The sequence below is a fragment of the Erpetoichthys calabaricus genome, chromosome 1, assembly GCF_900747795.2.
Source record: "Erpetoichthys calabaricus chromosome 1, fErpCal1.3, whole genome shotgun sequence".
NCBI lineage: Eukaryota > Metazoa > Chordata > Cladistia > Polypteriformes > Polypteridae > Erpetoichthys > Erpetoichthys calabaricus.
Genome location: NC_041394.2, coordinates 326252281 through 326310817, shown reverse-complemented (window position 1 = coordinate 326310817; position 58537 = coordinate 326252281). Strand labels below are relative to the sequence as shown.

Sequence of the window (58537 nt, the reverse complement as noted above, 5' to 3'; positions counted from 1 at the left end):
CAGACAAACTTAAGTCAGTAGAGAAAGTGTAAATAAATTTAAAGATGAAGAAGCCACATCCTTAAGAACTTGAACTTACCCAGCTTTGTTTTTACAAAATGAACATTTTAGCATGCAAAGTTACTTTTAAAGATCAAGCTAAGGTAAAGACTTCAATCCCTTCTGCATATAAAAGAGAAAGAACAAAGGCTGTACATTTTCTCTCACTGCCATTCTTTATGATGGTGACTGAGTGATATTTTTAAAAGTGGGAGGAGCTAAAGATATCTGTGGCATTTTCTAGAGGCCTGAGACTGTTCCATTTCACTTTGGTGTGCAGGGAGGTCCATCTAGCTGACCTAAGTGACAGGGGCACTGTACTGTTTGGACATTTTCATAATAATTGGAGAATTAGGAAAAACTCAATTACATGTAACCATTATTAATTACTAACCTATGCCATGGTGTTTACCAAGTTCCTCATCACAGAAAATGGTACAGCATAGATACTATAATACCATTATAACTATGGACTTTTAGCACACCAACAGCTAACCATGAAGTTTTGATGAAATAGCTGAGTATTATGATGTAAAAAATGATTTTTTTATATTAGCCAGACCATGTAGACTTTTAATTAGTAAAGATGATTTTTGAAATATTGGGTGACACTCCTGGGTATGACGTTAAACTGCATCTGGCCCTGCAAGTGGCCCTCCAAAACTTGAGGATTACATGCAGGATTTGAACTCCTGCCACCGTAAAAAACTTCACGCAGCTCTGAAATTGCAGACAAGACTCCTTTCTTTAGTCTGTGGGAGTAGTTCTCCTGCAGTCACCCACAGGAAGCCCTTGGGAGAGTCAAAACCTACCAGAGAGCCAATGGGATCAGGCCTGTTGGAGATTGGAAATGGTGAGGTGGCCCATCCAGGTAGGCCAATGGAATGTTTATCTCTCCGGCATGATGATAATCTTCCTTTGGTGTCAGAGGAACTTCGTAATCTTTGCATTTCAGTGGTGGCACTCTCTGAGGTGCGTAGACCTGGGACTGGCCAGACCCTCTGGGTCAGTACACCATTTATTGGTCTGATGGCTCTGATGGCTGTCAAACACAGGAAGTAGCTGTTGCTGTGGCGGATCGGCTCCTTCCAATGGTGTCCGATGTCACTTCTTTCAATGAGTGAGTGTATTATGAGACTCAGGTTAAGGCACTCTCTGGGTGGCTTGTCTGTTGTATGCTCTGATCACAATGAGTAATGTCTCAGTGAGAGGCACATTCTATTTGCAGCATCGATTGGTGGTTGATGGGTATGCATGAGATGACACCACTAGCACTGACAGGGATGGCTATGAGGGTTGTATCAGTCCCCATGGGTTTGTCGACCATGATGAAAGTGGCTCCATGTTTCTGGACTTTACAAAAAGTCATTAGCTGCAGATCGCTGGGTTCTGGTTCCAGTGCCCTGAGCTGCTTCTTTGGATTTGGTACTCCAGTACTGGTGGTGCGGTGAAGGAGATCAGTCACATCCTCGGTGGCATATGCTGGAGGCTCTTACAAAACTGCAGGGTTTACAGTAGTGCCCAGTTTGTAAATTCTGACCACAGACTTGTTGCTGCAATCCATCTTATGTTCAGTAGGCTAATAGGAGAATGAGGCTGGACTTGACCAGACTTCAAGATCAGGCATTTCAAATGACTTTTCACCAAGTTTGTATGAGGAACTTGCAGACATGGGTGCGACTGCCAAACCTAATTTGATGTGGGAGCCCTTCTGTGACAAGACCCTGAAGTTTGTTGAGGGTTGTGTTGGTGCTACCAGTGTTCTCAGAAGGAGGTGTTTCATCTGGCAGGGCACCCTAGATATCATCGAGAGGAGTCACAGCTCACAGCTTGATGACAGCTCCGTTCCTTACTGAGAAATGAGTAGGACGGCTGAGAGGTCTCTGATGGCAGATAAAGAGGTGTTTGTTAGAGGAATCTGTGAGCAAGTGACACACCATCTGTGGTCTAGCAATTCACGCCCTGCTTACAGAGGAATCGAACCATTATGCACATCCAAATCTGTTCCTTGGAGAGTCATGGTCAGGGTGGGTGATGGAACGGTCCTTACAGATGATGCTACAATTGTGACCTGCTGGACTGGCTACTTTGAGCAGCTGTTTAAAGCTGATCCTCCAGCTAGGATGTTGGACATCTCTGGATCCATGGTTCTTGAAGCTGATCCTCCAATTAGCTGTAAACTGCCTAATTTCAAGGAAATTGTATAGGTTTTGAACCAGCTGAGGGTAGGGAATGCTGTAGGGATCTATAATATCTGGGATGACCTTCTCCAGCCTGTTGGTAAGGCCATTCTCCTGTCATTGTAAGCAATCTTTACTTCCACTTGGGAAATGGGCATCATCCCAACTGACTGGAAAACAGGACTTGCTGTTCCTATCTAGAAAGAGGAGGGTGATCGCATGGATTGCAGCAACTACAGTGGGATAACACTGCTCTCGGTCCCAGGTAAGGTCCTTGCTACGGTCATCCTCAATAAGATCTGTGATCACCAGCTTACCTACCAGCAACTGGAGTAGTCTGGTTTTATGCCTAAGAAGTCTATCATTGACTGCATCCTGGCACTGAGGGTTCTCATCAAGTACAAAAGCAAATATCGTTTCTTTGCAGCCGTTGTTGATTTTCATAAAGGGTTTGACTCAGTTGATTGAGCTGCCCTGTGGGACATCCTGAGAATTTGCAGGATCCCCTCAAGGTTGTGTGGCCTGCCTGTATACTAATACTGTGAGTGCTCTGCAGAGTGGAGGCAGAACCTCTAGTTTTTCCCAGTTGATTCTGGGGTTCATCAGGGGTGTGTTCTTGCTCCTACTCTGTTCAATGCTTGCGTGGACTGGGTGTTGGTCAGGGTTTTGGGGTCCAGAGGCCGTGGGGCATCTGTTCTTGACTTTGCTGAAGATGCTGTGATCTTCAGGGAGTCAATGGAGGCTGTGATTGGTGTTCTCAAGAGACTGAGCGAGAAGTCTGAGTGTCTGGGCTTTCGAGTGTCCTGGATATGCTAAACTGGCCTAGTGCAGCACTTTACATGGTGAAATGGTGGCCTCTGCATCCAACCTCAGGTACTCTCTTACCCTTGATGAAGAATCAAAGAGATTTCAATTAAGTGTGACAAATGTCGGTGATGAGAAGATCTGCAAGATAAAGTAAAGATTGGGAGGAAGTAGGCATGGACATATTCAGATCCATACCTCAACAACAGAGGGGCACTAACAGTTCCATCACCCTGAAATGAATGCAACTTGGCACCAGCATGACATTTCCTCACTCAGGCCTTCCTACTGAAGTCAGAAGTTGTAGATTACAGAGGCTGTTAGGTGTCTCTGTGACATTTCTTGAGATTATTCTACTAGCCTAATTTTGGTTCAAATACTGGGCCCTTTCATGTCTTGCATCAGTACAATTTGGAATAAAAAATCTTATTAGTTTTATTCATCCACATTTTGCCATTACATTGTTAACACTGATTATGGTGACACAGTGATGAGGATGGATCTAATGTCCTGGGTTTTAATCCTATATTTGGTTTATATCTACATGAAGTCTGCATATTCTCCCACTAACCACACAGGTGTTTCTCTTACATCCCTCAAGTTGTGCCTGTTAGGTGAACTGGTGTGGGAGTGTCCATGGGTGACCCTGTGATGCACTCCTGTGCCATCCCCGGTTGGTTCTTGCCTTGTGCCCAATAGTTTTTGACCTCCGCCAACCCTGTGGTGGATTAATTGGGTTTGTAAATATGATTTTCATTTGATTTTAACCAATTCATTTTAAAGACTGTTTGAACATACACTCTAAATGATATATAAGAAATCATATTTATTTTCCTGGAGGTGGGAATCGATAGGGAGCGCCTGGTGGCCGGGCCTGCACCCATGGGGCTTGGCTGGGCACAGCCCGAAGAGGCAACGTGGGTCCCCCTTCCCATGGGCTCACCACCTGTAGGAGGGGCCAAGGAGGTTGGGTGCAATGTGAGTCGGGTGGTGGCTGAAGGTGGGGACCTTGGCGGTCTGATCCTCGGCTACAGAAGCTGGCTCTTGGGACGTGGAATGTCACCTCTCTGAAGGGGAAGAAGCCTGAGCTAGTGCGCGAGGTCGAGAGGTTCCGGCTAGATATAGTCGGGCTCACGTCGATGCATAGCATGGAGTCTGGAATCAATCTCCTTGAGAGGGGCTGGAGTATTTACCACTCTGGAGTTGCCCCCAGTGAGAGGCGCCGAGCGGGTGTGGGCATACTTATTGCCCCCCGACTTGGAACCTGTTCATTGGGGTTCACCCCAGTAGATGAGAGGGTAGCCTCCCTCCGCCTTCGGGCGCGTATGCAGCGAACAGCAGTCTGGAGTACCCACCCTTTTGGAGTCCCTGGAGGGGATGCTAGAGGATACACCTGCTGGGACTCCCTCGTTCTGCTGGAAGACTTCAATGCTCACGTGGGCAATGACAGTGAGACTTGGAAGGGCATGATTGGGAGGAATGGCCCCCCCGATCTGAACCTGAGTGGTGTTTTGCTATTGGACTTCTGTGCTCGTCACGGATTGTCCATAATGAACACCATGTTCAGGCATAGGGGTGTCCATATGTTCACCTGGCACCAGGACACCCTATGTAGCGACACCGGCTGAATGATGGTCAACTCTCAGACTGATGGTTTATGAATGTTTATTATCATTTCCGTAACCTTGTTTCATAAACACACCGTAAGAGCTATAAAAGGCAAAGTACAAATAAAAGGCATATACTGTAAATAACTTAACATAAACATTCGTAACCTTTGTTTTACATATAACAGAGAAATTAATACCTTGTTCACTTTTCAGCGAGGTGCTTGTTTGTTAACTCCATATGTCGCCATTTTCCTTTCCTATTCCCGGCAAACTGCGCAATTAATTATGCAAACCAGGACACCCAATAACTTATCAAAAAATAAGCCACGCAAACGCTGCGATTCAAGCCCTGCTGAAGTATCATTTGTCCTTTACACCCTAGGCCTCAGTTCGATGATGTCTTGGACACTCTGGCGAAGAGAGGGGCGGAGCTGTTAACTGATTACCACCTGGTGGTGAGTTGGCTTTGATGGTTGGGGAGGATGCCGGTCAGGCCTGGTAGGCCCTAACGTATTGTGAGGGTCTGCTGGGAACATCTGGCAGAGTCCCCTGTCAGAAGTAGCTTCAACTCCCACGTCCGGCAGAACTTTGTCCATATCCCGAGGGAGGTCGGGGACATTGAGTCCGAATGTGCTATGTTCCGTGCCTCTATTGTTGAAGCGGCTAACCGGAGTTGTGGCCGTAAAGTAATTGATGCATGTCGTGGTGGCAATCCCCGAATCCACTGGTGGACACCGGTGGTGAGGGATGCCGTCAAGCTGAAGAAGGAGTCTTACAGGACCCTTTTGTCCTATGGGACTCCGGAGGCAGCTAATAGGTACCGGTAGGCCAAGCGGAATGCGGCTTCGTTGGTTGCTGAGGCAAAAACTCGGGCGTGGGAGGAGTTTGGAGAGACCATGGAGAATGACTTCCAGACAGCTTTGAGGAGATTCTGGTCCGCACTGTCAGCACTGTGTATGGTGGGGATGGCGCACTGCTGACCTCGACTCGGGTTGTTGTGGGTCGGTGGGGGGACTACTTTCGAAGACGAAGACCTCCTCAATCCCACTAACATGCCTTCCAATGAGGAAGCAGAGCCTGAGGACTCAGAGGTGGGCTCTCCCATTCCTTGGTGACAGGGCCCCGGGGGTGGATGAGATACTCCCAGAGTTCCTCAAAGCTCTGGATGTTGTAGGACTGTCTTGGTTGACACGCCTTTGCAACATCGCATGGACATTGGGGACAGTGCCTCTGGATTAGCAGACCAGGGTGGTGGTCCCCCTCTTTAAGAAGGGGGACCGGAGGGTGTGTTCCAACTGAAGAGGGATCACACTCCTCAGCCTCTCTGGTAAAGTTTATTCGGTGGTCTTGGAGAGGAGGGTCCATCAGATAGTCGAACCTCGGATTCAGAAGGAACAGTGTGGTTTTCGTCCTAGTCGTGGGACAGTGGACCAGCTCTGTACCTTTGACAGGGTCCTGGAGGGTGCATGGGAGTTTGCCCAACCAGTCTACATGTATTTTGTAGACTTGGAAAAGGCTTTCGACCATATCCCTTGGGGAATCCTGTGGTGGGTTCTCCGGGATTATGGGGTACCGGACCCCCTGATATGAGCTGTTCGGTCCCTGTACAACCGGTGTCAGAGCTTAGGCTGCATTGCCGGCAGTAAGTCAAACCCCGTTTCCAGTGAGAGTTGGACTCCGCCAGGGCTATCATTTGTCTCTGATTCTATTCATAACTTTTATGGACAGAATTTCTTGGCGCAGCCAGGGTGTCGAGGGTGTCTGGTTTGGAGGGCTCAGGATTGGGTCACTGCTTTTTGTAGATGATGTTGTCCTGTTTGCTTCATCAGGCCGTTATCTTCAGCTGTCTCTGGATCGGTTCATAGCAGAGTGTTTAGCAGCTGAGATTGGAATCAGCACCTCCAAATCCAAGACTATGGTCCTCAGCTGGAAAAGGGTGGAGTGTCCTCTTAGGGTTGGGGGCGAGATCCTGCCCCAAGAGTTCAAGTATGTCAGGGTCTTGTTCATGAGTGAGTGAAGAATGGAGCGGGAGATCGATAGGCAGATCGGTGCGGCATCCGCAGTGTTGCAGGCTTTGCATCGGTCTGTTATGGTGAAAAAGGAGCTGAGCCGTAAGGCAAAGCTCTCAATTTACCAGTCGATCTATGTTCCTACCCTTACCTATGGTCATGAGCTGTGGGTAGTGACCAAAAGACGAGATCGCGAATACAAGAGGCTGAAATGAGTTTCCTCCATAGGGTGTCTGGGCTTTCCCTTAAAGATAGGGTGAGAAGCTCGGTCATCCGGGAGGAACTCAAAGTAGAGCCACTGCTCCTCCACTTTGAGAGGAGTCAGATGAGGTGGCTTGGGCATCTGATCAGGATGCCTCCTGGACACCTCCCTGGTGAGGTGTTCCGGGCACGTCTAACCGAGAGGAGGCCCCGGAGAAGACCCAGGACACGCTGGAGATAACTGTGTCTTTTGGATGGCCTGGGAATGCCTCAGGATTACCCTGGTAGAGCTAGTAGAAGTGGCCAGGGAGAGGGAAGTCTGGGCATCTCTGCTCAAGCTGCTGCCCCTGCGACCCAATCTCAGATAAGCAGAAGAGGATGGATGGATAGATGGATGGATGGATGGATATTTATTTTCCTTTTTTCTTGTTTCCCAAATAACTTTTTGCATTGTTAATTTAATTCAATGTATACCTAGGATCAATTCCACTCACAAACCCAGCCTGTATAGCATTATACAATTACAAAAACAATTAATTTTTGATGTTGCTATTGCCATCAGAATAAAATTTTACCCTGTAAAGGTCTAAGAATAATGAAGTTAATTTCCAGTGTATTAGTGAACTCTAAATAACAAAGGTGAGTGAGTGATAAACTCTAATTGACATAATGTACTTACTTGGTTATGAAAATAGTTGTGAAGGTCCAGGTTAGCTCCATCCTTCCTGGTTGCTTGAACCCAGAACCGTCGATAGTCATAAACCGAGATAAGATGAGCAAATGAGGGCACCCACAATCAGCAAGGGGTTGGTGCAAAGTACTTTTAGTAAAAATCAAATTGTTCAAACGTGCAGTGCAAAAAGATCATCAAGAAATAATCCTTAAAATTCAAATGAACAGGCCACAAATTAAAATCCAAAAATAATCCAAAAGATAAAACAACACAGTCATTGGGGTCCTTGATCTTTCTCTCTTCACCTGAGCCCTGCACCACTTCCTTTCTCTTTTCTCCACAGCTGAACCCATGGCTTGGTCAGTTGGTGGAGACACCAGCAGCTGCAGTCCTTCTTTCCGACCCCTGTCTTGGCTAACTTCCCATCTTCCTTCTCACTCTACTGGTATCCCTCCATTCCCGAAGGAGGACTCAATCACCGTCGTATTCATTCCTTCATTAAATGAGTGGGGACAATCTATGCCTAGAGTGGCTCACTCGCACCTGATACTGAGCTCACTCACGGATCTCCCATTTCATCTTACTTTTCATTCTCATCTGATCTTTCTACCATGCAGGCTCCTTTTATAATGCCTGACTGAGTGCAGGTGCTATCCTCCTGTTACTCCGAGGAGTGAGTGAATGCACGATCAGCCAACACCCCAGTCAACCCCAGAGTGGCACGTGCACCCACACATGTGCACCCATATCCTTTTGGAGCCTGCACACTCCGTGACTCGTTTATTTAAAACTCACACTTCACCATGGCCCTCTTTTTACAATATTTTATATATTATTTCTTAATTTATATTGCTATTTCCTCAGAATAATGTCTGTCTCTAGATATTTGCAGTAAACTTATATCCACCCAGTATTTATATGATGTGTCCTTCAGCCGATGGGTCTCTTTGTGGTCATCTACTGGTCTCTACTGGTGTGATCTTATAACATGCCACATATGCTAAACTGTCAAAATGCCCACACGAAACAACTTAGTTTCCAGTGGACCAATATTATTAAAATTTTTCTGCACTCATTCTTCAAGGAAATTTGCTCTGTTTTTATTGAAATAACTTGAACTGAGCACACTGCGCATTTATGACATTTTATAAGTTAAGTCTATTTAAAAAGCATTGGATTTTTTTTAATGAAAAAGCCCTTTTTATGTCAGGGTTTAAAGATAATTTGCTGAAGAAGATTATTCATCCTGCTGAAACAGTTACTCTGATGTTGTTCCAGGAACAGGACAGTCCTGTTAAGGCTATGTCAACTAATACCAGATGGCACATATTGGAGCTTCACTTCTTCATGGTCACCATGTCTTTTGAAACACCTGTGCTGATATGTCAGTATTTAGTGTCCCATCCCCGTCAGTGGTCCAGATTTATGTCATGACATAAAATGTCCACTCACACAGGTGTGGATGTGCATACACACAAAGAATGAATGTGTCCTTAGTGATTTATTCCACAGGGGGTACACTCTCCTGGGGAATGTCTTCATTTAGAACTGCTTTCTATAACTAATTAATCTAACCTTTACCATTATGGCAATCAATTATGGTACTAGTAAAGGATATATGTCATTTACTTTTAAATGAGGTTTTTAAATCCCATTTGTACAGCTGAAGGAAGCCTATAAGACAGTACAGTTGTCTTTTGTTCTTCAGTGACGTTCCTGATACTTGTATGTCAATCTTCAGAGGACATAGAGGCATCTCATTAGGCAGAGGCAGATAAGTTCTCTTCAGTATGTTCATATTGCCTGGCTTAGCTCTGTTAAGGCTGTGACAGTCATTTACACACATGTGGCAGTCCTGTGTTTCTAAAAAAGCAGCTGAGTAAATAAGAATAAACTTTTTGTTGATCAAATATGGAATGGGCTTTCTTCTAGCAGCTTACCACACTCATTGACTATCCACTGATCACATTTCGTTCTAGTTAAAGGTGCTCCTATTACACTTATTAACCTTTTGATTGTGGTCTCGGTGAGAAGATTTTGTATTAGTCCATAGTTTATTGCTAAAATGTATTTATTTATTTATGTATGTAAGTGAAATGTATGTGTTTTAGAAAATAACCAAGCTCAATGGTCAGTGTTTTGTACTGAGGAGGAGGAGGAGGAGGAGGTGGGGAGCATGCACTGACAGTTTTTTATTTCCGGTTACATTGATTGAGGATCCAATCATGCTATTCTGGCGTTATGATATTGTCACACACATGTGCTTAGAAGGCAGTCAACAAGCTCAAAGGTGAGTGAATTATTGCAAGACGAGGGATTGATATGCGGTAACGGTACCTCTCTTTCTTTCTTTCCATCAGACAAAAGGAAAAAGAATAACTACGTGCTGATGAATTCCAAAGATGGTCTCCATTTTATTTGTCTGTATATACAGGTAAATGCCATGTTTTCATGTAACCGATGTCAAACACGATTTATGTGTTTGATCGCAAAAGAAGTCTGCGCCTTTTTCTTTGTCTTACAGACATTACATAGGGATGGTCCCCAAACCTTTTTACTTGTGGAAGACTCTTATTTCATAAGTAAACTTATCACAATATATAAATACAATATATATTATATAAATAAAATGTATTACTATTATTATTGTTATTATTACTATGACAAGTCTTGATAGCTGTAGAAAGTCACCTTAACTTCTCGATGAATTTATTTAATGGGAACATGTATAATGAAAATGATTACGGATCAAAGACTGAATCTCAAGACATGCTATACTCTACATCACAGTCACCTAAACTTACAAAGAATTTAATCCCAGTTATAATGTCTGAAACCAGGTACTGCCAGCAGTTATAACCCCCTATTTGAAATGGTAAATAAGAACACTGTGGTCTAAGGTGGCAAGACCTGTATCTCGACGCAGCAAGTCATTGACTCTCTTTGTCTAGAATATTCTTAAAGGAGCAGTCTGTAAAGGGTTGTAAAGCTGTCTAAAACTGAGGGTCATGGTTATTTTACTTAAATAGTGGTTTAAGCTAAATCACACCAAGCAACGCCGAGCACTCTGGGATACTGTTCAGACTGCGAGGTGCCATGCTAAACTGCACAATGGCAGATCCAATGTCTACCACTAGTGTATTCTGAGGACAGGCATGTCAAATGACTGACTGTGCAGTTTTATCAATGGAAATTAAGTGGAAGCGTATTAACACTTTACACAAAGAGTTGTGGAACTCTGGAATAAACTACCGAGAAATGGAGTTGAAGCATAAACCTTGTAATATTTTAAGAAACTGAATGGGATATTGTGACAGCTTAACCATTAGCTAAACAAAATGGGCCCAATGGACTGAATGGTCTCCTCTCGTTTGTCAAATTGCTTGTGTTATTATTAAACCTAAAAATCACCTCAAGAAGTATTTCAGTATGGCATTCTGTAAATTTTCAAGATGGTAGCAATGGCTCCTGGGGTGCTTTGAACATGTCACTACAATTGTATTTTCTCCACAGGGTTAAAATATGAAAAAATTATACCTTTAGGGAACTATGGGATGTTGTTCACAATGAGGTTTAACAAACTCAGCTTTTCAAAAATCTCAGATTCTACTGAACAAGTTAGTATGCCGACTGCGCTCTCTATTCAGCAATCCTACAAAAGCCTGTTGGATATGGGTCAAGGGTACAGATGCTCAGTTTACATTCATTTACTTTATAAAATGTTCAGTGACACCGTGGCCTCATCTTCTAGCTCTGCTTGACTGGATTTGGCTGCCAGTTCTGTCCATGCTCTTGACCGCGTTGCAGTATGAGTCGGTTATCCTATTGGAAGGTCTTTCTTCTGATAGAATGTGCCTCTTTCGTTACCTGGGTGTTTTCACCTATTAAGCCACTAGATCTAATTTGAAGATGATTTTACTTCCACCTCTGTTGCCCTCCCCTGTGGGTTACCACAGGGCTCCATCCTGGGACCTCTTCTGTTCTCCTTGTACCTGCTGCCACTCGGCTCTATTTTCCTGAAACATGGTACTGTATTTCCTTTCATCTTTATGCAGAAGACTGTCAGGTTGATTTCCCTCTGAAGCACCTTGGTCCATGTTCTCTCCAGGCCCTGCTTGATTGCCTTATTGACATAAGGAGTTGGATGGCATTAAATTTTCTAAATTTTAATGAGAGCAAGACAGAAGTCATGCTATTTAGACCCAATAGCACCAGCGGGACCCCCTGCATCGACCTTTCCATTGTGACTCAATTTGAGAAATCCATGATCACAAATTTAGGTGTGAAAATGGATTTTACTGTAAAACTTGATAGCCATGTGAATGCAGTTTTAAACTCTTGCTTTTTCCAGTTGAGGCGGCTGTCAAAAATCAAGCCTGTTATGTCTAAATGCAACCTTGAAACAGTGATATAAGCTTTTATAACCTCTCGTCTAGATTACTGCAATGTGCTTCTTTTTAGAATTAGCCAGGCCTCCATTGCTCGCCTCAACTGGTGCAAAATGCCTCTGCTCGATTTTTAACTGGCACAAGAAACCATGAGCACGTTACCCCGTATTTGGTTTCCCTTCACTGGCTTCCAATTCGTTTTTCGAATCCATTTTAGGATTCTTGTGTTTGTTTTTAAATCCTTTAATGGTTGTGCCCCATTTTATTTGTCAGAACTGCTGCACCCTTATGTACCGTCTCGCCCTCTTAGGTTAGCAGACCAGACGCTTTTACTTGTTCCTAAGACATGATGCAAACTCCAAGGTGATTAGGCTTTCTCAGTGGCAGCTCTAAAACTTTGGAACAGACAGGCTCCTTCACTTGCTGTCTTTAAATCTTATTTAAAAACACACTTGTACTCCCTGGCCTTTAACTCAGTGTGAGATGTTGACTATCTATATACTTTTCATTATGAATTTCTGTAGCTCTTATGTGTTTATGTGGTTCTGTTTCTTTTACCCTCTGGTTATTGTGTGTCTGATATGTTGGGTTTTATTGTACAGCACTTTGGTCAGCCTTGATGTTGTTTTTAAAGTGCTTTATAAATAAATAAATAAATAAGTTTACAATGCAAGCATTTTCTCCATACTTACAACAATCGTATTCAGAAGAGAGTGCTGGGGTCTACTAAATGCAGTCATTTGTCTTTGGGATACCCTGGTTAGCTATTTTTAAAGAATAATGAAACTAAAACGCAGCAGATGTGTGCACAGTAGCTCTATCATAGAAGAGATTAAGATAAAAGTGAGCATTTACAGTAAGCAACAATTTCTTTCTTGTATAGCCCAAAATCACACAAGGAATGCCTCAAAGGGCTTTAACGGGCCTTGTTTTTTGATAGACCCCCCAACCTTGACTGCCTAGGAAGACAAGAAAAAACTCCTCAAAACAGAACCTTGTAGGAAAAAAAAATGTAAGAAATCTTGTGAAAGGCAATTTAGAGAGAGAACTCCCTTCCAGGCATGTTGGCCATGCAATGGGTGTCATAAATGAGGTAAATATCACACACAAAACAGAACACAAGTAATCCTCTTCACAGAGCTGGACGGCCAATCTATAATTGCCGACACAGAAAGGAAGCAATGATAAAATCAGATGCAAACAAGAGAAATGTATTATAAAGCTTGTATTTATACTAATGAAAAATCATCAGATTTGTAGACACAGGGCATATACTGTATATTCAGAAAATGATAGAAAAATTAAAGAGTGGAGAATAATTAAAAGGTTTCCTTGTATGACTAAGATTCAAATACAGTAATCCCTCCTCCATCGCGGGGGTTGCGTTCCAGAGCCACCCGCGAAATAAGAAAATCCGCGAAGTAGAAACCATATGTTTATATGATTATTTTTATATTGTCATGCTTGGGTCACAGATTTGCGCAGAAACACAGGAGGTTGTAGAGAGACAGGAACGTTATTCAAACACTGCAAATAAACATTTGTCTCTTTTTCAAAAGTTTAAACTGTGCTCCATGACAAGACAGAGATGACAGTTCAGTCTCACAATTAAAAGAATGCAAACATATCTTCCTCTTCAAAGGAGCAAACAAATCAATAGGGCTGTTTGGCTTGTAAGTATGCGAAGCACCGCGGCACAAAGCTGTTGAAGGCGGCAGCTCACACCCCCTCCGTCAGGAGCAGAGAGAGAGAGAGAGATAAAAAAAATCAATACGTGCCCTTCGTGCTTTTAAGTATGCGAAGCACCGTTCAGCATGTCGTTTCAGGAAGCAGCTGCACAGAAGGGAGCAACGTGAAGGTAATCTTTCAGCATTTTTAGACGAGCATCCGTATAGTCTAGGTGTGCGAACAGCCCCCCTGCTCAATCCCCCTACGTCAGGATCAGAGAAAGTCAGCGCAAGAGAGAGACAGAGAAAAGTAAGCCGGGTAGCTTCTCCGCCATCTGCCAATAGCGTCCCTTGTATGAAATCAACTGGGCAAACCAACTGAGGAAGCATGTACCAGAAATTAAAAGACCCATTGTCCTCAGAAACCCGCGAAGCAGCGAAAAATCCGCGATATATATTTAAATATGCTTACGTATAAAATCCGCGATGGAGTGAAGCCGCCAAAGGCGAAGCGTGATATACCGAGGGATTACTGTAACTGATTTTTGACAACAGAGTCCACTTAATTATTAACAAGTTTAAAATAAAACATTCATTGTACAAACTACAAACAGTCACCCAGTTGGTTTGTTGCTGTTTTGGCTTTTCAACCTTCCTTCATTTTTTCCACAGGGTCACAGATGTCATTATGTCCTGCCGATTTGGCAGAAGAGGGCCATCGAGAAGATCATTCCAAGTATCTAAAATGAGAGACGTGAAGAGAAATGAGAAATGCCAGTCATTTCAAATCGCATCAGTTTTTACAAGTGAGTGTAACACCAGAGAAATCAGGGTGGTCATTGTTGCAAACCCTAACTGGGAGATAATTGGGAAGGATATCATCATCCTACTTCACTAGGCCACATGTTCTGAAAATACCCTACACTCGGGCCATTTCAGGTGTCATGGACATTAAGCATAGACTGGTGCTCTGGGTAGGATGGTTCACGTATCATTACCTGGTCAGGAGGCCAGTTTAATTGAAGAACATGGGGTAGACCACTCACATGGACTATTTGCTCCCCAGAAACAACAGGTGTCAGTCTCCCTAGATGATGTTGCCTGCATGGATAACTACAGGGCAAGCTTGGAATTGCAGTCCTATTAGACAACCCTGTTGGGTTCCATGGGTGTTGCCAGTGGGAGTTGCAGAGACAGACCGTCCCTACTTTAAGAAACTTCCACCTGACCCAGAAGTTCTTCCAACCTGTAGTGCTGTAACAACAAAAGTACTCCCAGGTCTGGAATAAAAGGGCTTTGACACCTCACCTCAGGGAGTCAGAGTCGGGAGGCAGAGGATGATGCTCACCTGAAGGAGTGGAAGGAGAAGAACAAAAAGAGGAAGAGAAGTGTATTTGGGTGATGCTATAAGTTATAGAAGGAAGTTTGTCAAGGTATTATGAAAATAAAATTCACTTGCTTATACCCGGGACTTGTGTTGGTGTTTTTGAGGGTTTGGGTGCCCCCTACAGGTCACACAAGGTAAAATATTAACATTCTTCTCGGATAGCTTGGATCTGAAAATAATTCTGGATCCTTTAACAGGAGAATGCGGAATAACTGTAGATGGGATAACATGAATTAAGGGGAAATCTCTTGTAATAATATAGACTACATTGCTCACATGAAGACTCATTTTCCTAACCCACCTTCTTATACGACCTTCAACTGGAAGAAATTAAATTCTTTCTGTCAGGAATGGTGTAGGATTTTATTTTTTACAGTCAACACAGTAGACTCTGAATGAAATGTGGCCCACTATTTGCATTTCATTTTCTTTATAATAATAAGAAAAACTGTAAACACTGAGTTGTGTATTATGAGGAAATTCTGAAAGTACCATCTCCATCTGCCAATCAGTTATATGTCTTTTAGTAAAAATAAACTTTTTTTTATAGCAACAAGTTATACATAACTTCATCCTTACAGACACTTCTATGTACAGTGTGAGCCCTGGCAGGTGAAGTCCTCACTGAAGGTCACACAGTGGCTCAGAGATGGGGATTAAAATGCTATCCACGTTTTTGTGCGTCAAGTGGCTCAACCACTAGGCCACACTGTCTGCTTAGGCACCTGATACCCAGAAATGCCTGCATACTTGGATAATGTTGTATTTACCAGTAGGGGGCACCCTGCATGCACCTAACAAGACAACTCGATGAAACAAGAACTCCCAACTTCGTCACAGAATTGTCTTTCTTGTAATTGATTCTTCAGCACAGTACCGCAAATGCAATTCTAACTTTTCAGCTAAAGTTCCATTTCAGAAACCGACGTCCAACAACCAAGGATGAACTAAAGATGTGGTAAATTAGTTGTAGGCACTTCTTATTTGAAAGACTAATCGAAGAAGTAGGAAAATAAAAATGTAATCAAAGGCAGAGGTCCAGAGTTCACTGCTGGTCTGTTTGTGAGAAGTGGTTCCCCGCAACATTTCTAGACAGTGACATTGGGGGGCTTGTCTGGGATCACTCAGCACAGGGCTAAGGAAGGTGTAGGGAGATTGGATAAGAGAGGGATTCCGAGACACATGTATGCATAAATGCTTATGTATATATGAATGTGTATGCATTTACAGTATATGTGTGTGTGTATAAAAATATAAAAAAGTGTATAAGTGAAGTGTGACTTTAGACTTGGTCTTTCACTGATATTTTAGACTTTTATGAGAAACCAAAGTGGCGCATGTCATAGTTACTCTGTCTTGCTTTTTAAAAGCTTTTGATGAGATATAATATCAGAATGAGAACTGGCCATCTGGCCCATCTTAGCTTGGCAATCTCATTCGTTCAACTCCTTAGTCAAGGTGAGTTTTGAACATCCTTAAAGTATTACTGTCTATCACTATACTTCATCATTTACTCCATGTGTCTTCAAAAAGAAAAAATGCTACTCTGGGTTCTTTGCTGCCCTAGGCAAAAGTAAAAAGGTTGCGCCCAAACCATGGAGTCCTGAAGGCACACGCTTAAAAATCTTGCTTCTTTAATGGTACTGTATGGTTCTTTACTGTGTTGTGTAGTTCCTCATAACTCCATTGCTTGACAAAGCACCATTTCAATTGGGAATGGGGTCTTTGCATATAAAGTTGGTCCTTTGTACTTTGAAAAACTTCCTAATATGTAAAAAAAAATGTTAATGTATGGTGCGCTGCAGGACACCAACGGATTAAGAAAAGTTGGACTTAGCCTTTAATACATTTCAGTTTATTTCTCAGGTGTCTGCTTTTTGTTGACAGCAATTCAACTGCCACTTTGCACAGGACAATTTGTTTTTACTTGCTCATATACGAAGTATAGAGAAAATATAGTAATCATGAAAAAACAAATTCGACCTCAATATTTTGATGATTCTTGACATTATAGACCTCCCAGAGTCCAAAAATACAGTTTTTTGGAATTGTATGTATGCGCATGTGTGTGTGCATCTGTGTGTGTGTAAACACAATAATTCCAAAATGCAACTAGATAGATGGATAAAATTTGGCATGTGGTTGTTACACTACAGTTGTAGATCTCTATCTCGATTTTCATTTTTTTATTTATGCAGCTGCAGAGTCTGATTTATTCAACTTTACTCTTATAATAGTTGTTCAATATATTATTAATTTGATTTGATTTGTTGTTGATGGTTCCTTAATGTACATAATATAAAAATATAATCATTGTCTTGTGGTTTACTCCTCAAATATCCATCCCCATATTTGAGTATACAAGAAAGTCGAGGGGAGAACATAAACGACACTGATCGAGAGACTGACTAGGTCATCATACAAGATCAGCATATTGTTGGTGACCAATCACTTCTGCTTTAAAAACATCATTTAACAATGAAGCGATACAAACAAAGGTAGGTAGGTGAAGAGAGTTTGCCAAGTGATGAAAAACTAAACATACTAATGGGTTTTTGTATTTATTCTAAATTTATTAATTTATCTTTTTTAGTTCATATTCACAACTCAAAATCCCTGATATTGTGAAAGTAATCCATAAGCAGAATTATATTTTAAAATATTTGTCTCATTTTTTCAATGTTTTCCTCTCTCTCTCAAAATAGATAGTTGAAATATCATATTCTTTTTTTTCATAACATCAGCCATATCATACATATTGCATACCAGGGATTTTTCCTGCCTTCCATCCAAACCTGTTGGTGACGGCTCCAGGTTCCTGCAATCCTGCTCTGGATAAACAGGTTTAGATAATGTGTATATTGTTCTTAATCTCAGATGCTGTTTCTGTCGTTTTGTGCCTGTCCATACTCTTATTACCTGCTCTTGCCGTGCTCATTATGGGTTTACTGTTCTTTAAGTTGGGCTATTCAAGACTCGCTGCCCCTAACCTTCACACTACATGCTTGTTGTTCTTTGTTTCCCTCAATACAGTTAGGTGGGGTCTGCACACTGATTCAAGTCTAAGAGCCCTGTTCTTCCTTAGCCCCTGTGATTTTCATGAGAAAGTATTTTAAAAAATTATAAAATTGTGTAAAATTGTTCATATTCAGTATCTCATTTTGATTATGCTTGTTTTTATCAGACAAAAACAAAATCAGAGTAGTAAACTATGTAGTCTAGTAAGGTTCCACTAACATTAAACTCATATCCAAATCTGTTAAGTGTATAGTTCTGTCTGATTGTGACACAAAACTAAACTCCGTAGGAGCTCCATGCCATAATTACTAAAACTAAAACTGAAACTAATAGATATAAAAATAAAATAGAAATGTCTTTGTGAAATAAACACTAAACTAAAACAAAAAATACACGATGAAGGAAAACTAAAACTAAACTGAATTTCCAAGTAAGGTCAGAAAAAATATAGAAATAAAAACTAAACGAAAAAATAAACAAATGTGTACCATTAAAGCTGCCAGTCCAAACGGTATTCCAAGGATGATCATTTTGAGTTTCTTCTGTTCATTTTTAAAATCGTCTGTGCAAATCTGTCAAAAGGCAGGGAAAGAAATTCAAAAAGTGTGTGATCCTTAGCATTGGACGTAATAGATATCTATCTATCTGTCATATAGTGTCTTTCTATTTATTATTTAGTGCCTTTTTTATCTATCTATCTATCTATCTATCTATCTATCTATCTATCTATCTATCTATCTATCTATCTATCTATCTATCTATCTATCTATCTATCTATCTATCTATCTATCTATCTATCTATCTATCACTCTGGGTTGGCCCCCTGTCTCCATCTTTAGTATTGGGGGTATCAAATAATCCAAAGCCCATCATTGATGGAACACCTTTGATGGATGCATGGTTGGTTTCTGCTTTGTGCCAAATTCTTTAGGCTTTGATACAGATTAAGCTAGTCTCATATCAGGTGTATGGATGGTTATATCAAGTGGACCTTTGTCTTATATGAAACCTGTTTAATCTAGTTGACATGTTGAATGTTAAAAATTAACTTGTAAATGAAGTACAGTGCCCGTCGGGATCAGTTTGGAGCCAAATGGAGCTAGAAGATGAAGAGATCAGCGCTCCATGATCTGGGTCCTTATTTTCCATTTTCCTGCCAGTTCTTCTGCTGTGCTTATCATATCCTCTGTTCAGTTTGAGAGGTCACGCTCCCAAGGAGAGTTCTGGGGGTTTCTGCCCGATGCTCCTGCTGGCCATGAATTGAATTAGGAAGGATTGGTAATGGAAGGATAGACACCTTTGAATGTTCCATTCATCTTGAACATTAAAGGTAAAAATTTCAGTTGGATATGTCAGTTAACAAGATCCACATTCTTACCAATGCTGGCTTTTTAATGGTATTTTATGGTTCTTTATTGGGTTGTATGCTTCCTCATATAGCCATTACTTGACAAAGCACCATTCCATTCTGAGAAGGATTCTCTTCAAATGAAGTTGGTTGTTAGTGCTTTGAAAAACTTCCTAATACATAGGATATGAATATAAAAAACACCCTGAAAGCTTGAATGTGCATGTAGATTACCTAGCAGGATACTTACAGATGACAGATTATGAAAACCTGAACTTAACCTGTGTAATTGTATATACTGTAGCAAGCGTCCTTTTAAATTATGACCTATTTGTAGTATACAGTACAAATCTGTTATCATCTATTCAAGGTTATTTCCCGAGTGGAACATTTTACAGGTTTAATAAATAAAGGTTCTTTTTGGACCTTCATGTGGGTGGGTCTTTTGGAAACCAAAAATAGTTCCCCAATTTGCCATCACTCTTAAGAACCACCTTTAATTTTATGAGTGCATTTGCTAAAATGGGCACTAATGAAGCTAAAGGGCTGTGGAGAATGGCACCCTCTAAATAAAGTCTCTCTTTCCTATGGTTTGGTTGTGATGTTAGTAGGACACTTGCTTTATTTTCAGAACACATCTTCCTTAGGCTGCGGTGGTCTGGCGCCCTGCCCAGGGTTTATTTCCTGCCTTGCGCCTTGTATTGGCTGGGATTGGCTCCAGCAGACTCACGTGACCCTGTAGTTCGTATACAGTACGAATAATGGATGGATGGATGGATCTTCCTTAGGAAGGCTCTTGGTGCTTCACCAGTCAATGCCTCACCTTGTCTATTTCCCACAGCTATATGAAGAACTCCTTGGTCTTAATGTAAGGGTCTCCAAGATCAGGGACTTAAAACCTCTGAAGCCCAAACCAAATGCCTCCCGGCCAAATCATGCCACTGCCCTAAATGTTGTATGCACTCTTATGTGACACATTCTCGTGTTCAGGAAGAGTGCTTTGTTCTGTAATATTTGTATTTACCAACAGTAACTCTAGTTTAGCAACCAGATGTCGACCTAATGTTGCAGTCCCATGCGCGTAAATATAAAGTTCTTAGCAGTACAATCGTCACATGTAAGAACTGGGGGGATATAGTTAAGTGGGTTAAATTTATTACTTTATTGTTTTAAACATTTTGACAGTGATTATTAGTACTGCCTTCAGGCTGTTTTAGAGTGTTTAATGTTTGATTAATTCATCTTGATGACTATTGCCTTTACGCAATTAAGGTATCTGAAACACAGGACGAAATTGGATAATAGGGGCGTGCGGGCTGTGAATTCTGGGAAGTTCAAATTTATGTATTTTATCAGGACAAGAGTAGGGGGGAACGGATCGCGATTTCTGATGGAGTTGCCGTAAACTAGACGGGCAGCTATGTGTGCTTTCGTGCGCTAGAAGTAAATCTGAAGCAGCGCAGACAAGCTGGACAAGCGCGTGAATTGAGAACCGAGGAACACGGTGAGTCATTGAGACCTGATGACGTCAGCGTAGGCAGCAGCCGCGATCAATCTCAGATCGTTAATAATTCGACAAATTTTATGTTTGATTGATGTGTAGTTGCAACAACATGATTCGCGTAAGTCTTGCACTAGTCTGGTCTAATCTGATTCGTTTAAGTGGAATTTGATTGACATTTATCCCACATCCTCAGAGCTCCGCCCATTTTACTCCAGGCTGCTGCAATACCTATGGTAGTTGGAGAAAGCAGCGCGACAACTCTACAGCCTTGTGTGGAGGCTTAAAAGAGAATGGAGGGAGGTGGGTGAGCATTGCCCCGCATCAAGTTAAGTTTTGGCTTTTTTTTTTTGCTATTGTGTATTGGGTTGCTGTGGGAAGTTGTAAGCTTCTAATTAAACTAACAGACGTTGTCTTTCTTGTTTAAAGATAAAATGAAAGAAGATTAAAACCCCTGTCGAGCTGTCTCCAGTATTTTGTATTAGGCACATTTGGTTTACGCCGTTTGCGTGTGTGTGTGTGTATTTTCCCCCACACCCTTCTCTTTTGATTTCATGTATTGATTGTTGTGCACTTTTTGGTTGTAGTGAATTGTTGAGTAGGAGACGTTTGTGTTGATTTAACTAGAAATCGCTAATTTGGTCATCTTGTTTGACACTTTAATTGTAATGTTCCTATTTTACTAGAGGAGTATTGATCTCTTTTTTTTTTTTCATCCAACTGTGAACAGTGTGTTTGACTGCACCAACCAATGGTCATTGTTGCTGTCTCCTTTGGCGGAACTTGCACCTTTCAGCAACAATGTTCTCAGGGGGTACAAAATAATTGATAGTCACTGCCGTTTATTCGTGGATGTCTTCTTCTATGAGCTAAAAAATTCATTGACTCTCCATTCCAAAGCTGTGAATTAAAAGTGTTATTTGACATTGCACCACAATAGTTTGTACGTAATTCTCAAAACTATGAAACCACACCATAAATTGCACAAGCGGAACACCAGGTGGCACGAGACAAGGAGCAAGCGGGTTCAGATTCGCAGCCATCATTTCCAACATTTTGTATGCAATCAATTACGCAAATAGAAAATAATCCAATATTTTAGGTCTTCTTTCCCAGTTCCTCCTGTCCTCACGTCTGTATATTTTAAGGGAAAAACACGCACACACATGTGCTTTTGTTATTGCTATGTATTATCCCATTGTGGACATTTCAGCTTGATACAATTTCCTGCACAGTCCACATAAAGGGATGGGAAGGTTTTCACAGGGTTTTTTGTCTTCTTATTTTGGAGGTAAATAAAGTATTGACTGTCAAATTGAAGAAAAAAAACAAAAAAAAAAAACAGCCATCAACCCATAATCCTAATCTTACTTGACTAAACTGCAGCTGGGGCACACGAATGGGGGTCTGTATTCCTCACAAATGAGTGAAGAACATCTGGGACTCCTTCATGAGGCTCTGTAGTTTTCTGCTGAGAGAAAGAATCCTCTAGACCACTTTACTCAACTCATGCCCCCAAACCCAGAATGATACAAAGATTTAGAAAAAATACATGAAACAAAATATGACAGAAAGCTAAAGGCACTATAATTAATATAGGAGAGGTGTGCATTAGCAGACTGAGAGTGGAATAGTATGGGTGCAGAAGAATCACATTTGAGGATAAGAAGCTAGTCCCTTTCCATGGTGTCACCTTCTTCATCATCACATGAGACTTACATTTTGGCAACAGGTGTTGTATTTGCAGGCAAATTGAATAAGTGGAAATGTAAAGCCTGCGGTGGGCTGGCGCCCTGCCCGGGGTTTGTTTCCTGTCTTGTGCCCTGTGTTGGCTGGGATTGGCTCCAGCAGACCCCCGTGACCCTGAAGTTAGGATATAGCGGGTTGGATAATTGATGGATGGAAATGTAAAGTTTACCTTACTGTCAACATTCAATTTGTTCCTAGTGCAACAAGAATCAGGAGGCTGGCACATACTGATTGTATTACCCTGAGTCTTGGTTCCATTTTCAGCTCCACAGCACTATATATATATTTTTTTTACAATGAGAAAAATATAAATTCACTTTTATTAGGTTCCTTTTTTGCTTTGTGTAATTTTTTGATTAACAAACCAAAATGGTGTACACTGACCTGCATGGACTAAATGCTGTCTCAGCAGTGGCTATCAAAGCAAGCCCAACAATCCTGCCTACTACTACACTTGACGCTCTACTGAAATGAAATGATCTCAAGAGCAAATATATATATAATGAAGAGATATCATTATTGTACCAAACTTCTAAACTTGACGTTATATAGAACTAGCTGAACTACCTACCCACCATTGCTCGGGAGGAAAATAAAGTGTGTGTGTTATTTTTTTTTTAATTGTTTGAGAAAAATAAAATTTAAAAGAAAAAAAACACAACTTAAAAAATAAAAATAAATTAACAAACAATGAAGACTCACTAATGTGCTTGTCTTGCGGTCTTGTATGTGCATCCAGTTGACGCTCTGAATGGCCAACTATTAAATTTTAGAAGCAATGGGCGCGGTGTTGCTCAGACATAAAGAATGATGGCAGTCACCTCCAGTTCACCTTCTGGTGGACGTTCTGACTGTCAACTGGATGATAACATGCATACAAGACTGCAAGGTCACCACCCACCCTACCCAGAAGTGGGTGGGTTAGGGTTGATTTCACCCTACAGTATTTTTAGTCGACCAATGAGAAACATGTGTACCAAGTTTCATGCAAATCGCTCCAGCCATTCGGAAGTGATGCTAGAACATACATACATACATACACACACACACACACTTAAATTGACTTATATATATATATAGATTTCAAGATTTATGGTTCAAAAGTTATTAAGTTAATGCTTATTTTTTGCTTACTTGCAACTTTATTTACACTTAAAAGCTTCCTCCTGCTTTTTTAAAATCTCTGTGGTGCCCCATTTTCCTTTGGCATCCTAAGCTTGTGCTTGTTTTGCTTGATATGAAGGGACATTCAAAAAGTTTCCACACTTCTTTCTATCTTTATTTATTAAGAATTTCAAAAACAAATTACATCACTTATAGTCACCTTCCTTTGTGATACAATTTTCCCAGCATCATAACAACTTTTTAATGCTCACTTACTACTCCTCCTGCCTTCACCGTTTCCAACGAAAATATAAAAGTGCGCAAAATTTTTAAATGTCCCTCATACTTTTTTACAGGACTATCTTAATTATTATTGTCATAGATGGTGGAAAGTATCTGCATGTATCCACACATTTATTTTCTGTTGGCAGCACAGAATAATTGCCATTGATTTGTAGTTTTTTATTTTCCCAATTTTTCGCACCTCTGCATTATTTGGAATTGCTCAGTCATTTATCTTTTGTAAAATGTATTTGTGAGCATTCTGTAGAATTCTTGCCTGTTTTGTTCTTAATTCTTCATCACCTTCATTTTGAGATTCCCTAACAAATCTTGTTGATGTGATATGATGAATGTGACGCCGTTATGTAATATGTTACATAATATGACGGTAACCATTTCCTAGCTTCTGGTTTTTAGGATTAATGATCATCTAAACTATTTAAAGGTCGTACTTTTTGGCTTTGAAAATACCAAAAATGTGAAGAAATTTTTTCTTTTTGTTTTTGATACAAATCTCTTTGGTTTCATTTTGAATTCAGTTTTGTTTTATATAAAAACAATCAAGTTGGCCGGAAACACTTTTTCAGTCTCTTATTTATTTCCTTTGATTTGTTTTATTTTGTCCAGTCACCTTTTTTTGTGTTACAAACACATCGATAGCAATATGGCCACCACCAGAAGAAGTCAAACAAAATCGTGTCATGACATAAAAGTAAGTATTTTAAAATGATAATTCCATAATGATATAAAAATGCAATACAAGACATTGATAGTTTTAGTTCTTGGTAGAAATGCTTTAAAATTGTTGTCCGTTAATTTTCTTGTCTGTTTTGTTCTTAATTCTTCCTCACCTTCATTTCTCCTTTCCTATAAATAACTCTATTTCAAAAAGTGATTATTTATTGACAATAGGAAGGGTTTTAATGGTCATGAACTTCCTGGTTTCAACCAAATCATAAAAAAACAAAAGGGCTAAAGACTAAAGAGAAGGGCCAGTCTGGATTTTGGTGCTATGAATGATTCCAGTCCGTGTTATCATTGGTTTTCAAATTAATAGAAAGTAGTAGAGATGCGAAAACACTTATATGGATGTAACAGGAGAATATTTACATGTTGTTTGGATCAGAAGAGTGAGGTGTAGTGGTTAAAGTTTTGGACTTCAAACCCTGAAGTTGTGGGTTCAAATCCCAATATTGTGTGACCTGATCAAGTCACTTGCCTGTGCTCCAATTGGAAAACCAAAAGAAATGGAACCAATTGTATTCAGATGTTATAAGTTGCTTTGGATAAAGGTGTCAGCCAAATAAGTAAATGTAAAACACAGAGACATAACAGGCCAACACAAGAAGGCTGAATCCTGAGAAAAGTCAAAATCAAAACCCTAAAAGAATATGACCAGAAAATAGTGACTCCTTTATTCATTTTAACTTGCTAAATCTAATCTTATTATTTTAAACTTCAGGAACCTTCTAAATCCTGGTGGCCATCTTGTATATCATGGCTGACATGATGTCACAGGTCAGATGGCCCATGCAACACGTGACTAGCACTACATGCATTCATGCTCATTGACTGACAAAGCAGGACTAAGAACTAACAAAAAACAGCAAGAGGCCAGTAAGGAGGAATCACTCACTGTCAGGACAGTTTGGTGTGTAGTCAGTGCAACATTGTGAATGGACCTTTTAAATAAAAGCAAAATTCCACCTCATGCCACGAGTCCTGTGACTGGTCGCTGGAAACATGAGAATAGCAACAGGAGCATCGTGGCCTTGAGAAAACAACAAAGCAATGCAAGACAAGAAGTGTACCTCAGATTTGTTTAATGCTCCCATGATTCCTACAGCAACGAAGAGCAAAAAGATGATCATCAATCCACTGAAGAACTGCAAGAAACAATAAATAAATAAGTTATGCATACTGGACTGCCTACTAACATGGATGGCTTTGCTTAACTTTTGAAGCATTTTTGGGTTTGCCTTTGCATTTTCTATACAGTATGTGGCTTTGCACAAAATATTTATTTTTAAATGAGGTGTAAAGGCCATTAATATCAGTAATAACAATGATGATGGTGACGGTGATAGATTTTTGTACATAGCACACTTCCATATGCTCAAAGTAATATTTAAAAGGTTACAATAGAATAAGGAGTGCAAAAGAGCTTAACAAGTTACAGTAGATAGATGCAGGTGTGAAATCATTAAACTTCAAATAAAAGACAAATTAAAATTAATTAATTAAATTAAAGAACAATAAGCAGGAGTAAAAACACATTCCAAAAAAATACAAAGTGCTTGAAGAAAACCCTGAACAAAAAACACAATTTGTGATCCTGCATGTCACCATGAAGAGCTGGACAGCTCCAAGCGCATCATTATGGTTACAGGCCTCCATAATTTGTTCATTTGTGCAGCCTAAGAGAAAGTCCACACTATGGACAAAGTAGTAGCAATCCTTACACTCTGAACCCCCTTCAGTTAAGACATACCAACAGCAGCATGCAACGGCTTTCTTGGACAGCTCCACAACATCCAAGAAACCCCAGCATTGTGATGATGGCTCCGATTCCAATCATCAGATTTGAAACAAGGATGAAAGACTCATCTATCTAGAAGTGAAAGAGTTACATGGTTAAAAAACAATTCACTAGACCTTCACCTTTTCACCTTGAGCAAGTGGGACACATTTAAATTGTTATATACTTCCTCATGCACCAAGATTAAGGTGGCCTTGAACATCAGCTACACAAGATACAACCTACAAATGCTGTCTTTAAACAGGTACTCTGAAATTTTCACCAGTGCTTGTATGGAGTGGTGGCTCTGAGGTTATGGATCTGCACTGGCAATCAGAAGATTGGCGGTTCAAATCCTGTAAAGGCCAGAAGTGAATCTACTCCGTTGGGCCCTTGAGCAAGACCCTAACCTGCCATTACTCGGTCCTGGGTATGACATTAATCTGCATCCAGCCCTGCAAGTAGGCCCTTCAACCTCTAGGGAAAACTTTAGGGTTGGTGGCAGAATTGGCACTTCAGCCACCATAAAAAACCTCCCACTGTTCCATTCCATCTGAACTAGTCTAGTGCTGATGTGTCACACATTGCATGGCTGCACTCGGGTCCTAATCTGGGATCCTGAGCTGGTTTGTCATGTGGTAGGTGCGACAATGCACTGTATCAGCGCACGCTCCAATACCTCTCTAGTATTTCCATATACATAGGCCAGGATTCTTCACCTTGTAGTCCATGATAGACATGTAAATAAAGTTTGGTGAAGCAGAAGGAGGGGCAGTCGATCGTTGGGGAGGGGGAGTCCTGTGCACTTCAAAAGAAAAAACAAAGAACGACATTTCAGATCAAAGTTGATGTCTATGTTTAAAAGTGCTGTGATTGTATTACAATTTGAATAGAATAAAGAGAACAGAGAAGGAAATGATTCCGTTATGGGAGTGAAAAGAGCGAGAGAAAGTGGGCTGGAGTGGAAGACTCTGAGGCTGGACGAACAGGAGAGAAGAACACAGGATTGTATATCCTGCAAACACAAAAACTGGAAGAACAGCACAGCATCGATTTATATTTTCTTTGTATTCTTCAATGTTCTGCCTACTTTATGCAAGCGAACGGACATTGCTCAATGGCTTTAGCTGTACCGTATGCAAACAGCATCTCAGGTCTGCAGCAGTAGGACAGAAAACTGCTGCCGTTATAAAGTGGGCCCACAAAGAAGAGGGGAAATAATATGAACTAAGTGTCCAAATATGTAAAGTTATTAGAATATTCTGCAATATTAAACAATATTGAAGTGTGCTGTCAGGTAAAGTGGTGAAAACAGCTTTAACATTTGTGTTCTGTTTCTTACACAATAATTCTTCATTTAACTGAACGTGTAAAGTTCTTTCTTCAGACTCTGGTATCACTTAACTCTTAAATGTTAACTGCTCTAATGAGAACTCTAGTTACAGTCTTACCTTTTGCATTCGGAGCCATATAGAAATCCCGAACACGATGCTCCCAACAATCTACAGGAATAAAAATTGAAACATGTTTAAAACCTTATTTCATCACTTTTTCATTTTTGTCATTTGTTTCCCTAATTTATAGGGCAGATGGTGGACTCATGGAAGTCCAGTTTGGGAATGTCTTTCCTAATCAACCATTCTAAGAAGATTTATAAACTTCCATTCTAAGAAACTAAATCTGTTGTGGCATAACTGATTAACCAGTTGTAAAATGTGTGCCTGCATCTCAGTATTACAGTGCATCAGTGGTGGGAACTAAACCTTTGAACCCTTATACTTGTGGATTAATAGCAGAGTTTTCAAGGTAACACAGAACAGTTGGTGTATTCGAGGCAGCTTAGGGCTGATGTGTTCACTGTGCTTGGTCAGTGTTAGAACTTTGGCAATTGCATTTGGAACCATTCATGTAGTGTCACAAGTGCTGAGTTCAGCTCTCCTGGATCCTTCAACTTAATATCTGTTTGTGTAAGTTGTGTATATTTTCCTCCCACATTCCAGACACGCTCGTTTAAAGTTATTTTGTGACTCTCATTTTGCCAAGCCGATAATAAGAAGCTTCTCACTTTCTCTTATTCTTCTAGTGCTACGAGGTCACAGGAGGCATGCATATGAGTGGGAGTCAAACAACGGCATTCCGGACGGACAATGGCAGAGCGGTCTTTTCACTCTTACACAAGACCTGCTGCGACACATCCCAGAAGCCTCTCATGTAGTCAGCAAAGACGTCCCTCTGCACTTTCTAAATGAAAAAATAAAAGGCGAGCTTTATTTCATTATGCCTACAAGGGGGCTCTGCCCCCTGCTTGCTTCGCTCGCCAACCCCCGGGTAGACACTATGCACCATCCACTTTGCATCTCTGCCGCTCGTGTATGGGTACGCAGATGTACAATTTAAACAGATTATTGTTATTAATTGTTAATTGTTATTTTCATGGGAACTGTTAAATATGCATAATAGAACTAACTATTTTACATTACAGCGAGTAATTACAATACAATACAATTTATTTTTGTAAAGCTCAAAATCACACAAGAAGTGCCGCAATGGGCTTTAACAGGCCCTGCCTCTTGACAGCCCCCCAGTCTTGACTCTCTAAGAAGACAAGGAAAAACTCCCAAAAAAAAAACCCTTGTAGGCAAAAATGGTAGAAACCTTGGGAAAGGGAGTTCAAAAAGAGACCCCTAACTGGTCTCTACTAATTACTATAGTATTACCATAGTAAAACATAATAAAATTGTTTCATGTTGCGTTACTATCATCGCTGACAGTTCGTCACATGTTGGTTTATTATAAGTGCGACCATGATCTTTCTGATTCATATAGAAATTCAAGAAAACTTCTTTGTCCGTGTTTTGCAGATAAATTTTGTGTAAAGTGCAATACCTTTGGACGTATGGATTTGTATTCATTATTGACTGTAGAATTTCTAATACGTCCGATCGTTTAGCTCTGTTGATTCTATGTTGCATCGCTTATCCATGATCATAAATATAAACTTGACCGAATTATGGTTTCTTCAAAGTTAAACTTGTCGTAGCTTTAAATGTTGCGGGACCACAGGTTCTCATAGCGTATGGTCCAGAATCGTGTAAATCTACGTTTTGAGCATTGAATGTTGCAGACTTATTGTAGACTCAGATATTTTGCCTTAAGTGTTTGTGGATTTCACTTTCACCAAACAACAAATCTTTTAATTCTCGTGGATACTTCTCTAAATTGTGAAGAAACACTACTTGTCATATATACTATATATACTGTATAGCATAAACCTTATGCAGACAGATAATGTGCAATGTCCCAAAGCACACAAGATCTACAGGAAGTGCGTGAACCTGTTATGTCAGCAAAATCCATAAGGAAGGTTTCCAGCATCTTGTTGAATCCATTCCTGAAAATAATTACAATGGTGTGGAGGTAGAAGGAGGCCCCACTAAGCACCAGATAGGTTAGCACTGAGTCGTGTTCTTTTTCACTGTATTTCCCACAACCCAAGCAGAGGTGAGGTGTTTAATTGTTTTCTGCTGACTATCCTTGCATTAATGTGTTTTATGACAGATTGGTGGCCTGTCCAGATTTGATTCCTGCCATGTGGTCAGTCCTAATTAAATAGGACCCTGCAATGAATTGTGAAGGTTAAAAAGGATGGCTTGAAATTTTTCATTTTTAAAATTTGCAGTACAATGCGTATTTGCTTCAGTGTTTTGAAAATTGTTTATTACAATCCTCTTTTTCAAACATTATATCAGACTTTCAAATCAAACCAACACAATTGTATAAATTATCACATTGTGATCTGCTTCTTTTTAAAAACCTGTTAGTTTACTCAACATCTTGGTGGCACTATAGTTATTGTTACAGCTTCGCTGCAGATCTGGGCTCAAATAAGGTTCACATTCTCTCCAAGTCTGTGTTGACTTTTTTGTTCCACCCCACAGAGACATGTTTTAGATGAGATGGACACTGTAAACCAGCTTTGTGTGACTGAGTGTGGGTGCATTAGGGAGTGCCCACCAATAGACTCTGGTTCTTGCTGTGAACCCACTGCTGCCAGGATAGGCTCTTCCTCTGAGAATGGGACAGATGCAGGAGGTGTTCAGATTAGCTTTATTGATAATATTAATGGGATTTTTCCAATAAGACCAGGAACAACCAGGAACTGAAACAAGGCAGAGCCATGAAAAACTAAAGTAAAAGTTTAGGGTGTGAATAGGGTGGACAACACTGCCATCTCTGCCTTGTGCCCAATGCTGCCAGGGCTTGCTCTGTGACCCTGAACTGGATGAAACAGAATCATAAATGGACCCCATGACCATTTTAACGTGTGTGAGCTGTTTGTGAAGAGCACACCACCAGGCTCAACTTCATTTTATATCACTTCCCATTTCTCAGAGAGTGGTTTTTCACACTGAGATATGTGATGATAAAAACTCTTAACACACAAATCCAACATAAAAGTGCAAAGCACTTGAACTTCCAGTTTATTACAGTAACAATAAATCAATTATCGCTCTGTGAGTAAATATGTGAATCTTTATTTTTTTCAAGATCAAATTTATTGTTGTCTACATGGTGAAATTTTTTCTTGCATGTTTCTTCTGAATAGTGACAGTAATGCAATTCCAAATAAAGACAAAAACACACACACTGACAGAATAAATACATAGAATAAAACAATGATCTATACAGAGTATAGATAGATAGATAGATAGATTCTTATGATTGCTTCTTCAATAATCTTGTGACTTGTAGATAGAAACTGTTCCTGAATCAGAAATGAACAATCAAAAGACACTGCAAAATTTTAAATGAAGTTGTAAGAAAGTGAGCTCGACTTAATCTGTGATTTTTCTGTAACACACGGCACATAGCGAGTATTTATTGTAACATTGTCACAAGTGAGGCAAGTCTGAGCAGAAGGATACTTTGTAAGCTGGCACTTTGCAGTTAGAGTGCCATAAGTCATTTCTGGACACGTAGTTTTTATTGAGCATGTAACACATCAATACTGTATTATCAGATGTGGACGGTTTGACAACATAATGCAAAATAGTGAACCCTGAAACCTAGTGTTGCATGTATACTATGTATGTATTATAGTATATCAAAGGCACACATAACGTTAGGCTTCAACTTTTATAAAATGTTCACTACTTTAGTTGTCAATTTTTGATCCTATTTACATTTTTGTTACAATGCTACTGGGACCTTTTCCATCACGTATGGCTCAAAGCAGGAAATCACAATGGGCGAGAGAGAGCAGTCAATCCTCACATTAAAACTTACAGCCAGCTACTTTGAAATGCATTTTTTAAGTTTACAATGCCTAGAAAATTATTCACACTCATTGGAGGATTTCACGCTTACTTCCATTTCAGGATACTAACATTGTTGCTTTGGGGCCATTTCTTTATTCTTGGGGTTGCTGTCTTGTCAAACCTTCCCTACCCTCAAGGTGCAGGTTTCCTGCATTTTTGCTGCATTCATTTTACTTCCTACTCTCACAATTCTTCCAAGGGCATCTGCAGAGAAGCATCTCCACAGCATGATGCTGGGACCACTAATGCCTTACTACAAATGCACCATCTGTTGGAGTCACAAATGCTAATGTGAAGTGTCCATGCATGGTGTTTAGTCTGATGATCAAAAATGAAAATGTGGTTATTATCAGACCATAGAACTTTCTTTCAGCTGACTTCAGAGCCTCCCATGTGCCCTTTGCTGAGATATCCTGTGTGTTTTTTCTTTTTGCCACCCTACAATAAAACTGTGACTGGTGAGGCACCAGTTAGCAGTTGTTGTCTTCAAAGCCTCTTCAATTTCAGCCACTGTAGGTTGTAGTTCTTCTTCTTTTACAGTCTCTCATTTATTGTGGACAGTCTGCTCATGGCAGATGTACAGCTATAACATACTCTCTCAATAGCTTCATGATGTATTCTCCATTATCCATTTAAGGATATCCATATGTGAATGTGAGAGGTTTCTAAGTAAAATATTGCAGGTTGACTGATACTAGACATTCACCTATATGTGTACGTGTATCTGTATGCGTGATAATCTTCAGGTACGAGAATAGACCAACCTAGTAATGGACTTGGCAAGTCCTGTATCAACCCAAGATAATACACTTGACATCCAGACTTTGCAGCACGTTGAGTTGGCTTTTGTAAAAGAAGCAAAACACAGCTATGAAGTCAGGTATTTAAAATCGTGTTTATCAATGCAACCTTTATCCATGAACTGTGCAAAAATCTTCCTGGAGTTTGAGGGCTTGCAGATTTCTTTGCTTGTCGTTGAAGCTGATATCATGCACACAGTGTAGCACAGGGCGGAGTGGTGGCTCTGAGGCTAAGGATCTGCGCTGGTATCCCGAAGGTTGCCGGTTCAAATCCCCATCACTGCCAAAAGAGATCCTGCTCTGCTGGGCCCTTGAGCAAGGCCCTTAACCTGTAATTGCTCCAGGGGCGCTGTACAATGGCTGACCCTGCGCTCTGACCCCAAGGGGAATGTGAAAACTACCTAATACAAGAAATTGTATAAGGCGAAACAAAGAAACAAAGAACAAACAAAGAAATGCAGCAATGCGATTTTGCAATCCGAGCTTAACAGACAGTTGTCCTATTTTCAGTAAGTCTCACCCCTGATTAGTTAGATGCCTAAATGCTGTCTGTCACAATATGCAGAAACCATATATGAGGCATTTTGCCCACCCATACTGCTTTCACATCACTTAAAGCAAAGCAAAGGTTGAGAGCATGAACCAAAACAGTGCGTCACTACACCCACCTGTAGTAAGAAGGTTATTTGTGAAATTTATTTCACAAAGCCATGCAATTCAGCTGATAGAGAGAGAGAGAGACTGGGGGGAGATGACAAATGACAGCTGTAAGTCAGGTTAGGGAGAAAACATGTGAAGGACACAAGCAGGCTATTTTAAAAGGTGCTGATGTCTGTTTGACCAATATGGTTAAAAAGCCCAGAGTCGGTGAAGGTATTAATAGCCAGACAGTTCTTCTGGTAGTTGCCCATATCTGGCATGAATTCTATGAAAATGTAATTATATGAGTGCTTATAATGCTGAAGATCCAGCACGACATCAGAAGCGTCTCACTATGCCACCAACATTCCTCGCTGCCGGATGGGACATCTGTCTGTCAGCATTCTCCCACTTGGCTGTGATGTCCTCTTGCTTCTCTCCGGCCTGAATACGTATTAATACAGGAATATGCATTATATTTTGGGAATAAATGTTATCTTTTAAGGCAAGTTAAATACATATATCTCTGTTTGTACCATATTTCTCTCTTGTAATTATTTTCCTCCATGACTACAAAATGGATGGTATTGGTTCTAGTCAATTCTGCATCAAGAAACACATCCCAAGGGAGAAAGAGCTGTTGGATACACTACCATACAAAAAAAAAACACCTCAGGACCCCAAATTAGGACCCAAGTGCAGCCAGGCAATGGGTGACACCTCAGCACCACACAAGTTCAGATGAAATTGAACAGTGTGAGTTTTTTTTTTCACAGTGGATGGAGTGCCAATCCTGCCATCTACCCCCAAGTTGGAGGACCTGCTTGCAGGGCTGGATGCAGATAAGCATCACACCCAGGACAGGGCAATTTCAGGTTAAGGGGGTTTGCTCAAGGGGCCAATGGAGTGGAATTCGAGTAAGCAACTTTCTGATTGAGAACGCAGATTGCTATCCTCAGAGACACCACTCTGCCACATTTATTATTTAAGAAGGTAATTAAAAAAGCCACAAGCTGCTAATCAAGTACGTAATTAGATTATAATTACTTGAATGCTACCTCCCTAATATATTGTAAAAGAAGAAAGTTTGGCAATTTAGGGCACAACATTGCCAGAGAAGCAGCTTTTACTGCACATCATTCTAGAAAGGTTTATAAAGTCACTCCCAATGTCCATCTTTTTACATTGAGAAGGAAGGACATTCAAGACAGATGGATGTCCCACCAAATTCATACAAAGATCAGGTTGTATATTTTTTGAGATACCACAAAAGACCCAAAAGCTACACCCAGATATCTCCAGGTTTCTGTCAGCATGGCAAATGTTTCAGTTCATGGATCTACCATCAGAAAAAGACTAAAAGAATAAGATAGCAGGACTTAGGTTGGCTGCTCCTCATCAAACCACCAGACTTCTGCTCTCCGGATAGAAATTAACAAAATGGAGTTGCTTGATCACGATGTGCAGTTCTTTGTTTGCTGAAAACCAAACCTACTGCAGCACCACAAGAATCTGATACTATCTGTCAGACAGGATCATTTGATGATTTCGAGTTCTAACACAGAATCTGGATGCCTCACAGTTACTGAGTCCGACACGATCTCCTCTTTATATAAAGATAGAGCAGAATATAAGGCCATCTACTCCACAATTAAAACATAGAAGAAAATGGATTATTCAATTAGGACAATGAACTGAAAGTCACAGTGAAATTAAACTCTAAATCGCTAAAAAAGAACAGAATTAAGGATGTAAAATGACCCAACCTCAATCTTCTAGACCTCGAGATCTGTGGAATATATGAATTCTGTCAAACATTCATGAATTAAAGCAGTGTTGTCTGGAAGTAGAGGCCAACATTACTCCCAACAGAAAGGAAATGACAGATAATGTAAAAACAAACAAACAAACAAACAAATAAATAAATAAAGATCAATATATTGCAGCTAAAGGGAATTCTAAAAGCAACTGAATCATGTAGTGCACTCGGTTTTTCATACGGGGCTTCTTCAAAATCCCTTGTTGAATAAATAATGGCAAAGTCAATGGCTGTCCTTATGTACTCTAAAGATGGAAGTGGCTGCCCTTTCCCCTTTACATCACAGTCAAAACTGCCACTAATTCACTGTAAAATAAGCACTTCAGAAATCACTTACAAACACTATAAACATTTTTGCTGTTATTTCATGTCAGAAAAGTTAACAAAATAACATTTTAAAGCCCATCATCATTAACATTAAATTAAGCTATTACACATTCATATTTATATATACAGGTATACAGTTAGGTCCATAAATATTTGGACAGAGACAACTTTTTTCTAATTTTGGTTCTGTACATTACCACAATGAATTTTAAATGAAACAACTCAGTTGCAGTTGAAGTGCAGACTTTCAGCTTTCATTCGGTGGGGTGAACAAAACGATTGCATAAAAATGTGAGGCAACTAAAGCATTTTTTTAACACAATCCCTTCATTTCAGGGGCTCAAAAGTAATTGGACAATTGACTCAAAGGCTATTTCACGGGCAGGTGTGGGCAAGTCCGTCGTGATGTCATTATCGATTAAGCAGATAAAAGGCCTGGAGTTGATCTGAGGTGTGGTGCTTGCATGTGGAAGATTTTGCTGTGAACAGACAACATGCGGTCAAAGGAGCTCTCCATGCAAGTGAAAGAAGCCATCCTTAAGCTGCGAAAACAGAAAAAACCCATCCGAGAAATTGCTACAATATTACGAGTGGCAAAATCTACAGTTTGGTACATCCTGAGAAAGAAAGCAAGCACTGGTGAACTCAGCAACGCAAAAAGACCTGGGGCCTCATGCATAAGGCCGTGCGTAAAATTCACACTATAACATGACGAAAGCACAAAAGCCGAAATGTGCTTACGCACAGAAAAATCCAGATGCAGGAATCTGTGCGTTCGCCAACTTCTGCGTTCTTCCGCTACATAAATCCCGCTCAGTGTGGAAATAAACGCACGTGCACGCGCTTGCTGTCCCGCCCCAACTCCTCCCAGAATTACGCCTCTTTGAATATGCAAATCAATATAAATAGCCCTTAAGCCCAGCGTTCTGTGAAAAGGCAATGGCAAAAGTACGAGGACAAATAGAAGAAATTCAGCGAATACCAAATGGAGGCAAAGAAAAACATACTATTTGTTGGTTTAAACAGTTATATAAGCAACAAAAGGAAGTTGATCGAGTTACATAGAGTGTCGGAGAAACTCAAAAGCTCAAGTTCACAAAGTCGCACAGTGCCTGAAGTAAAAAAGTTGTCACATATCAAAGTCGGCGTGAAAAGGCGACTCGTAGCCCACCGTCTGAGTGTCATATGAAAGCTTATTAGGGTACAGTGGGAAAAAAAAGGCACATAGTGTGAAAAAAGCATGAAATGTCAACTTTAATCACGTAGATTATTTTGTCGTTAAAGTAGAACATCATAAACTTCATCTTAAAATCATTTAATTTACTAGTTTCTCAAATCCCATCGTAACTAAGGTAGCACATTAAATGCTTTGTTGTATATTTGATCTTATATGTGCTCTATGTGCCTGAATCACTACCTGCTCTTCCTCCGACAGGACACAGAATCCATTACATTCGTAATATTACAGCTCTCTGAGTAATTCAAATACTGAGAAGTATACGTGATATCATTTTCATGATGATATGCGTTAAAGCATGTTATTAAACATGGGAACACGGTGGCGCAGTGATTGTTCATGTCTTACAGCAAGATGCTTGCTGCGCCATGCGCGACCTTCAATGAAATGCTTTATTACAGAAGTACTGTTTTTTTCAAACGTACTAACCCCCAATTCCTGTCCTTACTTTTCTTTCTCCAAATACCCAATCGCCACACAATCAACTCTGTTATAAACGTTAAGCCATCTGTAAGCTTAGAACGGCGATTTTTCAAAACTTTTAAGGAACATCGAAATATCTTTGTAATATTTAATTATTCTATCCATCTAATATACTGTACGCGCTTTATAAAGTGGCTCAGGTTGTGTAATATTATAACTGTATCCTAAGTACAATTACCTCACGGTAACTTGCAAGTACAAACAGTTCTACAAGGAGCACTTGATGGACTAATTGAGTGTGTTTATAGTTCTTGGGATGAAAGTGTTTGTGAACCGCAAGGTCCGAACAGAAAAGGCTGTGAAGCGTTGGTCGGATGAGAGCAGTTCAAATAGCGAATGGCTGAGGCAGAGAGTGCTTGATGCTGTATACCGCTAATTTTCTTTCCAATCGCTGTAGATCTGTGATTCACACTCAGATACAGTGATATAAATACTCAGAGTGGTGCAGTGCGAGTAATATGGAAAAAGATGATCCGCTGTGGCAACCCTTAACGGGAGCAGCTGACAGAAGAAGAAGAAGATGAAGTGAGAGTAACAACGCTAAAGCAGTTATGGTATTTAGAATAGTTTGACCATTCTGTGGACCATTATATTATTACAGGTTAATTACAATCAGATGCATTAAATTTATGAACGATATGCAGTTAATTTCAGTGTATTTGATAAAGCCGCCGCCGTGGATGTGGATCTAAGAAAGGGTAACCACACAGGAACAGTAGCACTGCTTTGACGCTGGGGGCCACCAGTCTGCAAAACCGAGCAGAGAACTGGCTTACAATAGGGTATGAGGTACCGTGGAAAAGTGCATGGCTTTACGCCAAGTGTAGGTTTTATACATCGAGATTTGAACGTGGAAACGTTCTTATGCAACATTTCTGTGCGTAGGCACCATTTATACATGAAGCCCCTGGACGTCCACGGATGACAATAGTGGTGGATGATCGCAGAATCATTTCCATGGTGAAGAGAAACCCCTTCACAACAGCCAACCAAGTGAACAACACTCTCCAGGGGGTAGGCGTATCAATATCCAAGTCTATTATAAAGAGAAGACTGCATGAAAGTAAATACAGAGGGTGCACTGCAAGGTGCAAGCCACTCATAAGCCTCAAGAATAGAAAGGCTAGATTGGACTTTGCTAAAGAACATCTAAAAAAGCCAGCACAGTTCTGGAAAAACATTCTTTGGACAGATGAAACCAAGATCAACCTCTACCAGAATGATGGCAAGAAAAAAGTATGGAGAAGGCATGGAACAGCTGATTATCCAAAGCATACCACATCATCTGTAAAACACGGTGGAGGGAGGCAGTGTGATGGCTTGGGCGTGCATGGCTGCCGGTGGCACTGGGACACCAGTGTTTATTGATGATGTGACACAGGACAGAAGCAGCCGAATGAATTCTGAGGTGTTCAGAGACATACTGTCTGCTCAAATTCAGCTAAATGCAGTCAAATTGATTGAGCGGCGTTTCATGATACAGATGGACAATGACCCAAAACATACAGCCAAAGCAACCCAGGAGTTTATTAAAGCAAAGAAGTGGAAAATTCTTGAATGGCCAAGTCGGTCACCTGATCTTAACCCAATTGAGCATGCATTTCACTTGTTGAAGACTAAACTTCAGACAGAAAGGCCCACAAACAAACAGCAACTGACAGCCGCTGCAGTAAAGGCCTGGCAAAGCATTAAAAAGGAGGAAACCCAGCATCTGGTGATGTCCATGAGTTCAAAACTTCAGGCTGTCATTGCCAGCAAAGGGTTTTCAACCAAGTATTAGAAATGAACATTCTAAGTTATTTAAGTTTCCAGTTATTTAATTTGTCCAATTACTTTTGAGCCCTTGAAATGAAGGGATTGTGTTCAAAAAATGCTTTAGTTGCCTCACATTTTTATGCAATCGTTTTGTTCACCCCACTGAATTAAAGCTGAAAGTCTGCACTTCAATTGCATCTGAGTTGTTTCATTTAAAATTTATTGTGGTAATGTACAGAACCAAAATTAGAAAAAAGTTGTCTCTGTCCAAATATTTATGGACCTAACTGTATATGCTCCAACTTACAAATCAGTTAAATAAGTCCCCAAACATACCTGAATGTTATGCCTTGCATATTTTGGGACTTTTTTTAAAGTATGTCCTTACATACATCAGGTTATTTGTTAGAAATGACATTTTCTCACATAAATGGCTGGTCAGCACACCTGCATAGATGCAACAGCTGCCTTCTGACAACAAGCAAACAGGTACTGATGTGATTTACTTACCCAGAATAAGAAATTGAAGAAGAACATGCTGTATTTCAAAAAGCTACTCACTCCCGCCATGCTTTTGTTGTCCAAGAGGTCTTATCAGGGGTTCTTCTGAGTGTAACTTTGCTGTGCGTTGCTGCTACCGGCAAACAGGAAGAACTTGGGTTGTGGTTATTAAATGAGGGAGGAAGCTCCGCTAAGCACTAACTACAAGGCAGGAAACGACTCTGGACTTGTCCACAAGTCCATTGCAGGGCCCACACAGGCAGCCAATTTGGATTCGCCACTTAACACGACCTGGAGTATGGCTCCTGAAAGCCACTAAATCCTTATACTCATATTCTTGTACACCACGTTTATTCCAAAAATAGTGATGTTTGGTTTCATATTCATGTCATGCATGTATGCTTGTGAGACAGTTTAAGGGCTCTGGTGGTAGCTGCCCACTGAACCAGGGGTTGGCACTTTGAGCTAATGCATTCCCTCTTCCTCCTTCTGCAGAATGGAAGATTGGCAGCCATTTCACCTTTGACCTCACTTCCATTGTTCACCCTCCTGGACCCGCCTCATCCTGCCTGGAACCCATGTGACCAGCAGTTCGACCACCTTTGAATCAGTCCTACAAAAGACATCGACACTTTCTTTGCATTCACATTATACTGTGTTGCAGACATACCCCAAGTCTTTTTGGATGTCTGCTTCTTGTTTCATATTGGACACGTACAATTTCACAAAGGAAGAAAGAAGTGGCTAAATTCAAACATGCAGTGAGAGGAACTAGGAGGTCCCTTTGGTCACGTGGTGATTAAATTGAAGATGAAAGTCTGCAAGTCAATCTAAATGGCAACACCAAAATGTGTGTTTAATTCACTTGGGACATCCTGTAACAAATTTCAGCATGAAAGGCACTATATACTGTATATATGCATGTGTATATATATATATATATATATATATATATATATATATATATATATATATATAAATACTAGGAGGCTTCACCCCCTGCTCGCTTCGCTCTCCAAAACACTCTGGCACTTCGCGTCTCTGCTGCTCGCGTATGTGGATTTCACTTTCACCAAGCAACCAATCTTTTACTTCTCGCAGATACGCCTCTTCATTGGGAAGAGACACTACTTTTCCCTGATGGCAACACAAATTAGATGATCTACAAGTCTGTGACTTATCTCTTTTTGCTGTTCCGTTATTTCACCGAGTAATAATTTCCATTTGTTTGCACTAATGCAATCTTCACTATTATATTTTTTTGAGACTTTCAAATTTTCATTATCTCAAACCTGCTCTGCATGTGTACCGCGCCAACGTTTTTGAATTCTTTAAGAGGTTCTACTTTATCATCTACTCTTTGTCTTTTATTTCCGGACCCGAGTGTACTTAAATCTCTTGGCACAAAGTCTCGTCTCGTGGGACGTGAAAGTATCGCTCTGAAAAAGTCATGTCTCGTCCCAAGATAAAAAGTCTCATTTTGTCCCAGGATTTTTTTATTATAATATATATATTGTGAGACATGCCCAGACACCACCAGACAGAGACCACATCTTTATAAAAAAGCATACGTTTATTTACAGTTCTCACACAGCACACAGTGCTTCCAGCACCAACCACCCCTAATACGGGCCTTTCTCTCACTGTCCGTGGGCCACCTTTCCTCTCTCCACGGGAGCCTCGTCCTGCTCCCACTCTCGACTCTAGCTCCCAGACTGTAGGAAGGCAGCCCCTTTTATTTCCAGCTGGATGTGCTCCAGGTGCGTGATGACATCCTTCCGCCACACCAGGAAGTGCTGCTCTTGCACCCGGAAGCACTCTGGAAGGATCTTCCTCCATCTTCCTGAGTGTGGCAGAAGTGAATGCCTCCCGGGCTCTCTGAGGCTCGGGGTGCCCCCTGGCAGTGGCCACGGGCCCCAACGGGCTTGAGCCTCCTTGCTCCTCTCCCGTGGTCCTCTTCCGATCCAGGGTGGTTGCCCCCTTGTGGCCCAGAGGATGAATACGCCAGCTTCTGGTCCTTCCAGGCATCCCGGCTGGGTCTGTCCCCCAGCCTCCTGTGACAATATATATAAATCCAACAGTTGTCTGTCTGTATGTATGTCTGTCCGCTTTTCATGAGAGAACTACTTAGATGTTTTTTTTTTTAATTTGCTTGAACATTTCGGTTTATTTTGCGACTTCTCCAATTGTACTAAATAGCATAGTTCATTTGCGGTACTGATTTATTTGAGCAAATCTGAGAGAGAAACAGGCTGCGGGCCGAGGGGAGAAGGAGGCAGGACCTCAAGAGTAGAGAGCCGGGTGGGGCCCTCCTCACTCTCGCACCAGCCTCCATTTGAGTCGCCGTACCTCTCGCCAGCAGTTGGAGTGGACCTTGCCTCCACTTAGCTAGTGATACGTGTTTGTGCAGCAGACATTATCATCTACAGATTGTTAAAAAGTAATGTTTGACATTTTTGAGAGAGAGATCACAGCTATGTGTGTTTTAGAGGGTAGGTGCTCATTGGCAGAGATATCATGGCCACGTGCTCTTCTCCCTACGCGGGGGACTCTCTCCCTCTGAACATGATCAGATACAGTGGCAACATTTGATGATGGAGCAGGCCTAACTTCCGCTTGGCCAGAATTACATTTTTTTAAATTGGTTTTTAAAGATTGTCCAGTTTCACAGCTACGTGGGCAGAGCTGCGGGGGACAGCTATAAAAAATAAAAATGCATCAGCAGGTTCAGTTTTTCCCCAGTTTGCCATCTCCAAGCTCTTTTGTCAGTCTAACAAAGCACTTTACAGACTGTTCGGTAGCATTCCAGCCAACTCATTAACTGTACAAATAACGTATCGCTTCATTGGTGAATGACATTTCCAAAGTATAAGTTATTACACAACAAAAACATTATGATTGGGCTCTAGTACATCTCTTTACATTCCCTTAAATAACAGTTCTGTGTTTTAAAAATATTTTCTCACTACTGTGCAAAACGAGAGGTACGTTGGTAAAAGGCAGACCGTTGAGAAGTAGGTGTGATCTGCTGCCCATAAATGACCAACACATTTCATCTTCAGGCTTTTAAATGACACCCTGGAAGAACCCCAGCCCACCTGTTACAAGTCAGTGGGTAACTGATGTTATATACTGTTTGAAATTCTCACTTAGAGGATCTGTTCAAAACATTTTTTTAAAATAGGACAATATCTAATTAATAAAATTGTAGAATAAGCATTTATATCAGGGAAAGGGACATTCTCCCTTCTTTACTGCTTTTATAGATTTGCTCTTGCTGTTGGCTCCCTTCTCTTTCTCTTTGGTGGGGTTTGAATTCTGTTTTGTTAATTTCAGCTTGATTGCATGTAATGTTATCTTCTTAGTAGTATAAAATAGACTTAATCATATGGAATGTTATTTTCTTTGAATAAAATTAAAAAAGTAAATTACACCCTGATATACAAGAACTGTAAAGAATTGCAGCAGCTCATCATAACTGACATGAGACAGCATGTCTACTCAGTAATTTGGATTCAGTGTGCTGTGCACGTCTGTTGAGCTCAGTTATGGCTGCATCTAACAATCATGTGAGGGGTTGTCTGTATCTGGTACATCTATCTTGCACCCCAGACATCTACCAAACAGCAGCTTTGAATGGTCCACAGCACTCTTGTTACAGATTCAGAAATGGTACAATTTACCATTTGAGCAAATTCATCACTTTCATATGCTTCAGCGTCAATATAACAAAAAGGTATCATGCTGTCACTGGCCATTTTTGAAGAACTGCCACTATAATGAGGCAATAAATTGCTTTCTTCTTCATTTCACCTCATGTTTTAACTGCCCTTACTTAGCACTTTCTGCTACCACAAACACCTCTGTCACAAGTTGCTATTTACTGAAGATGTGTAAACTCAGGGATGACAATGTGTGTGTGACTACTTGTGGACAACGTATTTCTGTCACTCAAGTGGTCGGAATATTTCTTTGAAAAACAAAGAAAGAACAAGTATTTATTTATATATTCTGATTAATTTTTAGCCTCTGTGGCCTTTAGGGCATAGATTAGCTGATCTAAAGTCCTGCCGTGCTTTTATGTTTCTTATTGTTTATCCTTTATCTTTGTAGCTTATATGTATTAAATGTACCATTTTTTACAGGTTTGGAGAACCTGGCATTTTCAGGGTATGGAGAATCTTGTTCTGTTACTTACTCTTCTTCAATATTGTAAAGACCATGTGGTGCAAGGAACAGAAGAGCAGATGCTGGTGGTAACTGGCCTTTAAAAGGACAGTTGACTCCTTCTGTGGCAGGGCCACCTTGCTTGACCACTCTTCAGCACCATTCAGGTCTTCTGTGGCTCCACAGGCTCCCTTGTACTTAAACTCGATCAGAACTCAAGATGCATGTTATTTGAGAACCTTATCATCTGAGAGTGTGGAGAAGAAGTAACAGAATTTCAAATGCATTCATATCATTTATTTATTTAATAAAATAAAAATATCTTTTGATATTTGAAGCCATCTACTCGTGACTGTGCAAATTATAAGTAAATAATTGGAGGGACACCAATGTATATGAAGAGGATAGTAGGGGATTGTTTAAACTGGGAATTGAAGTGGCAGGGACGACAGGCAAGATTTAGAACTTTACATTAAGGGACAAACATCTGTGGAATGACAAATATATGTAGCAAATATACCAAAGTAAGTAACTCATTAAAAATTGTCTGCTCAAATGCTAGGAGCAGAGCTGTATGTATCCATCCATCCATTATCCAACCCGCTATATCCTAACTACAGGGTCACGGGGGTCTGCTGGAGCCAATCCCAGCCATCACAGGGCACAAGGCAGGAACCAACCCTGGGCAGGGTGCCAACCCACCGCAGGACACACACAAACACACCCACACACCAAGCACACACTAGGGCCAATTTAGAATCACCAATCCACCTAACCAGCATGTCTTTGGACTGTGGGAGGAAACCGGAGCGCCCGGAGGAAACCCACGCAGACACAGGGAGAACATGCAAACTCCACGCAGGGAGGGCCCGGGAAGCGAACCCAGGTCCCCAGGTGTCCCAACTGCGAGGCAGCAGCGCTACCCACTGCGCCGCCCAGAGCTGTATGTAGCTGAGCATAATTTGAATAATATAGCAATAACAGAAACCTGGCTAAATAACAAAGACAGGGATGAGTATAACATATTCTAGATGGTGACACATTTTTAGGACAAACAGACAAAAAAATGGGGGGGCTAGGGGGTGGTTATGCCATTTATGTAAAATGGGATTTGAATGCAAGTCATCTTCAAATGGATGGTGAACACCATCTTAGTGAGGATGTCTGGATTCATCTAGGAAGCATTAGGGATGGAGAAATTATTTTAGGAGTGTGTTATAGAAATACAGAAAGTGATTTCAATGTGCATCTTCTTAATAATATTAATAAGTTAAACGTAGAGAGGGATATTATCATCATGGGGACTTTAATAACCCAAATATTAACTTGGCTAACTTTGCAAAAGCAGGGTACAAGATCAGGGATTTTTAGATGTAATCAGGGTAATAGTCGGTCTGAGAAAGTTAATCCATCCATCCATCCATCCATTATCCAACCCGCTATATCCTACTACAGGGTCACTGGGGTCTGTTGGAGCCAATCCCAACCAACACAGGGCGCAAGGCAGGAAACAAACCCCGGGCAGGGCGTGGTTAATTCACATAAGTGTTTGCTTAATTAGAATATAATATAAGTTTAACATAGCTATATACTGTAGATAATGGTTGCTTATGGTTTATCCCCTGTAAGCTAACCGGTTAATGGAATATTCTTAACACTCTACTATATTTCTGGTGTTACAATGTGATGATCTCAGATTGTTAAATGGACAGTTAGATAGAAATATTACCTCTTAGATAAGGCAAAGAGGCACATAAAGGTAGTTTTCTGACAGCATGCTATAGCATATTTGATAACATATAGAAACTTAAAGAAGTATAATTGGGATATGTGAGCCTTAAGCAGAAATGTTATCAATTTTGTCTTTATTTTTTTATGTGACTCTCCCTACAGAGGTTTCACAGATAGTTCAACTTCCCCAGGATGGCAGGCACATTAATATGTGCCATTGCCAGAAGGTTTGCTGTGTCTCCCAGCACAATCTCAAGGTCATGGAGGAGATTCCAGAAGACAGGCAGTTACTCTAGGAGAGCTGGACAGGGCCCCTCGTAGAAGGTCCTTAACCCATCAGCAGGACCCACCGGTATCTGCTCCTTTGGGCAACGAGGAACAGAATGAGCACAGCCAGAGCCTACAAAATGACCTCCAGCAGGCCGGCCACTGGTGTGAATGTCTCTGACCAAACAATCAGAAACAGACTTCATGAGGGTGGCCTGAGGGCCTGATGTCCTCTAGTGGGCCCTGTGCTCACTGCCCGGCACCGTGGAGCTCGATTGGCATTTGCCATAGAATACCAGAATTGGCAGGTCCACCACTGGCACCCTGTGCTTTTCACAGATGACAGCAGGTTCACCCAGAGCACATGTGGCAGATGTGAAAGGGTCCGGAGAAGCCTTGGAGAATGTTATGCTGCCTGTAACATCGTTCAGCATGACCAGTTTGGTGGTGGGTCAGTGATAGTATATCAGGGAAGGCATATCCACAGAGGGATGCACAGACCTCTACAGGCTAGTCAACGGCACCTTAACTGCCATTGAGTATCAGGATGAAATCCTTGGGCCCATTGTCAGACCCTATGCTGGTGCAGTGGATCCTGGGTTCCTCCTGGTGCACGACAATGCCCAGCCTCATTTGGCGAGACGATGAAGGAACTGATAACATAGACTGGCCCCCACACTCACTCACCTGACCTCAATCCAATAGAACACCTCTGGGTGTGACATTATGTTTCAGTCCATCTGACTCCGCCAGGTTGCACCTCAGACTGTCCAGGATCTCAGTGATGCCCTGGTCCAGATCTGGGAGGAGATCCCCCAGGTCACCATCTGTCATCTCATTAGGAGCTTAACCGCCCCCCCACCCCCCGACGTTGTCAGGCATGCGTACAAGCGTGTGGGGGCCATACAAACTACTGAGTATGATTTTGAGTTGCTGCAATGAAATTTCAGCAAAATGGACGAGCCTGCCGCATTATTTTTTCACTTTGATTTTCGGGGAATTTTGTGGAACCTTATATAGACAGGTGTGTGCCTTTCCAAATCCTGTCCAATCAACTGAATTTACCACAAGTGGGCTCCAATTAAGCTGCAGAAACATCTCAAGGATGATCAGGGGAAACAGGATGCACCTGAGCTTAATTTTGAGCTTCATGGCAAAGGCTGTGAATACTTATGTACATGTGCTTTCTCAATTTTTTTATTTTTAATAAATTTGCAAAAACCTCAAGTAAACTTTTTTCACGTTGTCATTATGGGGTGTTGTGTGTAGAATTCTGCAGAAAAAAATGAATTTAATCCATTTTGGAATAAGGCTGTAACATAACAAAATGTGGAAAAAGTGATGCGCTGTGAATACTTTCTGGATGCACTGTATGAGAGCATGAGAACAATCATTCAATAGGATAATAGGGAAGCTAAAAGGCAACTGAAGAGAAGTATTGCAGAAAAAGCAAAATATGACCCAAAGAGTTTCTTTCTGAATTATAGTAGTAAATGAACAGTCAATGAGGAGGTGAAGTATATCAGTTTTCACATGTGAGGCATATTTTTAGAAAGTCACTTTGGAAATTTCCAAAGACCATAAAATAGTGAGGGCGGCACGGTGGCGCAGTGGGTAGCGCTGCTGCCTCGCAGTTGGGAGACCTGGGGACCTGGGTTCGATTCCTGGGTCCTCCCTACGTGGAGTTTGCATGTTCTCCCTGTGTCTGCGTGGGTTTCCTCCGGGCGCTCCGGTTTCCTCCCACAGTCCAAAGACATGCAGGTTAGGTGGACTGGTGATTCTAAATTGGCCCTAGTGTGTGCTTGGTGTGTGGCTGTGTTTGTGTGTGTCCTGTGGTGGGTTGGCACCCTGCCCGGGATTGGTTCCTGCCTTGTGCCCTGTGTTGGCTGGGATTGGCTCCAGCAGACCCCCGTGACCCTGTGTTCGGATTCAGCGGGTTGGAAAAAGGATGGATGGATAAAATAGTGAATATTATCCCATTATGTAAAAAGAGTGATTTGACAGATACAAGTAACTACAGGCAGCACATGGCCACAACATAAGTGTCAAGATCAGTCAGCATGGGTTCAAATAAGGAGGTCATGTTTCACTAATTTACTGGAGTTTTATGAGGAAACAACAATATAATATGTATGATCAGAGAGGTGTCTACAAAATGATTTATCTTAACTTTCAGAAAGCATTTGATAATGTGCCACATGAGAGGGTGGGCATCAAACTAAAAGAAGTGGGGTGTTGTGTGTAGATGGGTACAAAATTGACTCAGACAGGAAGCAGAGGGTGATGGTGTGAGGGACCTTATTAGAATCGGCTGATGTTAAGAGTGGTGTTCCACAGGAGTCAGAGCTGGTTTCATTGCTGTTTTTAACATATAGAAATGTTCTAGATAGGAAAATAAACACCAACCTGGTTATGATTTCAAATGATATCAAACTAGGCAGATTGGCGCTATATAGGCACTGACCCGACACAGACTGACACCGGAGGCTCGTATAAAAGCCAACAAACTTTTATTTTTTTTCACCTTTGGGGCACATCTTCCCTATGTCCCACAGGTAGTTCACAGTCCCAAAAGCACCACAAAGCAAAACACACAGTATTCTTTACACCACCACCACCACCACCACCACCACCACTCCTCCAGGCAAGCGTTGTCCTCCTCCTCCCGACTCAGGCTCTCGGAGTGGCATCTGCTGGACCCTTTTATAGTTCACCAGGAAGTGCTTCAGGTGCTTGACCACCTGCCTCTGATTACACCTCCGGGTGTGGCTGAACTATGGCCTAGATGGGCCCAGGAACCCCTGCACTGCCTCCTGGTGGCCACCTCAGATCCCAACAGGGCTGTGGAGAACTCCATCTCCCATGGAGCCCTGCAGGTATCTGAGGCACCACAGTCACCCAGGGGGGCTGCCACCAAGTGGTCCGGGGGAGGTACTGTGCAGCCCATGCTTGCTCCCCTGGCACATACACAGAAGGGGCGTCCCGGCCGGGCATGGGCTCTGGCTGTCTGTTATAGCAGATAAATTAGAATCCATTAAATCATTTCGGACAGACTTTGATAGGCTTGGGCAAATTTGTGGCAGATGAAACGTAATGTAAATAAATGTAAAAAACTACACAGGAATTTAAAATATTATATTTGATTACACAATAGCAAGTCTGAAATCTGAAAGTACACCTTATGAGAAAGAATTAGGAGTCAAAGTACAAGGGACGTTCAAAAAGTTTCCAACACTTTTTTTTAAACTCTATTTATTAAGAATTTCAAAAACAAATCACATCACTTTTCTGCATAGTCACCTTCGTTTGTGATGCAATTTTCCCAGAATCATATAAAAGTGCGGAAATTTTTTGAATGTCCTTCGTATAATCATCATCGATATCTAGACAGTGTTTCAGAAGCCATTAAGAAGGGCAGCAGAATGTAAGGATGTACAGCACGATGTGTAGAGTACAAGTCACAGGAGGTTCTGCTCAAGCTTTACAACACACTAGTGAGGACTCATCTGGAGTATTGTGTTGCAGGTTTGGTCTCCACACTGCAAAAAAAGAAATAGCAGTGCTGGCAGCGCTAGAAAGGTCCAGAGGAAAGCAACTAGGATGATTCCAGGACTGCAGGAGAAGATCTACAGAATGAGGAGAGATTGAAAGAGTTGACATGACTGAATTTTTTTTAATTACTAAAGGAATTAGTACAATGGATCATGGCTGTTACATTGGGGAACAGTTGGAAACTTGTTAAAGGTAAATTTTGCACATACATTTAGAAATTTTTCTTCACACAGAGACACAACAAATAATTTACCAAATCATTTGGTAGACAGTAGGACTTTACGGACATTTAAAACTTCACTTCATGTTATTTTTAACAAATTAGATGTAAAAGACTGTCCAGTGAAAAGTTTAAAATAAAGGCACTTACGCCTTCCCTCGTTATCCTGGTACCTTAACCTGAATAATAATAGGGGAATTAATAATAAAATTACAAAAGGATGAGCAAAACTACAAATACTTCAGAATTTCTTATAAATGCAAATCTCAAACTAGTGCCTGTTCTGAATGTTGAGAAGTACAAGATAAAAAAGAAAAAAAAAAACAGCGGTCATGAGTTCTGTTTTTCTTTCTCTCTGTGTTATTTTTGTACGTTTCTGCAGGTGTTTCTGCATACACACACACACACACACACACACACACACACACACGCACACAGACACACACACACACACACACACACACACAACCAGAAATTGTAGTTTATTTTTATTGATTTGAAACTGGATAGAACAAAAACCTGAAGTCACAGAGGTCCCCAGGACTGAATTTGAAACCCACTGCCTTATCAGATTCAGAGTGTGGTAGTTTATTACAAAGCTAAGCCAGCAGATGGCAGTAAAAAATTGAGAGTGCTATGGGAAGGAGAATTGCATTTGCAGCAGAAGCAGATGAGGCCTCTACAGGACAGACATCAGGCTATAAGCTGCATTGGAGGGCCCGGAGAGGTTGTGAGCTTTTTCTCCCCTTGATTCTGATTATTTTGTACCATTCTAAACACTACTATTAATAAATTTTATTAATGAACTTATTTTTTCTGTCTTTATGTTTAGAAATTTCTCATGAGCACCCTTTATCATGGGCAGCAGGGTGGCGCAGTGGTAGCGCTGTTGCCTCGCAGTTAGGAGACCTGAGTTCGCTTCCTAGGTCATCCCTGCGTGGAGTTTCCATGTTCTCCCTGTGTCTGTGTGGGTTTCCTCCTAGTGCTCCAGTTTCCTCCCACAGTCCAAAGACATGCTGGTTAGGTGCATTGGTGATCCTAAATTGTCCCTAGTGTGTGATTGGTGTGTGGGTGTGTGTGTGTGCGTGTGTGTGTGCTCTGTGGTGGGCTGGCGCCCTGCCCGGGGTTTGTTTCCTACCTTGCACTCTGTGTTGGCTGGGATTGGCTCCAGCAGACCCCCATGACCCTGTGTTAGGATATAGTGGGTTGGATAATGACTGACTGAGTGACTGACCCTTTATCATTCATTCCATGGATGGCACTTCAGAACAACAGAGTGTAATTGCAGAGCGCGGTACCTATAAGGTCAGTCAATTAACGCCCCATTGTCGTGAAATACACTCTACGTCAGTCATGAAATGCCCATCGCATGCCCCATTACACTATGGTTAAGATTAGGGTTGTTTGAGGGTTATTTGACTCAGACAGCAATTCATGACTGATTACTTGACCTATGCCATAGGTATGGCAGGCTGCAGTTAGATTAATCTCCCTCTAAACTCAAGGTGAGCCCACAGTCCTATTTTCAATAAGGATCTGCACACTTCATAGCTATATATACATTTTTACTTATCTAAAATGTTGTCTTTAGATCTAATTTTATTTAAAAATAAGGCACTATCTACAGTAGAATATACTGTATATAAGCAGCAGCTTTTTTACAGAAGTTCCATATTTCTGTTCTTTTCTTTATATTTAAAGAGCTTCTGCAAAATGCCAAATTTTGCCAAATTAAGATCTATCTATCTATCTATCTATCTATCTATCTATCTATCTATCTATCTATCTATCTATCTATCTATCTATCTATCTATCTATCTATCTATCTATCTATCTATCTAATACTTTAAAATTGCAAAATAAACAATTGCATTACTGGGATTGAAAGAACTTTTTTCATGCCTGTTGTTGTATTGGAAAGGAATTTCAGCAATGTGTGCAAAACATGAAGACAAGAGGAGCCGATGTGTTTGTCTGCATTCCTTAAACTCCCTGGTTTGTGTGATTAGGTTTTTTGTGGGTGATGTGATTAGTGGTTGCCTTCTCCAGAGGATAAACAATATCTGCTCCTAGAACAGAAAAAATAAATTTGTGAAAACAATCATTCACATAGCATTTACTTTTTAAGCCTTATACTGTTATTTATTATTTTTAAGGCTAAAGCTCTCAAGTTGAGATTTGGACCATTTATAGCTTTATTTTTGACTTTGAGTTTGATTTTGCATTTTTGGTGTGACGATTAGTTCTTTTGTTTTATTCTAATACTACTTACTCGTCATCTGTCTTTTTCTGCCATAAATACTGAGTCCTTAAATAATCTGCATCAAGACGTAGACTCATAATAAGCAAGTAAGTCATCAAGTCAAAATTCAGAATGCAAAATATAAGTCAATATTTAATTTTCCAGGATTCATTTGCCAAGAACACAGTCAAAGGTGCAATGCTCCAATTTAAGGTCTCACTCTGTATACTCAGATAGGAAGGGGCCATTATGTCCATAACCCAGTGATGTCACTGCCACTCACTTCCTTGGTCATTTACATTGTAACGTGGTTACAACCAGTCTGCAAAATGGCAGCCACTGCAAAAAACAAAATGGCATTGAAAAAGGAAAGTGGTATAATCTCTCTTAAAGTCTCACACTGACAAGCAATTATAGTCTCAGAGAAAAACTGAAGCATTATGATTGGTAGATAATGAAACTGTGAGGTTGTTTTATAGTGTGACATAATTCCTAAGCATGCAGGTAATAATTCTGTTCTTAACAAGTCACTGAGCCTAGCGTGGAGAGCTCCTTATCTCTGTCTTTATCTTTATCTGCTTTTATCTCTATCTCTATCTTCTTTATATCTATCTCTATCCCTATCTCTATCTCTCTATCTCAATCTCCTTTATCTCTGTCTCTATCTCTCTATCTCAATCTCCTTTATCTCTGTCTCTATCTCCTTTTATCTCTATCTCTCTATCTCTATGACTAGCTCCTTTATCTCTATCTCTATCTCCTTTATCTCTGTCTCCTTTATCTCTATCTCTCTCTCCTTTATCTTTACCTCTACCTCTATCTCTATCTCCTTTATCTCTATCTCTCTATCTCTATCACTATGACTAGCTCCTTTATCTCTGTCTCTGTCTCTGTCTCTATCTCCTTTATCTCTACCTCTATCTCTATCTCCTTTATCTCTAACTCTATCTCTATCTCCTTTATCTCAATCTCTATCTCTATCTCTCCATCTCTATCTCTATCCCTACCTTTATCTCTATCTCTCTATCTCTATTTCCTTTATCTCTCTCTCTCTATGATAGCTCCCTTATCTCTATATCTCTATTTCCTTTATCTCTATCTCTATCTCCTTTATCTTTATCGCTATCTCTATTTCTATCTCTAGCTCCTTTACCTCTATCTCTATCTCTAGCCCCTTTATCTCTATCTCTATCTCTATTTCTATCTCTAGCTCCTTTATCTCTCTCTATCTCTAGCCCCTTTATCTCTATCTCTAGCTCTCTATCTCTTTTATCTCTATCTCTATCTCTGTATCTCCTTTATCTCTATCTCTATCTCTCTATCTCTATCTCCTTTATCTTTATCGCTATCTCTATTTCTATCTCTATCTCCTTTATCTCTCTCTATCTCTATCTCTATCTCCTTTATCTTTATCGCTATCTCTATTTCTATCTCTATCTCCTTTATCTCTATCTCTATCTCTAGCTCTCTATCTCCTTTATCTCTATCCCTAGCTCTCTATCTCTATCTCCTTTATCTCTACCTCTTTCTCTCTATCTCTATCTCATTTATCTCTACCTCTATCTCTATCCCTGTCTAATATATTTACATTATAAGGCTTTTGAAGCATCACCAGAGAAGACCCTCAGAACCTGGTGATGTCTATGGATTGCAGACTTCAGGCAGTCATTGCATTTGAGGGATATGCAACAAAGTCCTAAATCTGACAATGGCTTTAGTAAACTTGCCATTGCCATGTCCCAAATATTATGATGCCCTGAAATGGAGGTCCATGTATAAAAATTGTGTTATTTCTACATGGTGTGACCAAAATGTGTGCAAATGTATGAAAGTTTGCAATTTACACTTTATTCACGTCAGAATGGTTTGATTTGTAATTTTAAACTGTGGAGCAGAGGGGTAAATCAAGGAAAAAACGTGTCCTTGTCCTAAATATTATGGAAGGCACTGTATTTATTTGCATTTTTACTTTTATGGTCACAATGATCTTGTAAGTTACCTGGTACGACATTGAACAGCGGGAGAAGTGAGTTGATGTTGCAGAGGTTAATTCAACCAGCACAGTTGACTCTGCCGCCATTTCAATTGTATGCCTTACAATGAGGATCTGTTGCCATAAGAAGCTGCTATTGGATGAGTAAAAACAGAAAATATACAAGTTGAAATAGTCCCACTTAAAGTAAATATGAAACAGTAAAATAATCCACAATTGAAGTCACACAGAATGCTTTTTTCTTTAAAATACTTGTCAAATGGGAATGTTTCAAGTTACGATATTTGTATATTGTTTAGCAATATGTCAATGAAAACTGAACTTTCTCAACAGGTTTCCCTGAAGAATAAATGTGCCCAAATTTCAATAAAAATTGCTGGGAGCCAAGCTGTTTCGTGAAGAGAGAGACAGACATGACAACAGCAATAGCTGCATATTGTACTGGGAGATTCACTTGAAAGAGGCTCCAAATATTCTGTAATAACTCTCACTAGGATGAAGCAATCTGAACTAAACAATGTGCAATGTGCTCCTCAGTATATGGAGCTTCGAACAAGCCGGGATGCCCCTTTGTCGGAGTGTTGAGGTAGGCGCAGGACAGCTGTTGCAATGTTTAACCACCATTTGCAACTTCTGGGTGCATACTGCCCGTACCCCTTCACTCAGTCTCTCGACTTCTCATCAGGATGGTGGTGTACAGTATTGAGCAGCACGTTTTCATGGTGTGAACCTATTGGGTCACCAATTTGTTTAAGCGATGTCAGAGTCAACTGGATAATCAAGAGTTAACAGAAGGGTACTTCCATCAAGATGGAGCAATGTGTCACACATCGGCAAGGAGCATGGCAGAAACTGAGTCCTTCTTCGGCAATATGGTCATTTCAACGGGGCTTTGGCCACCACAGTCGCCAGATCTGACACCACCAGACTTTTCCTTTGGGGTGAGCTCAAAGGTAAAGTCTATCGGAACAAACTTCACACTGTGGAAGATTTGAAGGAAAACATCCAACGTGAAATTGCTGCCATTCCCCCCGAGACGCTTGTTGATACATTCAGGAACATGGAGCGCCACATTAAAATGTGTCTGGCAGATAACGGAAACCACTTCAAGCATCACATGTAATGCAATCGATTACACATATGACAAGGTATGGTTCAGATTGCTTCGTCCTAATGGGAGTTACAACAGCCTATTCGGGGCCTCTTTCAAGTGAATCTCCCTGTATTTGCAAATGCACTTAAAACAATTAACAAAAATAACACAATTAGAACCGTAAGCAACTAAAGGTGCTATATAAATACAATTTATTATTATTATTATTATTATAACTAAGAAAATAAAACAATGTTTTTGTTGAGCAATGCAAAGATTCATCAGATAAACAGTGAGAAGACCTGACCTGTCCACTTGGTGTCTCCCCATTCATCTTTATACCATGTTTATTTCAGTCAGGTGAGCACTGATTTCCATGTTAATAAAAATTTCAATCATGGAACATTAATAAGTTTCTGCAAAATGACTAATCCGGGCTTTGAGGATGTCATGTGACCACCCATGACTGGGTTTTTCCTCCCTAGGTAGCCATAAGGAAGTCTCTATTTACCTCTGTTCATCACAATAACAGAAGTGTGATCCCTTTTTTCTATAATGTTATTAATTAAGCGCTAAAGAGAACTGAAACAGTGGGTGAGTCAACATTCTTTTCTCTTAAACTATTTCAGTGTTGTGAAAATCTAAACATAGTAAAGTTATATTAACAATGGTAAGGCCTAAACTTTCCATTGGCTTACTGCATATAAAATGTATGTGTTAATATCTATAAATCACTCCAGCTTGTCACATAATCATGCCATTCAAGACCGGCCTCTCCTTATTAGACACCTTAGTAGGTTTATTCCTTCCAAAATGGCACTGTTTACAGTTCACTATCCACAGAAAAATGGAAGGCATTTTATAACTGGCCTTCCCACACCATCTCACAATTATAACAAACAATGTGTGTAGCATTCTAAAAGTTTCTTTGTTCATCCTGGGAAAGAGTGACACAACCAAAGGAAGTTCGGACCTGAAGACACTTTGAGTTTCACTTGCTAATGCAGCGTTTCTCAACCTTTAAGTATTTGCGACCCGAGTTTTCATAACAGTTTTAATCGCGCCCCCCCCCCCCAACGTTTTTTTGAAACCCTAATAAAATTTATTCCTATATTTTTTGCTGCCGATACACCGCTACAAGTTTAAAATTTTCCTACGAATAGCGGAATTACTCTACATATGGCAACATTTGCGCCCCCCTTTTTTGTTACTTAGGGGGGTGCATCCCACAGTTTGAGGACCAATGTGCTAATGGAAGAAGGTTGTAGGGGATGTCCTAAAAAGTACCCTGTGTCTTATATTCCCACAAAGGGCAATGTGAGGAACAAAAACTATCGGTGAGTGCCCCCATTGGTAAAACAAAAGAAGGAGAGAGTACACACTCATACCCTTGTGAAGATGGTGGAGACTGGAAGAGACAAAGACTAATATTGAGCCTTAGAAAAAGTCAGTCAGCATTCTGAAGCTCATGCCATTCCACTTTCGAGTCAGCCTTCAGCAGCCAAGAGAGTAATTAGAAACGCCTTTTATACCACTAAGGACACTAAACAGCTGAACAATGTGCATGGAATACAACTTCTTCAACTTAGTCAGTAAGGCCCAGCTAAGCATGGGGTTAAGCTCCAGGGGAGACCAGTTGTTCTTGCATGGTAGGATTAGCTCTAGTCACATCATTGGTTACCTCTATAAGGATATACTCTCAAACGAAAAGGTCAAAACCACCAGCAATTACTTAGTTCATTATCAAACAGGCAGGAATGGTGTGTGTTTTACAGGGACCAATTTAAGGGTGCACGTTGGTGGGGAGAGAGTGTTGGACAATGTAGCCAGATTTCCATTTTCATTGTTTCATGGTGCAGGAGAGCAACCCTGAAGAGAACCAATGATGTTATTTGCCCCTTACCTAAACCCACCTTATTTAATTAACTGACCCACTAGATGACACCCTGTTGTACCAAAAGAATGAACTTCACAATTTTCTAAAACCACCTTTACCAAAACTGGTTAAATGGGGTTTCCATTTGGGACCCTAACTCTTCTCATATTACAATGCTTGCTTTTTTTTTTTTTTGGTTCGCCTTGTATTAGGAATTTGTTAGTTTTTGCATACCCCTTGGGGTCAGAAATTGTACAGCGCCCGTGGAGCAATTGAAGGTTAAGGGCCCAGCAGAGTAGGATCTCTGTTGGCAGTGACGGGGATTCAAACCAGCAACCTTCTGGATACCACCACAGATCCTTAGCCTCAGAGCCACCACTCCACCTCATAATACCTAATAAGTTTAGATTAGTCAGTCAGTCATTTTCTTACCCACTTAGTCCTAAACAGAGTTGCAGTGGTCTGCTGGAGCTTATTCCAGCTAGCACAGGGAGCAAGGCAGGACCAAACCCTGGACAGAGTGCCAGTCCATCACCAGGCAAACACACACACACACACACACACATACACACACACACACACACACACACACACACACACACACACACACACACACACCCCAGCCACACACTGGGATCACCAATTCACCTCAGCTGCATGTTTTTGGACTGTGGGAGGAAACTGGAGCACTCAGAGGAAACCCACACAGACTCAGAGAGGATATGCAAACTCCAGACAGAGAGGCGAACCCTGGTCTCCTTACCACTGCACCACCGTGCCATCCACAGATTAGATTATTAATACAAAAATCAAAATGCAAAATTTAAAATGAACACAATAAAAAAGAAAGCAACTGAGAAAGGTTTCTCAATGGCTAAACTAGAAAAATAACCAGAAAACTACTTATTTGTATTGACTGCACAGGGAAGGCAGCATTGAGAAATAATAATGGACACTGAAATTTGGAGATGTAATGAAGTCAAAACAGCAGACCAGGAAGTCAAGAAACTAATAAACAAGGCTCAGTACAGAAAACAATAATCAAATATGGGGCAAGTCATGAACTAGAGCAGGGTTTCTTTAACTTGTTTTTGTCGTGACCCAAGCTTGCCCTCTTAGTGTTTTCAAGACACAGGCAAAGATGACTGCCAGATAGGGGTGGGGGGGCTGTTTTCATAGTGGAATCATTCACTTCATTCGGTTGCTTAAACAAGAGAAACTTTGTAAACTGTATACGACCCATTCCCATTAAGTACAATAGCGAGCTGTGAAACTCCGGCAGCAACCTGCGACCAATTTTGGATTGCAAACTGTAGTTTAAGAAACTATGGACTAGAGAATTAACACAAGTAGCTAAACCATAGTCAAAAACTGAGCTGGAATTCTTAAACCAGACTACATTACATGTTCATGTCAATCTGTACTGTAATACTGTAATGTGCGATTCTTGTATACTGAACCTGATAAGCACAACTTTTGGCCACCAAAAAATGCTGTGACGGTTCAACTCCAGGTTAAGTTGAATTGCATGGTTCTGATAATGAGGGATGAGTGGGCCTTTCTATTCCTATCAATGGTCTCCAGTGTACAGGAAAACTCAGGGTCTCTAGCATTTCCTGTGTTTTCTCTGCCAGGGCAGCTGAGATGCATCCTCACTAGATATCAGGTTGAAGTTTACTGTCAAATGTATGGACAGATAGATAGATAGATAGATAGATAGATAGATAGATAGATAGATAGATAGATAGATAGATAGATAGATAGATAGATAGATAGATAGATAGATAGATAGATAGATAGATAGATACTTTATTAATCCCAAGGGGAAATTCACATACTCCAGCAGCAGCATACTGATACAAAAAAACAATATTAAATTAACGAGTAATAAAAATGTAGGTAAAAACAGACAATAACTTTGAATAATGTTAACATTTACCAAAACCCGGGTGGAATTGAAGAGTCGCATAGTTTGGGGGAGGAACGATCTCCTCAGTCTGTCAGTGGAGCAGGACAGTGACAGCATTCTGTCGCTGAAG

At 40.8% G+C, this 58537-nt stretch overlaps 1 protein-coding gene across 1 annotated transcript; it reads right to left on the bottom strand.

The window, feature by feature from the left end:
* Nucleotides 1-14112: 14112 nt before the first annotated feature.
* Nucleotides 14113-39488, bottom strand: LOC114646884 (tetraspanin-8-like). Its single transcript, XM_028795264.2, has 6 exons — nucleotides 39367-39488; nucleotides 27930-27980; nucleotides 26452-26571; nucleotides 25772-25846; nucleotides 18465-18548; nucleotides 14113-14311 (listed from the first exon to the last, which is right to left on the bottom strand). The coding sequence occupies exons 1-6, from the start codon at nucleotides 39424-39426 to the stop codon at nucleotides 14258-14260; spliced, it is 444 nt and encodes a 147-aa protein (XP_028651097.1). The 5' UTR covers nucleotides 39427-39488; the 3' UTR covers nucleotides 14113-14257.
* Between the last annotated feature and the right edge of the window lie 19049 nt (nucleotides 39489-58537).

Excerpts from the sequence above, each read along its gene's own strand:
- LOC114646884 (XM_028795264.2), bottom strand. The coding sequence starts at position 39,426 with ATGGCGGGAGTGAGTAGCTTTTTGAAATACAGCATGTTCTTCTTCAAT. Across the intron at positions 26,572-27,929 it reads TATGGCTCCGAATGCAAAAG|ATAGATGAGTCTTTCATCCT; the intron begins GTAAGACTGTAA and ends TTTCACTTCTAG. Across the intron at positions 25,847-26,451 it reads GCCGTTGCATGCTGCTGTTG|TTCTTCAGTGGATTGATGAT; the intron begins GTATGTCTTAAC and ends TGTTTCTTGCAG.